The 69,222-nt window shown below is 50.5% G+C and overlaps 3 protein-coding genes and 1 pseudogene across 3 annotated transcripts in view; 2 read left to right on the top strand and 2 right to left on the bottom strand.

The window, feature by feature from the left end:
- Positions 1-10,263, top strand: part of LOC134154698 (transmembrane protein 209-like) — a 14,323-nt gene extending 4,060 nt beyond the window's left edge. Inside the window, exons 5-15 of the mRNA XM_062601380.1 lie at positions 466-704; positions 1,116-1,320; positions 1,790-1,965; positions 2,919-2,990; positions 4,128-4,224; positions 5,785-5,910; positions 6,339-6,436; positions 8,424-8,538; positions 8,639-8,736; positions 9,557-9,630; positions 10,209-10,263. Of these exons, the coding sequence (XP_062457364.1) occupies positions 466-704; positions 1,116-1,320; positions 1,790-1,965; positions 2,919-2,990; positions 4,128-4,224; positions 5,785-5,910; positions 6,339-6,436; positions 8,424-8,538; positions 8,639-8,736; positions 9,557-9,630; positions 10,209-10,263 (1,355 nt within the window). The remainder of the gene's footprint in view (positions 1-465; positions 705-1,115; positions 1,321-1,789; positions 1,966-2,918; positions 2,991-4,127; positions 4,225-5,784; positions 5,911-6,338; positions 6,437-8,423; positions 8,539-8,638; positions 8,737-9,556; positions 9,631-10,208) is intronic.
- A 2,722-nt stretch (positions 10,264-12,985) lies between these two features.
- Positions 12,986-15,633, bottom strand: LOC134154697 (uncharacterized; annotated as a pseudogene).
- Positions 15,634-31,354: 15,721 nt separating this feature from the next.
- On the bottom strand, positions 31,355-54,495 carry LOC134154696 (uncharacterized). Its single transcript, XM_062601378.1, is given in 18 exon segments — positions 31,355-31,464; positions 34,353-34,477; positions 48,287-48,353; positions 48,455-48,567; positions 48,839-48,876; positions 49,011-49,129; positions 49,214-49,313; positions 49,426-49,609; positions 49,691-49,832; positions 49,963-50,065; positions 50,188-50,376; positions 50,497-50,592; positions 50,653-50,720; positions 50,835-50,951; positions 51,090-51,198; positions 51,289-51,434; positions 51,536-51,655; positions 54,336-54,495. Coding segments are annotated over 18 exon segments (2,106 nt in total).
- A 640-nt stretch (positions 54,496-55,135) lies between these two features.
- LOC134154695 (transmembrane protein 209-like) lies at positions 55,136-68,227 on the top strand. Its single transcript, XM_062601377.1, has 15 exons — positions 55,136-55,193; positions 56,206-56,332; positions 56,449-56,507; positions 57,248-57,379; positions 58,365-58,603; positions 59,015-59,223; positions 59,696-59,867; positions 60,820-60,891; positions 62,027-62,123; positions 63,711-63,836; positions 64,265-64,362; positions 66,375-66,489; positions 66,590-66,687; positions 67,508-67,581; positions 68,173-68,227. The coding sequence occupies exons 1-15, from the start codon at positions 55,136-55,138 to the stop codon at positions 68,225-68,227; spliced, it is 1,731 nt and encodes a 576-aa protein (XP_062457361.1).
- Positions 68,228-69,222: the final 995 nt, after the last annotated feature.

Raw genomic sequence — 69,222 nt, 5'->3', positions numbered from 1 at the left:
ACAATGTGTTACATACTACTAGGCTGCCTCCAGAGAAAGAGCGGCAGATACGGGAGTAGGGTTATATCACCGCAGCTGAGGAGTGTAATATCTGGGTTTGCACAGGTAAATGAGACATTAGATGTGCTAAAGACACATGAAGCAGGCAGGTAGAGTAGCTGACCAAATAAGTTACATAATTGCCTCAGGCTATGCAAAGGTGCTTGGTAGAATTTAACTGAAATTTTAAATTGTAGAATTTGTATTGAATTATGATCACGTGTCCCAGTTTTCTGATTTTTATGTCTTTGGGGTTGACTGCTGAATCCTGTAGGGGTCAGACTAGAATAGTCTTTTTAGTGTCCTAGAATTTCCTTAAGGGAAGAGAGTTGTGTATGTGTGTTTTACTGTGTATTTAAAGTGAGGAGGAGAGTTCTGGGCTGCTGCATGTACAGTGCTGATTGTGGTTTTTTTTGCTTATTGCAGCGGTACAAATAATTCCAGCACATGAGCTGGCAGCGAAGAAAGTCCCTTCTTCTACGCCTTCTCCTAGAGTCCAGGGTCAAACTGTGCTGAGTTACAGCCCATCCCGGCCCTTCAGGGCCAGTCCAAAATTTACTTCTGGTTGTATCTCAGGGTACAGCCCTCAGCAGCAGGCTCTGTCAAGCAACAGCGCTTCTTATAGCAGTGCTTTAACCTATTCACCAAGCAGCAGCTACAGTAAGGTAATGACCAAGGTGGCTTCAAGGGGAACGGTTTGGCTTTGCTTATCGTGTCCTTGTGTTGTGCTGTAAGCCATTGGAGGTGTGCGGCCGGCAGTGGAGGGTCCTGTGTGTGTGTTCGCTTTGTTTGCAAAGCAGATGAAATTTGTCTTGTCAGTATTCATCCTCTTTCCCTGGTGTTAATTTATTTGTTTTAGAGTAGCTAGCTTGTTTCAGAGCACAGCAAAAATAAGAAACTAGAATGTAACTACAAAATAGCAAAAACCTTCCCCCAAACGAGAGCATATTTTATAGCAGCAATCAGCAGAGTAATCAATTCTTATGTTGAGTCGATCTATTCATTTAGTTTATAAAGTCAAAATGGAACTCTCACTTTCCTCATGTGACACAACTGTTTGCTTTTGTTTCCCAAAGCTTTCCAGCTTCAGCTCTTCTCCTGCTGGTTCACCATATGCCTCAAGTGTTGGGCCAGTGGAAAGCACCGGGCTAAGGTCTCGTTGCCACTTTTCACCAATGCGGTATAATTCCCGTATGAGTCAAGATGATGAAATCACAGACCGCAAGTCACTGCAAAAGTACCTTCGAAGCGAAGAAGAGAAACAGCGTAGACTTCAATTGGGTACATAAATAACTTCATGTAGCCTGAAAAGCTTGGCAAGGAGGGGATGTTGGTTTTATTTGAGAGTGGATGAGAAAAGTTGGAAAAGATTCCTGCAGAGAAAGAGAGCTGCTGAAGTACTAGTCTATATTATAGATATACTAATAATCTCTGTAGCATTTGTTGTGTATAGTGGACTATAATGAGTTGAAGGGCTTTATCACCTCGATGAGAGGGATATTTTGTGGAGAAGGCAGTTGAGCTAAAGGTGGTAAATTACCTGCAGGCAGTTTTTGTCTGGGATAGGGACAGTGCCTTATTAATATAAAGATGAAATCAGTGTTTATGCAGACAGATTTTGGTGTATGTATTTATGATAATTCATGAGCACGTCTCTCCTGTCAAAGCCTTAATATAGTGACCTATTGCCTGTAGTGTTGCTTCTGTGATTACTTGGTGATAATTTTATGACTGTTCAATGTCATTTCAGCAAGTTCATGTTCCAGCTCTCCTTCCAGCAGCCCAACCTTTTGGAACTACAGCCGTTCCTTAGTAGAGCAAGCACAGGTGCTGAGAAAGTACCAGTATCAGGTGGCTTGCATGCCCCAGGCTCCATCAGCACACAAGGACGAAGCTCGTCTGAGCTCTCCACTGACTGCAGAAGAAGTAAGCTCAGCACCAAAGGAGCCAAGAGAGAAAAACAGGGCTCTAAAATATGTGGCTCCATCCAAATGTGAACTCCGTCAATGGTGCTAGAAAGGGAGAAATCCTATAGCATTTAACCATCTTCATACAGCTTGTAAGACTTTTTGCCACAAGGGGTATACATTTCAAATTCCGGACTGTAAAATTTTACAATTGTAAAATTGTAAAATGATTTCTTCCTTGGTGAACAAGGTACCTGTGTTTAGGTGGAAAACTGACTCCTGAGAGAATTTCAGGTTTCATGCTTTGTGGTCTTTGTAATTAACTAATACTCACCGTGTGGGCCACGGTGGAAAGCTGGAAACTTCTGTTGGTTTGGCCAACTGTTCAGAATTATTTTATCTGAAGTTGTTTAATATTACTGTGTAATCTGAGAACAGATAGACTTTGAGTTCAACTCAAGAATGGTGGTTGCGGAACTTTTTTTTACCATTTTGTACTCTGGATAAAATAAACTTGTGACATAAAAATTGACTGGAAACTGACCTGTACCTAATGTAGTGAAATAGTTGAAGGTGTGTAAAATTGTTCTCCTTTACACTTGTGTCTGGAATAAGTCTGATTCAAAAGAATGTCATTAATGTAGCTTTTAATTAAATTTGATCTGTTTTCTTTATGTCGTACATTAACTTAGTCTACCCTGCAACTTGGACCAATTTTATCCTAACAGAGCAGGGAACGCAAAACTGTGCGTTTGGACTCACGGGAGATTTAGTGTACTGTGAAAAGAGAGTAGGAGAGTAGTATGGTAAGCTACTGTAGAATTCACATGATACAGACATTAGATGAGAGTTCTGGAAGAAATGCAATTTGCATTATGTGCTGTGGCTGCGGTCAGAAAACGTCGTAGGCCCTAAAAACTCTTTAGTATTCTGTTAGGTTGCTGTATGTAGGTAATAATGTTCTTTCCATAGGTTTGGGCAAGGGTGATTGTGAATCGACGACAGCTTGATTACCTGGATTCCTGGACCGCTAGGTTCAGAAGTGTAAGTCCGGTCCCTGTGAACTGCCTGTTCTTGCTGTTAGAATAGGTACAGCAGAATGAAAAAGTACCTCAGTGCTCCCTGTATACCTAAGGAAGTGAGAAGAATTACATATTTGAGTCTATTTGAGGATTAGGGTGGGCTTGGACATGGAGACTAAAACAGCATGCTTGTAACCAAGAAGTATTAAGACACATTTTCAACCTGAACTTTTGCACTTGCTGACCTAGGTGTTTTCTGTTCTGAAAACTTCACAGTTGTAAAGTTCACCCACCTTTGAATGAAGACACGTGCATCTTAACACACAGTGGATGTGAAAAGACTTGTTTTTTCTTTCTACAACCCAATTTTCTGAATTTTTTCTGTTTTTTTTTCTCCTGTATTTCAAACTCCTTCTGGACTCAAATAAAGCATGGGAAATGCCAGCCCGTTGACTTTTTCCAACAGCCTTGAGGAGTGTAATAAGAAAACAAAAAGAAAATTTTGGTCTTAGGCAATTGCTTTAGCAGAGGAAATACAATCACATACTATGACAAAATAATTTGTAAGCCTAACTTTGAATTACCCCTTCAGTCAGCAACTGTCACATATGTAGTTCTTCTAAGTAGTGGGACGAGTGAAATGTAAAAGATTTCTATGATATGTGGGATTATGACTGTTCTGTACCAGATTCCTAAGCATCTGTTCATAAACCTACAGGCAGCTTGGCTTCAGTTCCCAAACTGTGTCACATACAAGTGTCACATACTGTGTTTATCAGGCCCTTCATTTCCTGAAAGGGTTTTGAGAGGGAGTGGACCCATGAAAGTTTAAATTACCACTATGAGTGACATGCAGTGCCTCAGAATACCCCTTTTCTCATTGTACAGGAAAGCTTTATCAGTATCACTGCTTTCTGGAGATTTGTTTTCCCAAGTTCTCTATAGTGAATTTTTGGCATTTTAGAGGGTCTTTCTAGAGCCAATCACCCCTATCTAAATTGATGCTCTTAATTACTTTTGCTCCTTGGTTGACTTCAAAGTTCCTGTTGTTAAACTCCTTTGTGATTGTAACAGTGATGCTGACTAGAGAGTAAACTAACATTTTTGTCACATTCTTGTTGCTTCTAAGCTTTTTAATTTTTGCATTTCTCTTTCCTAGTGGATTAATGAGACTATTTTAGTGCCACTTGTACAAGAGATTGAGTCTGTGAGCAGTCAGCTGAGAAGAATGGGGTACCCAGAAATGCAGGTTGGAGGTATGATGATAGAGTAACTGGGGGGTTCGCTGTGGTGGTTGGTAGCAGGCCACCCCATAGCAGGGCACTGCATAGGTAGTATAGCAAACAAGTCTGCTAAGAATTACAGTTCCGTTTCCTGTTTGTATTGGTGTGATCTTTGCTTCATGTAATGCATTTTACTAAACTGGAAGGATTCTTCATAGGATTTCTGGAAATACTGATAAAGGCATGCTGATGCTGCAATAGCATAAAATTCTTAAGCCTCTTGTTTCCTCTGAATTCATTCCTGGAGAGTTAAAGGCTCAGATTAACATCCTTGTATTTTAAACTGTCAGAAAACTATCACACGTTGCAAGGATGGTTGCCTGTCAGCCCTCTCTGTCTACGTTAGTATGTGTCTTTCCAAACTTAAAATCAGCTACTTCCTGAAAAACCTATTGCTGTTACTTCCTTAAATTGTTACCTGCTATCTTGTCTGAAAGCAAACAGGCCACAAAAAGTTTTATGAAAACTTAGATGTGATACATTGTGTCCAAATAGTGTTTAAGAACTGAGAAGTCGTCTTATGACTGTGATAATAATAAATCTATAGACCTAGGAAGTATTTATTTATTTATTTATTTTAACTTAAATTAATTCTGTTATCACAGGCGATTAATCGTTTGCATTTAAGATCTAAGATCATTTTAAGGTTAAGATACATTAAAGTTTATTTATTTATTTATTTTAACTTAGAATAGTTCTGTTATCACAGATAGGCTATTAATCGTTTGCATTTAAGATCTAAGATCATTTTAAGGTTAAGATACATTAAAGATTATTTAAGTACTAGGTGTAGCACTAAGTGGGGTTGGGGAGGATAATCTCAGGTGTATTTTGGAGAGCTATGGGCATTAGAAGAAAAGATCTTTTGGTTGGGGCAGTTGATTTTTGCTGTTTTGGGGTTTCCCCCCCTCCTTTTTAAGCATTTTGATGAGCTAGAATTCTAGCTAAAATTTCATAGTGCAACTCTGAAGGAACTCCTTCTGTTGCCCTATCACATGCATATTCCCCCTCAATCAAGTGCAGGATTTGATAGGCTTCATTTAAACAAAGCCTACTTTTTTTTGGCCTGTTTGTAGTTTGTCCTCAAGATCTGCATCTGTTGTGGTGCCTGTGAAAAACTGATCACTTACTGACCTCATCTCCACCTTGCTGCCCTCCTGCTGCTCTTTAAAATGGATGTTACTTCTTCCCTTTTTCACACCATATGTTTCTGTTTTCTTATGGAATGCAAGCCCTTCAGATAAGGGTCTGTCGTCTTTTGCGACCGCACAGTGCTGCATAGCGTTTATGTTGTGTGGTTTAAGGGAGACAGCTAGTACTTCACTGGGATTGGAAACAAACATTTGGAGTATTGGATAAGCTGTTAACTGTGTATAAATCTTAGTAAATTATCTTAGTAAGTTACCTTAGTAAATAGTGAGACAAAAAAGCCAGTTCCTCCTTGTAACAGTGCATTTGTTAACGCCTTGTAAGGGAGAATGTTCAAATTTCTGTCGTGGATGCAGATGTCGTGCTGGCTCTTGTCGCATGCAGAAGCCAGCGTCAGCAATCTGAAACAAGCAGCGCTTGTTAAAGCTCCAGTCATGCCAACACTGTACGCTATAATGCAGTATTTGGATATTGCAGCGAACCAAGAGTATTTGTTTGAAAGGATCAAAGGTATGTGGTCTACCATACTGACTTTAAAACGTTTCAGTTAGCTGGGTCAAGCGTCGGTGGTGTCAGATACCCCGTCAATTAAGAGGTTTGAACTACAGTCACAGCAGGGAGAAGAGCTGCTTTTCAAGTAGCAGAGGTAGTTTTTGCAACTTCCTCTTTTCAGACCGATGTAATGATGTGGGACTTGGCATGGAAGTTTTTATTTCTTCTCTCAGTTTGGGGTGTGAAGTGTCCTATTTAATCCCTTCATTAATTACCAATAAAAAATACCTTGTAAACTCCACTCCCCTAACTTTATAAGCACTTCCTTAGTTTAATTTTTCCTATTTTGTGCACTGAAAATACATGCAGTGTTCTTGAAGCTAGTGTCAAATATGTCCTCCTTGCACCTTCAACCTCCAGTAGCTGAATAAATTTTGTTTTTTCAGAGCTTTCTCAGGGAGGATACATGAGCTCATTCCGATGGAACAGAGGAGGAGATTTCAAGGGCCATAAGTGGGATGCTGACTTGCCCACTGACTGTGCTGTAAGTTTTCAAAGAAGGCTTAATATAACTTCCTAAAGTGTGTCTTTCAGGGTAGATTTTTGTGTGTGGTAGCAATTAAGTCTTTTGAGGAACATGGTCAAAATCCTGTTTGCCTCACGATCCTGATATTCTCATTGTAGTCAGTGAAATTATGCAAGGAATAATGCCAATGGGATTGGACATTGTGCAGATCACAAAAACGCGATTTCATGTCTTAGTCTTAAGCCAGTCTCTTATTTAGACTCACCTGAGATGTCAGTCAGGTAACTGTTTTGGGAGCAACCTGACAGAAGGTTGCGGATTTGTTAGAGCAATATTCTTACCTTATTAAAAAAAAAAAAAAAAAAAAAAAAAAAAAAAGTCTGCTTTAACCAAGTTTCTCATGCAAGATGAACCTTAAAATTTTCCTTTGCTGTAATGGTTAGAAGAACAAACGGATTATTAAGTGGCGTGTCTTGATGTTTATTTAATTCAGTAATATTTCTTGAGAGATCCACAGGGATTACATTATCTTACTTGAGAACAGACTTGTAGTCATGCTTAGCCAATTAATGCAAAAGGTCAGGAGAAAGCACTTCAGTGAATACAGTGACTTGAAAATTCAACTGAAATAGTTAAAAGAAAGGCCACAAGATAACCCAGGGAGTGGAGAACAAGCTTCACGTGTGACTCTTCAGTTGAACTCTGTATTTGAAAGGAGAGTTCAGGTGATTTGATTCCCTCTATAGATGTTCAGTTACTGGGGAGAAGCAGAAAGAAGATTCATATGCAAGTTTTACAACCTTGCTGACAAAGATGCAACAAGATTGAATTGCTGGAAGCTAAAGTTGAGCAAAATCTGTCTTGAAATAAGATTTGATTTTCTAGTTGTGAAGATGACTAAATATTTGGGACTGACAAGCTGGGAAGCAGCTCTAGCTATCTTGGTAGACAGCAAGCTGAGCAGTTTGAAAGTATTAAAGACCGTAACACAGACCATCACACCCTGAATTCATTGTCTTTTAATGAAACCAGCTAAGAGAGGTAGTGTTGGACAATGTACTAAACTTGTAAAGATTCTGGAAAAGAAGTTCTGATATAACAGATGAAATTAATATTAAACATTGTCTCGAAGCTTTGGCATTAACTTAAGACAATAAGTGCCAAATGAAGAGTTTTTAACGGTAATGTTAGTCTCATTGCATGCAACTTAAAGCAATAATTTCCGCTAGACCTTTTGAGGCTTTGGGCATTTAGCCCATAGAAATTCTTCTGTCTGCCAAACAAATCCTATGTTGAACACAGGAGGTATCATACTACAGAGTAATTTGGTCACGCTGCACCCAAAGAATGTTGAGAACTCTACTGTAAGAGTTAAAACACAACATGCAGTACTGCGATTTTCTCGCTGTTAGCTAAGAAGATACTTGTTCTAGGACTTTCTTCCAAAATGTTGAGAGCTGGTAAGATTCATGAGCAGTTCAAGTTTTTCCATTGATTTTGTTTTGCCATTTTTGACAAGAGAGGAGCAACTTGCTGGGTAAGTGTAGTGTTTGGAAAAGTTGTCATTAGATCGGATCGGCCTCTCTAAGCCAAATCTTTGCAGCTAGCGTAGAAACCATCATGAAATCAGGTATCTTGTAGTTTGTCCTATACATGCTATTCAGATCTGTGACTTTGCAAATTCTGTGAGATGTGAAGATAGTTACTTGTATGTCAGGAGTTCAGTTCACATGCAGCACCTTTTTAACGTGTTGTGACTGAAAGGGTTTCATTTACAGGAAGAATAAACTTGTCTTGATGTCTGTGGCGTGCCCTGGACCATTGAATTCAGTGCTCTAAGTGTTAAGCTGCCTTGGGCTTCTAAACATGGTGGGATTAATTAAGTCCATGATGCAGCAACAGACTCTCAAATACCCTAACTAATGTCTGAGATTATGGAAAGAAAGCTGCTGTCCTGTCAGTCTTCTTAATGATACTAAAATGAGATTTGTTTTTGTTTGCACAGATCCTTATGCACATATTCTGCACTTACCTCGATGCCAGACTGCCCCCTAGCCCCAAATACCCCGATGGCAGAACCTTCACTGCCCAACACTTTGTTCAAACACCAGATAAACCAGGTATTGGCATTCTTGGACTGCTTGTTTAGCTGCTGTTTCCTGCTTGGATCCCATCAGCGCTCTTAAAATCCCTATCTTATTTTAAAACTTTAATTCACAGACATTACAAATGAAAATGTATTTTGCATCTACCAAAGCAACATCAATCCACCCCACTATGAGCTGATCTACCACCGCCAGGTCTACAATCTGCCCGAGGTATGATCGTGTTAGTTTTTTCTGCTGTCAGGAAACCTTGAGCAGACCTGATCTGTTTCTTTTTCATTCTTCGTTTTCCTTTGGAACTAGCCACATCCATTGAATATGTAGGCTGGCTCAGTGCAGAAAGCAAATGTTACCACGATCTTTGACCATCATGTGGTATTTAGTCTGCTGCTGAACGATAGCTTCAGTGCCTAGCTTAGGTACATCAGTGCCCAGGCAGCAGCTTCCTCTTGTTGTTTATTTTCTGATGATTTATTCTAAAATCCTAATTTATGTAAGCTCTGAGGTGTGTTGCTATTCCTCAGTGCCAACGAGACTGATGCTTGTCTGTACGAGCTTTTGGAGGGAAACATCTAATCTCAATATCAAAATACTAGACTTTTCCTGTACATCTTGATTTTATGATTGAGCCCCGATTGTGACTTGATTTTCTGATTTCAGAAAAGCTCTTTTAAAAAGCATTTAAAAATATTTGAGGGTGATAATCCATCTAGAAAACAAGCTTGGTCTTTTTCTGGTGTTTGCCTAATTGAAAGATAAGAATTGAGGCAAAACCCCAGCAGTCTAAGCTGTAATACCATTTCGTGAGGTCTCTGTTATAGTTTTTTCTCATCTCTGATGATATAACAGGCCGACAGGGCGCACACTGCAGTATATGTATCTTGCAAAAAGTTTTGAAGGAAAAATTGTGCTGCTCCACCTAAGATCAGGACAGGGGATGACAGTTGTTTTAAATAAGACATTCTAAGATATTAGTGTGGTTGTTTGCATGTGATTTCATTTCCAAGTTTTTTTCTCTTCCCGTGGTATTCAGGGCAGAAACAACATGTTCCATACATTGCTTATGTTTCTGTACATCATAAAGACAAAAGAATCTGGGATGCTTGGGTAAGTGTCAAACGTTCCGTATCATTGCGCTGCGCACGAGATCTGAGCAGGAGCTTTCTGTTTTGAAATACCGTAACTGAAGTTGCTATCATAGGACGATACTGATGGAATTAAAATGCTCTTCTCATTTTAAGTAATGGCAGCCTTTTTACAAAATCATGTCAGTTTTGTGTGCATGAGCGTGCAGGAAATGTTTTGTGCTTTTCTTTGGTCTTGTGCTGGCTGAAAAATCCTGTGGAGTCCATGCTGCGGAATAGTGGCCTTGGCCAGACAACCAGGTTGCTACCTTCTTGCTAGAAGTACTGTGCTATTTATAAACAGGAGACAGACACTGCCATAGTGCTGTAATCTCTTGGTTTTGGCATAACAAGAGGAGTTTCGAGTGCACAGTGAAAGCCGGAAATGTCCGGACTTTTTTGTTCTGAAAGAGCTGTTTTTAATTCGAGGTGAAACACGATACCTACATAAATGTTAAAATGCTGATGTGTGGGATTGGCAGTTTTTCTTGTAATGAAGATTTGTTTTAAATAGGAGCTTTAACTTACTTGTGTCTTATCGTTATAATGCTGTTTTTGCAGGCACGTGAATTTTGGTGCATCAGGAGTCAATGTTCTAGGGGTGTTTGGAGAGTAACATCTCCAGCAGGACTGCAGCTCAGAAGAACGATCCTGCTTCTCCTACAAGACGAACTGAGCAGCATTGTTTCACTTGTTGCCTTGAATATGGACTATGAAATGGGATAATTTAAAGTCTGCTTTATGGACAGAGGGGAAATGTTTGTAATTTCTGTACAGTTTTGGGGAGGATACTCTGTAAAACGTTGTATTGTTTTTTACTGATGAAATGTATCTAAACAGGAACTCCAGGCAGGTCTTTTCTATTTGGCTCCTCACCTTAACAAATCGTATTTAAACCCCCCTTGCTATTTCTGTTGCATTTACTCTTCAAGCACTCTAAAGAGCTTAACTGCCCGCAGGGCTCAGCAATGAACCCGCGCTTGCCGCGTTTGAGGGTGGAATGCAGCAGCGCAGCTGGGACGTGTCTCCCGCAGTTGTACCCAGCCGCTCGCTGGCGAGCAGTCCCTTGAAAAGACAGTTACTGCAACGCGGCCAACTGCCGGATTCACAAGATCCAAGAGATTCCAGACGGGCATAACAGGCGCCAAGTTAGCGCTTACACCGATTTTTGGTTAATTTAATTACATGCGATCTGAAAGGACGTTGTCTTTTATCCCTGCTCATTGGAATAATTGGATTTTGTGACCTCTCTGGATGCTTCAGGTGTTTCCACTGCAGATATAAGGGAAAGAGAAAACTTTTTGACTTGCTGGTTTCAGTAGGTGTTTATAAGATAGATTTAAACCAAAACAAAATAAGCATACCATTCAAATGTGACCATCTTACGAGACAGAAGATGTTGTGGGTGATCGAGTACGACTAGAACATTACCCTGCCTTTGCTTTTTAATTTTTTAAAAATTCTTTTATTTCTCATGTTAGCTTTTCTGCTAGCAGCTCCTTACTTTTAGGGCCTTGCAGACTGGCATGTGGCTTCAGCATCCCCACATGAAACCAGAGTGGATACACCTGCGTGGGCTCATCCCAGGAACTTCGGGGAACACCCCGAAGTTCCTGCTGCCTCGCCAGGAACTTCTTGGGGGCGAGTGGCCGCCGCCTGGCCAGAGCCTCCGGCTTCTCGGGAACGAGTCAAGCTCTGGGGCCGCCGGCCAAGCTGCGGTTCCCGTTGCAGTGACGGTCTCAAAGCTCGGGCAGCAGTGGAACGTCCCCGCTGCGGAACGACGCCTGCGCGAGCGTCTCACCACGCCTGCACGTGCCGCCGTTCCCCTTCTGCGGAATTGGCTTTTGGGGGAAAACACTTGCCTTTGTTTCAAAGAGCGGGCCCCACTTTTTAAGGGGGGGATCCATTGCAAATTCAGGCAAATCAAAAAGGGGGTTAGAAGTTGATGTGGTTTATTTTTTTAAACAGAGGGGTAAAACTGCGATACTGTTGTCCCAAAATCTGGGTTCTGTTACCCGGTGTGCAAGCAACCAATAGACACACAGGGTCGAGATATTTGTTCATTTCATTTCTGTGTAGAGATGGGGGCTAGGTGGTAGATCCACAAAGCTAACACACCTCCTCCCCCTCTCATTCTTGATTTACACACGCTTTCCAGGGAGTATTTTATACAAATCTTTCTATTGGTTACAGTTTCATTACCTCAGGTAATCGCTCTGCGCTTGCGCTTTCACATTCTTGTTAATTAGCACAGGAAGCGAAGAAGAGGCGGTAACATCATTATCATGTCATTTCCATCTCATTATTCATCTAGGAGTGTGAAGTTTAATATGTTAATAAGCCTTAATGAACCTAAGGTCACTTCTGGGTTATTCTGCTGTTTTTGTCTTACCTTCCCCTCACAATCTTCACAGCGCTGTGGTTTCATCAAGGTTATTTAGCCGGAGCTGGTTATCCTTTGCAGTACTGTTTTTCTCTCTCCCTTGTCCTTGAGTCGTGTTAACTATTTGCAAGTTTTTTTTCTCACAGTATTTCTCTAACAATTCCCCCCTTCGAGACTTGTTAATATCACTTATCTAGCAAGTCTCATTTAAACAACTTCAATTATTCTTACATGGATGTTAAATTAATTCTAAGTATTTCCCATGGCATGGGTAATCCGGGAGATTTGGGGAACAGGGAAGCAAGCGGTAATCTGAGTCACTTTTTCTGAAGGTCCGTATAAGCTACAAAATCAGGTTAGTTGTACCAATGAGCGTGCATAACAAAGTTAACAATGTCCTCATTTTCCATCTTAACTCTATAGCAAACAAATTAAATTAAACAAATCAATATTCTTGTAAATCAGCTCTATCTATAATTAACAATACTATCAGAATGCAAAATAACACCTAATAACACTTAAGAGCACTCTATTTCCATGTAAAAGAGTTCAATTTTCCAAGTGCAATTCATCACTTTTGTAACTTCTGTATTATCTTGGGACCTATCTTGTGGGTGTGGCAGTCCACGAGTCATTCAAAGGTGCCTTCTTTATTCGGGAATAGTGGGTCCAGGAACTTATTCCCTCCACCTTTACTGCAGTACCAGTTGTCAGAAGCACCAGGTAAGGTCCTTTCCACTTTTCTCTTAGTGGTTCTTCTTTCCATGTCCGAATATAAACTAGATGCCCAGGCTTGAAGTCATGCACAGGGGAATCCAATGGAAGGGGGGGTACGTTGATTAAAGTACCTATGTAAAGATGTTAGTACCCGAGACAAAGACAATAAATACTCCCTCAACATTTCTTCCCCTCTTACATGCCTTTGATCACTTCATCCCCCTATTTCATTAATTGGGTAAGGTTTCCCGTAAAGTGTTTCAAAAGGGCTTACTCCCTTTTTTATTCTTGGGGTTATTCTTATTCTCATCAAGGCCATTGGTAATACATCTACCCATTTAAGATGGGTTTCCTGACACAGTTTTGAAATACGTCTTTTAAGTGTTTGGTTCATTCTTTCTACCTTACCGCTAGACTGGGGTCTGCATGGAGTGTGTAATTCCCATTTCATCTGTAAAAATCTGGATGTTCCTTGAACCACCTCTGAAATAAAATGAAGTCCATTATTTCAGGATATGCCTTCAGGAATCCCAAATCGAGGAATTCTCTTTTAGTAAAATTTTAATTACCTCTTTTGCACTATTGGTGGAGCATGGGAAGGCTTCTGGCCAACCAGAAAATGTATCTACCAAAACAAATAAATATTTAAACCAACCGCATTTAGGCAATTCAGAGAAATCGATCTGCCAGTGTTCCCCTGGGGTTAACCCTCTTCTTAGTTCTCCCATAGGTGGTTTCTTCTGAATTTTGGGGTTAGTTGCACAACAGGTGGGGCATCTCCTTACAATAAGGTCAGCATTTGATAGCATCTTTGATCCCACGGCATATCTTTTTTACGCTGCTTATCATAGCATCTGCTCCCATGTGAGTTTCTTCATGCAGTCTCTTGAGGAGCACTTCCATCATTTTGGCTGTAGTTAAAGCTTGTCCATTTGGAGTGACCCACCACCCTTCAGCATTTTTTGTACATTTTAGCCTTTCTGCCAATTGATTGTCTGAATATTCAGGAGGTCTCATTTGCATTTTTCTACTGGGTAATAAAGCCCCAATCACCTGTCCTGCTAGTGCTGCCTTTTTGGCTGCCATATCTGCTCTCCTGTTTCCTTGTGCCACTTCACTATTTCCCTTCTGGTGGGCTTTGCAATGCATTATAGCTACTTCTTTGGGTTCCACTGTTGCTTTGAACAATCTTAATATCTCTTGTCCATACTTGATATTACTTCCTTGAGAATTTAAGAGCCCTCGTTCTTTCCAAATCGCTCCATGAGTGTGAACTACCCCAAAAGCATACTTTGAGTCAGTATCTATATTTACTCTTTGGCTCTTTCCGATTTCAAGGGCTCGTATAAGGGCAATGATTTCAGCCTCTTGTGCTGAGGTGTTTTGTGGCAATGGTTTAGCTTCTACTTCTTTCCATTGAGTCACTACTGCATATCCAGCCTTTCTCTCTCCATTCTGTACAAAGCTGCTACCCAGAGTCAATGTGCGGGCCTCTTGTATTAATAAAGACGGTGGCTGCTATAGCCCGGAGGCAGGCCGGCCATCCTTTACTTACTTTGTCTAATTGTTTAGAAAGATATGCCACCGGTCTTTTCCGGCTCCCAAGCATTTGGGTCATTACTCCCGAGGCCACCTGCTGCCGCTCATGCACATACAATTGAAAGGGTTTAGCCATATCTGGGAGTCCCAGTGCTGGAGCTTCCGTCAATTTCTTTTTTATTTCATCGAAACTAGCACGGCATTCTGGGGTCCGCTCTAACCATTCTCCCGGACCCTTTAGGGCTGCATATAAAGGTTTAGTTATCAGCACAAAATTAGAGATCCATATACGGCAAAATTCTGCCATTCCCAAGAATCCTCTCAGCTGTCTTTTTGTGCGGGGTCCTGCAATTCGGCATATAGCCTCTTTTTTTTCCGCTCCTAGTGCACGTTCTCCTTTTGATATTTTAAATCCAAGATATTGGACTTCCTTCTTCGCAATCTGAGCCTTTTTCTTTGAAACACGATACCCGGCAAGTCCCAAACAATTGAACAGACTCACTGTCGCCTCTAAACATATTTGCTCTGAATCCGCTCCACTCAAAATATCATCCACATACTGTAAAAGAGTGACATTTTTGTTACCTTCCTGCCATTGGGCTAGTTCTTTGGCCAAGATCTCACCAAACAGGATAGGGCTGTCCTTGAATCCTTGAGGAAGAACCGTCCAGCATAACTGCTCCTTCTTCCTTGTAGTGGGACTTTCCCATTCAAAGGCGAAAATTGTCTGGCTTTGTTCCTCTATAGGAATACAGAAAAAAGCATCTTTAAATCTAGCACTGTAAAACAATTGTTAGTCTCAGGCACTGAGGCTAAAAGAGTATATAGGTTTGCCACACTTGGATGGATATCTTTTGTTATTTGGTTCACTGCCCTCAGGTCCTGGACCAGTTGATATTCTTGGGAGTGCGGTTTCCTTACCGGCAGGATTGGTGTATTGAATTCAGACTGACACTCTCTAAGCAAGCCATATTGCAAGAAGGCATTAATTAGGGGTTCCAATCCTCTACGTGCTTCTAGCTTAACAGGGTACTGATGCACCCTAACTGGCTTCGCTCCTGGTTGCAGCTCTATTTTGACCAGAGTCGCGTTTTTTGCTTTGCCTGGCTTTGTTGAGGCCCAAACCAAGGGAATCACCGCATCCAATACACTTGAAGGGATACTTGCACTGTTATCGTCTGGAGCCGATCCCATCAAAAGGCAGATCTGTGCTCTCCATGCCGATTCTGGAGGGCTGTGGAGCTGCACGGAACTCTCAGAAAAGGTCACCTGCGCATTCAGTTTGCATAGTAAATCCCATCCTAATAAAGGGAGGGGACACTCTGGCATAGAGAGAAATTCATGAGTCAATTTAGTACCTCCAATCGTGCACTCCATTGGTTGCAAAAAATGGCCTCAAAGCTTTCCTTCCCGTAGCCCCAACAATGGTGGACCCTTACTTAAGGGTCCTTTACAACTAGTTATCACTGAATGAGTGGCTCCACTATCTAATAAAAAAATCTATAGTTTCATTCCCCAGCTTTACTGGAACCAGGGGATCAGCTGAGGAAATTCTGATTTTCTCCCCTGGTCCCCTTCATTCCATATCTGACTCCTCTAACATAATTAGGTCGGTGTTTGCTGGGCTCTGTAGCTTTGTTATCCTTCTTTGCTTTGGACATTCATCTTTCCAGTGCCCTTCCTGCTTACAAATTGCACATTGATTTGGACCCAAAGCGGGTCTAGGGAGGCCTCCTCCTGGCCTCCCTCCCCTTCCACCTCTTCCTCCTCTGTTACCTCTCCTGCTTCCCCTGCCCCTGCCTTGGGATTCATTCCTCTGGACAGCTGCCAGGAGAGAAGCCTGCAGTTTCATTCGATTTTGTGTTTCTCTTGTTCTCTTTTCATCTCGATTATTATATACCTTATACGCTATTTCTATCAGCTGTGGAATAGACATTCCCCCAGCTCCATCTACCTTCTGCAGCTTCTTTCTAATATCCTGAGCTGACTGGCCAATAAAGAGCATATTAAACAGCCTTTGATTCGCTTCCTCATTTGGATCCAGGTCTGTCCATTTTCTGGCTCTTTCGCATAATCTTTCATAAAAGGCAGAGGGATTTTCTTCAGGCCCTTGCTTTACTTCATACAGTTTTGATGCGTTCTTTGGTTTCGGAACTCTGTACCGAAACCCGTATAAGATTAGCTGTTGATACTGCCTCAATAGCTCCCTACCCTTGCTCCTATTTGGATCCCACTCTGGATCCTTTCTGGTGCGTAAATAGACCTCAGGTTCCCCCTTTCTGTCCCTTCTCTCACCCTCTTCTTTTGCCTTAGCAATTACCAGCCTCCTTTCTTCTCCCGTCAGGAAAGCATTCAACAGCGCCTGCACATCTCCCCAGTTCGGATTATGAGTTATCATAATAGTCTCCAAAAGCTGATGCAGCTTCTCAGGATTTTCCCTATATGATCCAATAGACTGCTTCCAGTTTAGTAAATCCAAGGTAAAAGGAACATGTACAAATACTGGCAGCCCTTCTGGTCCCACCGCTTGTCTCAAAGGAGCCTGTAGAACAGGTTGTTTCCGTCTCCTAGTTCGGCCAGAAATAGGGCTGGACTCTTGGCTTTCTAGCGGGGGGGCCGATGCTTCAACTGCGGTGGAATCGTTTCCACAAGAGGGGGGCACTGTCAGTAGTTGTACATCCTCCTGCTCCTCTCCATTCAGAATTTGTCTGTTAGCACAATACCCGCTCTCTTCCTTCTTTCCTACTGCAACCATTACAGATTCCTCCTTACTTATAAGTTCACAATCCCTCTGCATTTCTGCTTCCCTATATAGTGACACAAAAGCCTCCACATAGGGTATTTCATCCCACTTCCCCTTCCAGCAACAAAACAGCAGTAACTGTAATATAGTGTTATAGTTCATTTTTTGGCCATTTCTCATCACATTCCAGCTTATATATTGGCCACCATTGATTACAACATCTTTTCATTCTTTTTTTTTCTTTTTTTTGTCATCCTATCTCCTCCAAAAATATTCCAGTGTTTCAAAATACAACCCAAAGGGCTACAGGGAGGAATCATGGATTGGCTTGATCCCATGTTAATTACCTAGAAATACCAACCTTATTACCTAGAAATACCTTTTTTCCCGTACCTTTGTGCGCACTCAGCTCTGACCCCTCTGGCCAATTTAAGGCAACCTTTGCCGAGTGTCTATGTGTGACATAATCCAACATAATCTTCCGTGGAAGTAGGTAAAGTTTATACTCACCAATCCAAAGATTCACCCCCCTTTCACCCTGGCACAAATACCTCTGGTCAGCGTTGCACCTTTGCGGCTCTTGTCGCCCCGACTACGGAGGGAGGTCGGAGGACTCTCCCATCAACAGGTCAGTGCATCCTGGAGCTTGATCCGATCCAGTCCGCTGTCGGGAATTGCAAGATGATCCGGGCAAGGCCTTCTGGCAAGTCCCACCTGGGTCGCCAAACTGTTCTCCCAAAATCTGGGTGCTGTTACCCGGTGTGCAAGCAACCAATAGACACACAGGGTCGAGGTGTTTGTTGATTTCATTTCTGCGCAGAGATGGGGGCTAGCTGGTAAATCCACAAAGCTAGCACACTTTCTCCCCTTCTCGTTCTTTGTTTATACACGCTTTTCAAAGAGTACTTCATGCAAGTTTTCCTGTTGGTTACAGTTTCATTACCTCAGGTAATCGCTCTGCGCTTGCGCTTTCACATTCTTGTTAATTAGCATAGGAAGCGAAGAAGAGGCGGTAACATCATTATCATGTCATTTCCATCTCATTATTCATTTAGGGGTGTGAAGTTCAATATGTTAATAAGCCTTAATGAACCTAAGGTCACTTCTGGGTTATTCTGATCTTTTTGTCTTACCTACTCCTCGCAATCTTTACAGCGCTGTGGTTTCATGAAGGTCATTTAGCCGGAGCTGGTTATCCTTTGCAGTACTGTTTTTCTCTCCCCCGTGTCCTTGAGTCTTGTTAACTATTTGCAAGGTTTTTCCCACAGTATTTCTCTAACACCAACACCCCTGCTGCTTCCTCGGGCTGGTTGTGCCCTCCTAGGCACTAACAGCAGCCTTGTGGCCACTGGTGGCCTCTCAGGTGTTGAGGCCCAAGTGAGCTCACTAGCAGAAGCAGCAGCAAGGTTCCTCCTCCTGGCTTCCAGGTGGGTGGGGCTGGAATCACCTCCCTGTCAGCACTGACACCATTTTCCTGCTGCGAGGCTCCCGGGTGCAAGGCACAAGTGCCCTCACACTCAGCATCAAAGCCTTGTGCCTGCCAGTGGCCATGCTGGGCTGCACTGGAGGGTTTTCCAGTGCATGAGGACTGAAGTAGGGGACACAGAACAGATCCAAGAGCAATGTGCTCAGTGCTAAGAGAACGCTGAAAACGCTACATGTCTGTAGCAGGAAGAGAATGGAAGGGAGCAGAGGGACTGCTGTGGCTAAAAGGCAGCGCCTGACTGGAGCAAGACCACACATGTGCTTCCATACAAAATACTTAGGCAGCTCCACCAAGCTGCAGAAGAAAGGTTAGCCAGTTGGTTACTCGCACAAGAAGGGACATGGACTTTACGGTGCCAGACAAGCTCCATATCCCTGCCGGCTTGTTAGAGGGAAGTGCAGTGTGCCTGGCAGTTTTTGAAACCCCTTGGAGTTTAGGTTCAGCCTGCGGCAAGGATTTCTCACAGCCAGACCATTTAGTGGGAAACCATTACCGTGCTGGGTAAAGCAAATATTTTTCACCAGCTTTGCATAGTGTTTTGTTCCAGTCACATCCTTTCTGCTCAGAATATCACAATGCCTCTGTATTACCCTAGAAAGTGGCATTTGCTGAAGATCCTTCAGTAGATGTGTGGAGGCCAACACATGTACTTCCAGCTTCACCTGCACCTGGGAGAGGGGGAAAAAAAATCCAGTGTTAGTATTCCAGAACACATAGCCCAAAGTGTTTGTGGAAATAAATAGTACATGGGATTGGACAGTGCAAAAATGTAGAGAGATGTAAAGCCCTCAGAGGAAATCAAAATGAAAGGGGCCCACACAGAGGAAGACATTTGATTTTTTGTGTTTGATTATCACTCAACGGGCTCTTGAAAGAGAGTGAAGGAAATTCCACTGGATATCCCCATCAAAGGGATGGGGCCGAACTCTTTTCACTAGTGCCACGCAACAGGACAAGAGGCAACGGGCACAAACTGAACCAGCAGAAGCTCCGCCTCAATATGAGGAGGAATTTCTTTCCTGTGAGAGTGACCGAGCACTGGGAGAGGTTTCCCAGAGACATTGTGGAGTCTCCTTCTCTGGGGAGATTCAAACCCTGCCCGGATGCAACCCTGTCTAACATGGTCTAGGTGACCCTGCCTGAGCAGGGAGGTTGGACTAGATCATCCCCTGAGGTCCCTTCCAACCTTACCCACTCTGTAATTCTGTGATATGCACCAAACGTTTTCAGAAAACCCACCGACCATATCTACTTACACCACTGGCCAACTTGGACCCCTGCAGGTCTCTCTGTCTCCAAGCATCCCATCTTCCTTCACAGCTCAGAAAGGCAGTTTTATGGAGGACAAATCTTTTAGCCGCTTTCTGCTGAGCCTTCTCGATGGAGATGTATATGCATACACAAACACAGACACAGGTACCACTTGCCCTGTCAAAACTTCCTTTTTTCCAGGGAAGCTCCTCTACAGGACTATGTAAACCAACCAAGAAGACCCTCAGTGTCTTCCTGCATCGATCACAATCAGATAAAGTCTCAGGAGCCAATAAATGACATTGCTGCCAGTCAGCACGGGATGACATTCAAAAATGCTAGTGTTAGGCAATAGGTTTGTGGACACGCCAGCAAGTGTTAAAAGCTGTAGAGAAACAAATCACAGTGCTGGGTGAGGAAAAGATCCTGGAGCAAAAAGGACCTCTCTGATGAGCTCCGTGCTTTGAAATAGGTCCTGTCACAAAGCAGGGACTCCAGAGGAACCAGTTTCCCCTCCTCCTCCCCCCATACCTTTCCTTTGTCGGAGCCTGGGAAGCACACTGCATACACAAGTGGAAGGCCCACATCTCCAGTGGATCTGAGGAGCTTTCCTTCTCTGACAGCAGGCAAGCTGACTCTTCCCATGTGCTTGTGCAAATGGTGCCCTTGGGAGTCACAGTTGTCTCAGTGTGGCCGGGGACACTGCCGGGGAGTTCTTGTTTTCTTCTTGAAATTGTATGAGTAAAGAGAAAAGCAAGAACTCAGCCCCTCCAGGAGAGCTCCTGCTGAAGGTGGCAGCCCAGCATGCCAAGAGGCCCACTTGCCTTCTGAGGCCATACTTGAAGACCAGGCTGAGAAAATTGTGGGCTTTCTCTGAGGACTTTGGCTCCCCAGTATGGCTTAAGGCCTTTGTGATGAGGAGTTCCCGCACCCTTTTCCAATCCAAATAATGCTCACATACGGGCAGCTGACTCTCTGCTGTGACAAACAAGGTCTGGAGAAAAAAGCCAGCCCAAGATGTCTTTCTGCCTTGCTTGCTTCTGGTAGGGATCAATCTTTTCAAACAAACCGAAACCAGAACCACTCATTCCTCTCCATGTTATAGGCTCCCCAAATAAGAGCTACAGAAGGATCAATGCACAGGGAATGGCTGGGCAATAAAGTGCCAGAGGGTATTTGCTGCAGGAGGAGTAAGGCCTCTTGGGGAGTAAATGACCACATCTGAACTTTGCATGCACCGGGGCAGGCTGTGAGCTAACAGCTCTTGGTCAGGAAGGAGAGGCAAGAGAGAGGTCGCTGAAAGCCGAATCTCCTTGCCCTGCAGAGGTGAGAAGAAGGCCAGCAAAAGTGCTTTGAAGAGGAAGAGAGAAGCCAAGCAAGGAGCCGCATGTGGCCCTGCCACAGGTTGACGGTGTGCTTTCAGCCCAAGGTGGGGGTGCGCTTCTGGAAGGACCAAGCAGGCAAAGGCTTTGTGGCTCCTGCCTCTGGCTGACGAAGCTCCCAGGCCCCAGGCTGCTGGAAGAAGACCCTGTTGGGGCAATCATTGCATTCTTTGCTGTTCTGTGCCTACTTGCTGCTGAGGCAGCCTGTGCTGAAACACCATGTGATTGCAGCCAGTGCTCTCTGCTCCTGCTCTGCTAAGCTGTTGGCCTAAGCCTCTTCACTCCCTCGGCATCCATGGCAAAGCCATCAAAGGACGCCAGCTTCGGATGAGATCTGTCTAATGCCTCGTGTTTCCCAGCACAGGAGCTCTGGCTCCCTCCACTTGCTGCTTAGTTTGCAAGAGCAACCTCTTTTTGTCTCTCAGAGTTCTACCTTTGAAGGGCAGGCTTGTTCCATTTGTCTTCCCCTCAAGGATGAGAGGTGCAAGAGCAGAAAAATCTGGCAGAAAATAGGACGCAAGCACAGAGCTGAGGAATGAGCCCAAAGACAGCAAAGGCCTCTTCTCCCACTGCGGGCTGCAGCTCTCGGAACCCTGGCCTCAAGTACTTCGTGAGCCGCAGTCTGCAAGCAGAACCTCCGTGTTTCCTTCTCTGGAGACATTCAGAGGCTGCCTGGTGTGATCCTGTGCAGTGTGCTGTAGGTGACCCTGCTTGAGCAGGGGGGTGGACGAGATGATCTCCAGAGGCCCCTTCCAACCTCCACCCTTCGATGATTCTGTGATGGGCGCTTTCTCTCGCAGCTCCTGCTGTGGGGGTAATGGAAAATGCGTGGAGGACAAAGAAGCTAGAAGCTGGTCTGAGGTGCAGATCCTTACCGAGGCTTGTCAGTCTGCAGAGAGAAGGGGAGTCGATGCTCATGAAGTGCTGATGGAAGTCTCCCTGAGCAGGCGCTCAAGCAAAGCTCCTGCATTTGCAGATGAGCACGTACCAGATGGAACGATGAAGCCTGGTCCTCCAGAATCGCCATTGCTAGTGAGGGGCCGTAGGCTTTGCCCTGACTTGGGCTTGCTGGAGTGTCAAGGTGGAGCAGAGTGGCACTTGGAGGAGGCTCTCCTTCAGCAGCTTAAAGGCCTGCCAGCTTTCCTGAGCTCCTTTGCCCTTCTGAGCTGCCTACCCTGGCGTCCCCCTAGCAGGTCTCTGCAGAAGGGGAAGCCTGCTCGCCTCAAGGCCAGCCTCTGGGCTCTGCTGCCCTCCTTCCTACCTGCCCTCAGGCTCTGCAACTCCACTAGTTCCGGGGTGCTACAGCCCAGGTGGCCATGGACTCTGCTGGCACGAAGCCTCCGGGGTGGCCGCTTCCCCTTCTGGCCCTGGGCACCCGCTTTCTTCCCATCACACCCGCAAAAGCCCAGCACTCAAGGGCACCCAAGACACACACAAGAGCTGGCAGTTCCCTCCCACCACGCAGCCAGCACTGGTCCCCAGCAAGGGGGGCCCAGGCTCAAGCACTTCCTCCCCTCAGAGGCGTACAGCAGCTTTTTCCTCCTCTCCCCACAGGCCCCCTGGCCCCAGGACATGCGTTGGCCATGGCAGGGCCCTCTCCATGCCTCTCCCCGGCACCAATAAGACGCAGCACACCCCTAGGCCACAGCCACCGCAGCTGCAGCTGCAGCCAAAGAGCCACAGCACGACCGCGGCGGAGAGCTGCCCTGGCAGCAGCCCCTGAGCCCTGACTCCTCAGCTCTCCTCTTCAGGCCTCCCCAAAGCTCCCACACTGCAAATGGACGAGCTCACCGCACACCCAGCCAAGAGGCACCCGACTTGGGGCAGTTGGTTTAATTCAGCTGCAGAGAACTTCCTGGGTGCTCGCGTGGCTCACAAGCAGTGCTGCTGCTGCTGCTGCCACCGCTGCCGCCGTTGTGGCTGCTGCTGTGGCCACTGCCGCTGCCCCTGGGGCTCCCACTGCCGTTGATGCTCTGTCTGACACTGGGTCTTCGTGTGCCACTGCCACTGCCAGTGGGGCTGCCGTTGTGTCCAGTATTGGAGCTTCCACTGCCACTGCTGCTACGAGCGGGTTTCTCGCTGTGTCCAACATTGCAGCTCCCACTGTCACTGCCGCTGTGTTTGCCGCTGGCACTTGGGCTGCCGCTGTGCCCGCCACTGGGGCTCCCAGTGACGCTGCCACCGCCAGTGGATCTGCTGCTGCGTCTGCCACTGGGGCTTCCAGTTCCGCTGCCGATGTGTCCGGCACTGCCACTGCCGCTGCCACTTGGTCTGACAGTGGGGCTTCCAGTGCCACTGCCATTGACACTGGGGCTGCCGCTGTCTCTGACAGTGGGGCTTCCAGTGCCACTGCCACTCTGTCCGGCACTGGCACTGGGGCTGCCGCTTGGTCTGACACTGGGGCTTCCACTGCCCCTGCCGCTGACACTGGGGCTGCCGCTCTGTCTGCCACCGGGGCTCCCACTGCCACTGCCACGCTGCCTGCTACTGACACTGGGGCTGCCGTTCTCTTTTGCAGTGGGGCTTCCACTGCCGCTGCCTCTGGGTCTCCCGCTGACACTGCCGCTGATACTGCCCCTGCCACTGCTGCTGCGTCTTCTGCTAAAACTGGCTCTGCTGGGCTCTTTGCCACTGCTGCTGCTCTTTTTTCTGCCTGCCTGTGTCTCCGCACACGGCTCTTCTTCCCCCTGCACAAGGAGGCAGAAAGAACAGGCTGTGTTCTGCCCTGCCAGAAAGCCCAGTAAGACTGCAGACTCGTGAGGGCCGGGGATGTTTGCGGGAGCTTCTGAGGGTGTTGCCAGCCTCACCGTCATGAGACATGGGAGCTTGTTTGGACACAGCTCATCAGCCTGTGGCTGAGGCTGCTGGTGCCAGGACTGGCGGGTACCTGTGTCGTCTTGGCTTCAGCAGTCAGGGAGAGCTTTGCAAAGGGGCACACCAACGCTGGAAGCATCCCTTTGCGCTCAGCTGCTCAGATCTTGCAGGTGCCACTGTTGGAGGCCATTCTCAGCACTCAACAGCTGCCCCTTGGCTGGAAGGCAAGGCTGAGCCCAGGCCAGCCCTGTGGCTTGCTCATGGGGCAATGGGGCTGCAGCCGCACTGACACCTTGTCTCTCTCACTCGGCCTCAGAGCCCTTCTGCTTATCTCCTCCTCTACTCCCTCAACCCCGCTCCCATTTGCAGCCACAGCCCTTCAGCTCCACAGCAGTGCTGGGCATTTGCTGGGGGCTGCAGGGAGGGACTTAGTGACAAGCTTTAAGCCACGTAAATCTCATGTCAGGAAAAGTCACAGCACGCTCTAGGCAGCACAGTGGCTCCGGGATTACAAGTGGCACCCCTTGCTACCTCACTGCCCCTCAGTTCTGCCAGGCTTCTCCTGGAGCTGCCACATACCTGCCCTGTCTTGCAAGGCCCCTCTTGACTGTCCAGCCCTTCCTCCTCTTCCTCTAGGCAGGAGAAGTAGACCTTCAGGGTCACTTGCTTGTCTTCTCCCAGCTGGTATCGGACAATCTTCTGAATACTGGGCTTTTCTTCAACCAGATTCTCAGCACCCTCCTGCACCTGCAAGACAACTCCACACTGTGCAATGTGCCCCACTTCCAAGTCCACTCCGCTGCTCTCCACATGCTTCTCACCAGCATCCGGGGACTGCAGGACCTTGGCAATCATCAGGCCCCTGGCTCTGACCTGGCCTGGGGCACCCCACCAGACAATGGCTGCTGCAGGCAGGGGCTCCGCAGCCCCAGCGGCAGAAGAGCAAGGGGCACTGCAACATGTCCCAGGCTTTGTGACCTTTCTCCTGAGCCTTCCTGCCAGCACCCTATTGCCCTGAAGGGAAGACCAGCCACGCTGAACATCCCCTTCTCATCCACACCAAGCATCTCAATAATCACACAGCTGAGCAGAAACTCTCCATGGTCTCTCACTGAAAACCCCAGCACTACCATGGCCAGAAAAAAAGAGAGGGCCCCAGGGGCTCTGCTGGAGTGTTCAAGGAGGGAGCAGCAGCAAGAGCTATATTGCAAAACTAGAGCCCAAGCAGTGCCTTTGAAGGCAAGCCCTGGGCCAAGTCAGCCAGGGCTCAGCAGAGCCCATGGGAAGGGCTCTTGTCCCAGAGAAGAATGCTTCTGCAGACAAAGGAGCTCAGGGAGGAGCACCTACCTGTCTTGCCTTCGGAGCGCTTTCATTCACAGCCCACACAGCTCGCACTCTAGCACGTGGCGGTTGTTCCCAGGCGCCTGGTGCCGGCCGTTTGGCAAAACACTCTGGGGTGGTGGAAAACATCCTGCGAATAGGCACCAGGGAGGTGGCATGAGCCCGGGGAAGCTGGGGAGTTTGGACTCCACGCAGCGCTCCCAAGGGGGGGCACCTGCCTCTGCAGCAGAAGGCAGTTCTGCAGCAGCAGCACGGGGGTTCCACTGATGGGGATCACATCCACAGACACGGAAATCACCTCCCGCCAAAACACCCACAGCTGCACAACGTGCCCGCTGGAGAGCTCCGGGTGCCCACAGCAAGACTTTCTCTCCAGGCAGCAAGGAGAGCAGCAGGGTCCCCTACAAGGACAGCCTCCAACTCACACCATTACCTGTGTCCTGTCAACTGCATTAGCCACTGCTCCGTGGCCCCAAGGACTCGGTGTTCAGGGATGGGCAATAGATTGCTGCTGGGCACCCAGCAACAGAGAAGGAGAAAGGCATGAAGGCAGCCCAGAATAAAGCCCTTGTGTGGTGGGAACCAGCACAGAGTTGGCCAAAGCCCCCCACAAAGCCCACATGAAGGCAGAGCATGCCCGTAGGTCACAGGGACGCTGTCGCTGGGAAGTCTTGCTCCCAAAGCACTTTCAGAGTGCCTCCACCAGCCCTGGCACTGCAGCCCTAACAAACCCGTGCTGAGAAGATGCTCCCTTGCTAAACTGGAGGCTAGGGAGCCAACAAATATACTCACGTTGGAAACATATGGTGGCGGGGAGTACGGGCCTGGACATCGAGGGCTTTGGTGGCTGCAAGGATCGAGTCTCTCATCTCCAGCATCTGCACAGGGGAGAAACACAGGTGAGATGCTGCCAAGAAGAGGATCTTGCTGCTCACAAGGGCAGCCAATGTTTGCACTGTTCAGAGAAGAAGCTGCTTCTCAGAACAGCAGAAACAACCTTCTCTCTTGCTCACTGCAACCCCTCCATTCTACACAATAGCTGCTCCCTGGACATACAGGCAAATGGGGAAAAGCTCTGGCAGGCTTTTGTCAAGGGCAAGAGCCAAGAGGCTGATCCAGGAAAGCAGTTCTTGCCTAAGGGAGAGACTGAGGGAGGGCAGCGCAGGGGAGGGCCGCTGACTAAGATTAAGGGCAATGTGCAGGGCAGTCCTGCTAGGGAGGACAGGAGGGGGCAGTGGGGGTTACAGCAGGTCTCTTTTCGCAGAAGGGAAAATTATTTCTCAGGCTCTGCTCTGACCCTTCCCATGCGCCTTCCTGCAAACACCCTGCTGCCCTGAAGGAAAGACCAGTCACACTGAACATCCCGTTCTCATTTGCACCCAGCATCTCAATAATCACTCAACTGAGCAGAAACTGAATTTTCTATCGCAGAAAGGCTCTGCAGTTCAGAGGCAATCAAAAACGGGACCCCGGTGCCTCTGCTGGTGTGTTCAAGGAGGGCGCAGCAGCAAGAGCTATATTGCAAACCTGGAGCACAAGCGGTGCCTGTGAAGGCAAGCCCCGGGCCAAGTCTTGCAAGGTTCAGCAGAGCCCATGGGAAGGGCTCTTGTACAGCCAGCGCCCATAGCACAAGGCCTGGGCAAAAAGCAGGCTGGCACATGAAGGGCCTGACTCAATGAGGAGCACTTACCACGCCAGACCTCTGACGGCCCTCGCTCAGAGGACATGCAGCTAGTGCTTGGGCTTCTCTCCGTTCCTTCTTCCTGCCCGCTGCTGCTGCACTCTGTGCAAAGCACTCTAAGGTGACTGGCACTGGCCTGCAAATACACACCGCGGAGAGGTGATATGAGCACAGGGGGAGTAGGGTCCCCACCTGGCCCTCACCAGCTTCACACCTGCTCCTGCAGCAGAAGGCAATTCTGCAGCAGAAGCACAGGGCTCCCACTGACTGCGGCCACATCAGAGCACCACCTCCCACCAAAACACCTGGGGCTGCACGTCATGCCTGAAGGAGAGCTCCAGGAGCCCAAGGGAGACTCTCTCCAGGCAGTGAGGAGAGCAGCAGGGTCATCTGCCAGGACAGGCTCCAAGGCACAGCATTACCTGCTGTCCTGTCAGCTACATAAGACCTGAACACTCTGTGTTCAGGGATGGGCAATAGGTTGTTGCTGGGCACCCAGTGTTGAAGAAGGACAAAGGCATCAAGACAGTCAAGCATTAAGCTCCTGCATAGTGGGAGGCAGCACAGAGCTCTGCAGAACCCTCTCCCCACCCACAGAGCCCAGATGTAAGCAGAGCATGCATGCAGGTCACTGGGACCCAGCCGCTTGGAATTTTTGCTCCCAAAGCACTTTCAGAGCAGCCTGCCCCAGCCCTGGCAATGCAGCCCTAACAAACCTGTGCGGAGAGGCTGCTGCCTTTGTCAGGGAGAGGGGAAAGAAGGAAGGGAAAGTACTCACCTTAGGAACATGTTTGGAAGAGGTGCAGGGGACACAATCGGAGCTGCTTTAGTGGCTGTCAGGATTGAATCCCTGTGTATTTTCATCTGCAAAGGTGAGAAAGAGAGGTGAGATGCTTCCAAGGAAAGGCTCTTGCTGCTGGCAAGGGCAGCCCATGTTTCCATGCTTCAGAGAAGAAGCTGCCTCTCAGAATTGCAGAAACAGCCGTTGACCCTTTGCTCTTGCTCACAGCAGCCCCTCCATTCCACAAAAGAGCAGCTGCAGGGGAATATGGGCAAAGAGCTAAATGATCTGGCAGGCTTTTGTCCAGGGAAGAGCCAAAAGGCTGATCCAGGACAGAACGGAGACATCAAGGGAGGCAAGCGCAGGGGAAGCCAGCTCAGAAGCTTCTCCAGAAGGGAAGGTTCTTCCCCAGCCTCTGCTCTGAGCCTTCCCGGAAGCCTTCCTGTCAGCACCCTTTTTCCCTGAAGGGAAGCCCAGAAAGGTTGAACATCCCTTTCCTGCTTGAAAGAAGCATCTGAATTATCACAGAGCTGAGCAGAAGCTCTTCACTTTCTATCACAGAAAGGCCCAGCACTTCCAGTGCCACCAGCAGGAGGGCCCCAGAGGCTCTGCTAGTGTGTTCACAGAGAGCAAGGTGCAACAGCGTGTGCATTCCACAACTACATTCACCACCGGCGCCTTTGAAGGCAGGACTGGGCGATGTTGGGCAGGGCTCAGTGAACCCATGGGAAGGGCTCTTGCAAGCCAGCGCCCATAGCACAAGGAGTTTGCAGGAAGCAAGATGGAAAAGAAGGGCCCCCAGCAGTGACACTTACCGCTCTGGCATTCTCGTCCACTTCATTCCCAGGCCACTCAGTAGGTGCTCCACCTTCTGATGATGGCTTCCTCCCGCCTGGCAATGCCTTCTGGGCAGAGCACTCTGGGGTGCCTAGGGGTGGACTGCAAATACACACCGCGGGGAGGTGGCATGAGCACAGGGGGAGTAGGGTCTCCATTTCAGCCGGACAAGTTGGGCACCTGCTTCTACCGCAGAAGGCAGTTCTGTAGCAGAAGCACGTGGGTCCCACTGACTGGGGTCACATCCACAGGAACGGGGATCACCCCCTAACAAAACACCCAGGGCTGCACGTCATGCCTGAAGGAGAGCTCTGGACACAACCACAGTGAAATTTTCTCTCCATGCAGGGAGGCGAGCAGCAGGGTCATCTGCCAGGACAGGCTCCCAGGCACAGCATTACGCGCTGTGCTGCCGACTACATTAGTCACTGCCCCGTGGCCCCAAGGACTCTGTGTTCCGGGATGGGCAATGGATTGCTGCTGGGCACCCAGTGACAAAGACAGAGAAAGGCATCAAGGCAGTCCAGAATAAAGCTCTTGCGTGGTGGGAGACAGCATAAATCTTGGCTTAGGGCCTCCAACAGACCCTGTATGATGGCAGAGCATGCGTGCAGGCCACTGGGATGCAGCCGCTGGGACGTCTTGCTCCCAAAGCACTTTCAGAACAGCCTCCCCCAGCCCTGGCACTGCAGCCCTATCAAACCTGTGCTGAGAGGCTGCTGCCTTCGTCAGTCAGGGGAAAAGAAGCAAGGCAAAGTACTCACGTTGGAAAAATACTTGGAAGAGCACAAGGGGCCTCAGTCTCACTCCTCTGGCTGGCTTCGAGGACTGAGTCCCTCATCTCCAGCATCTGCAAAGGTGAGAAACACCGGTGAGATGCTGCCAAGGAAAGAATCTTGCTGCTGACAAAGGCAGCCAAAGTTTCCACTACTCAGAAAAGAAGAAGCTGCCTCTCAGAAACTCTGAAATACCCATCATTGTGGCTCACAGCAGCCCCTCCATTCTACACAAGAGCAGCTGTAGGAGAATATAGGCAAAAGTCTAAAAGCTCTGGCAGGATTATGTCCAGGGCAAGCACAAAGAGGCTAATCCAGCAGAGCATTGGGAAGTCAAGGCAGGCAAGTGCAGGGGAAGGCAGCTCACTAAACTCTAGGGCAATGTGCAGGGCAGTCCTGCTAGGGAGGATGAGAGAGGGCAGTGGGGGTTACGGCAGCTCTGTTTTCCCAGAAGGGAAGGTTCTTTCTCAGCCTCTGCTCTGACCCTTCCCTGTCAGTGCTCTTTTACCCTGAAGGGAAGCCCAGCAAGGCTGAACATCCCTTTCCTGTTTGAACCAAGCATCTGAATAATCACACCGCTGAACAGAATCTCTCCATCTGCTATAGCAGAAAGGCCTAGCAGTTCCACGGCCACTAGAGCGAGGGCCCCAGAGGCTCTGCTGGGAGAGGTTAATGGAGAGTCAAGGAATCATGAGAGATGCATTGCAGAAGTAGAGCACAAGCAGCGCCTTTGACAGCAAACCCCGGGGACAGTCAGGCAGGGCCCAGCGGAACCCATGGGAAGGGCTCTTGTCCAGCCAGCACCCACACCACGATGCTTTGGCAGAAAGCAAGCTGCCAATTGAAGGACCTCCATCAGGAGCACCTACCTCTCTTGACTTCTGATAGCCAATCTCAGGCCCGCCAGCTCCCGCTCTGGCCTCTGGCAGCTGCTTCCTCCAGCCCACTAAATCCTCCTTTGCAGAGCTAGGCTGAATTGCTGGCAGCATGCTGCAAATACACACCGTGGGGAAGTGTGACACGGAGACTCTCCACCACCCAAACACCCAGGGCTACACAGCGTGCCCGAGGGAAAGCTCTGGGTGCCCACAGTAGGACTTTTTCTCCAGGCACCAAGGAGAGCAGCAGCGTCAGCTCCAAGGACAGGCTCCAGCACACACCATTACCCACTGTCCTGAGCACTCCAGTAGCCACTGCGGTGTGGCCCCCAAGGACAAGCTTTCTTGGAAGCTTCAGAAAGGGAACCGGGAATAACTGCTCTGTCCCTTGCAGTCCTTCCGTCTTCAGGCACTCATGTCCCTCCTTCCCATCCTCTTCAAAGTGCCCGAACAACTCGTCCTTGCCTCTAAGGGCTGCCTGAGCCATGGCCACACCCTCTCAAGCCTGCTGCTCGCCACCCCTGACTGCTGCCTGGAAATGACCCTCCTTCCTCCTTGCTGCTGGCAGTCAAAGGAAGGGCATTGCCCAAGGGGAAACACCACAGCTTTGGGGAGATATTCACCCAAGGCATCCTCCCCTCCAGCAGCATTCCCTGCACACCCCTCTTGCACCTCACACCAGTTGAGCTTTTCCACTTAGCTCCTCACAAGGCCTGACAAGGGCATGCAGACTCTTCCTCAGCCTCCAAAATTGCCCTGAGACACCCAGCCCTGCTCTCCACAGATGAGCAGCATTCTCCTTACTTTCATCTATGGGCTAGGGGAAAAGGCCCTCCTCTTCCCGAAGGACCAATTACATTGAGTTGCCCAAAGGTCTGGAAGCTGGAAGCAGAGGCAGCGGGGGCAGAAAGCCAAGAGCAGGCTCTGCCAGGCACTTGCTCTTGTTTGCCCAACCAGCAACGGAGGCCTAGTCCTCGTGGCAGAGCTTAAAAGGCATTCAGAGCTCCTCAGGACCTTGTGTCCAAGGGAAACATCACCCTCCAAGACACACAGGGCTACAGGGTCACCCTCCGCCATTCCCGGAAATTCCCAAGTGTCTCACCTGCCTTGAGGCTCTTCCTCCACCGTGCCTTCCTCCACATTGGTAGCCACCACTTTGGATTCAGGCTGCCTCTCTCGCTGGAGGAGGCGCTGGCCAGATACATGCTCTGCAATCAGAAGGGAAGAAAACACACAGTCAAGCCAAAGGCTGTGCTTTGGGAATGTGTAGGAGAAACACAGAAGGCAAGGGCAGAACGAATTGCTTTGAAGGTGGAAGGAAGTCTTGGCACAAGTGAGCAGATTGTCGACTCCCCATCAGGGCTGAGCTGCCTTGCCTCTAGTGCCTCATGCTAGGCGAGCCACGGTGCTGCAGCCTTGGCTCCAATGCCCTGCCAAGGACCAACAAAAGAGAAGGTGCAAAGCCCAGCCAGGCATCAGCCACTCCATTACCTTCCTTGCTGCTGGCAACATCTAGTCCCTTCTCCTCTTCCCACGTGGGCTTCACAGCTCCCACAGATGGTCTTCGAGGGGCACTCTCAAGCACATACCTGTAAACCAGAAAAAGACACCACTCGCAAGGAAGGGCCCCGCGTGTCCTTTGCTGCTTCTGTGAATTCTGGGCGCACAGACACATGGCCCAGCTGCTAGGAAGAGCAGCCTTTCCCAAAGGGGGAATATGCAGGACAGGTCTCATCTCCTGCAGGACTCCCTCAGGAAGCGCAGGGACCCAGCATGCCTGCCTGCAGGGCCACCAGCTTCCTCCTCACACTGCTCCAGGCCTTCCCTCTACCCCTGGGGAGAGAGCTCCTTCTCAGCTTTCCAAAGCAAACCCTCCAGGTCAACACTGCAGCCTGTCTGACAGCTCCTGAGCAGGCTCCTGTGCAGGCACATCAGACAAGGCCCCTTTCCTCCAGCTTTCCATCCTCTTAGGAAATTCTAAACTAGACCTCCACAGCCCTTGCAATCCCTCCCAAGCTCAGGGCAGAGCATCTGCAAAGAACAGCCTCCATTCCTGGGCCCCTAGTGGAACAAAGGCCTTCCCAAGGTGGGAGCCAGCACAGAGCTCAGCAGAACCCCCACACAGAGCCCAAACAAAGCCAGGGCATGGCTGCAGCACACGGGGATCCAACTCCTCGGAAGACTTGCTCTGCAAGCACATCCTGAGCAGCCTTCACTAGCTCTGGCAACACACCTCGACCAAACCTGCAGTGAGGAGCTGCTCTTTGGGTGAGCCCGGAACTCAGGTGGAAAGGAGCAAACCAAAGTACTCACGTTGGAAAGACAATGAGAGAGCCAGAATGGATCAGGGAAGCCGCTGTTTGGGTGCTTGCGAGAACTGAATGCCTCATCTCTGGCATCTGCAAAGGGCAGAGACATGGGTGAGATGCTACGAAGAAAAGGACCTTGCTGCCCACAAGGGCAGACCATGTTTCCACTAATCAGAGAAGAAGCTGCCACTCAGAAAGAGGGAAACACCCCTCGCTCTTGCTCACAGCCACCCCCACCTCCATTCTACAGACCAGCAGGTGCGGAATAATACAGGCAGATGGCCAGAAACACTGGCAGGCTTCTGTCAAGGGCAAGAGCCAAGAGGCTGATGCGGGAGAGCACTTGTTGCCTAGTGGAGAAGTCAAGGGAGGCAAGCAGAGGTCTTCTGCACCAGAAAGCCCAGGCTAAATGACACGGCTGCACTGGAGACCTGGGCAAAGGCCCTGGCTTGCAATGACTTTGTCTGTGACACACCCCGAGAGTCTTCTGCAACTTGAGGAGCAGCTGTTGGACGCACTGCCCCACAATCCCAAACATGGCCAGAGGAGGCCTGGAGACAAATGGGATCCTAACACAAAGACCCCAAGGGAAGGCTGACTTTCTGGAAGACTTCTGGAGGAAGCCTAGCAGGAAAGAACTCCCAGGACCTGGCAGTGGGGGGAAAGCGGTTGCTTTGGACTTGGCCAGGCTTGCAAAGGGGTGAGAAGGAGAGCTGTGGAAAAAGGCAGACTTACATCCAGAAGAGCTTTGAGCAGCTGTGGGGAGGCATTCAGCCTGCGCAGAAAGCCTCTGTAAAACCACATTGTCACCTCTTTGCCTTCAATGAGAAGCACGCCAATGCCCTTGAAAAGAAGGGCCACGTTCTTCCCATTGGCCAGGCAGCAAGACAGAAGGTACACGGTCTCCTCCACGCAGGCCACCACTGTTTTCCAAGGCACGGAGATGGCCACGGCTACGTGAGGATACTTGAGGGTCTCAGCTTTCCTGCGCCCTAGGCAACAAGCAAAGAGCAGCACAGTCACGGACGGAGCCCTTCAGCAGGCTCCCACACAGTGCTGGGCGCCTGAAGGTCTTGCGGCAGCACGGAGCTGCAGAGCTCTCTGCTTTAACCCCCACAAAAGCCCCCACAGGAGGCTCCTGTCAGCCCTCCCTGGCCCAAATTCAAAGCACTCTGCAGCCTCCTGGGCCAAGGCTACCGCAGGGCTTCCTTCCCTGCACAGACAGGGAGAGCGAGCCCTGACCATCTCCTGGGAGCGGGAGGCAGGAGGGCAGGCCAAGCAGAGCAGCAAGGGGGCCAGCTGCCAGCAGAAGGCAGTGCACAGAGGAATGGTGCCGGCACTCAGGCCATGCCAGCTTTGACGAGCCTTAGCTGTGCCATGTCACGCTGGCTCCAAAGGAGGAGGAAAACACATGGGCTGCACAACAGCCTTCCACGCTGCCTCTTAATCCATCAGTGTTAGGAAGCAACAGGAAGGACTTGTCCTTTTGAGCAGACGGCTGCTGTGGCATCAACGGAGAACAACAGTGGCAACTACACGGCACTGGAAGCAGCAGCCACAAAAGCCCCACTATGGAGCCACGCGTTCGAGCCAGTGCAAGAGAGAGACACACCGAGAGACTCTCGTTGGATTCTGTATTATAATGTTGTGACAGTCAAAACACCCTGAAGCTCTGCTCAGCACCCGGGGCAGCAAGTCTCAATTTCTAACAGCCCCTGGGAAACAGCAGAGAGCCACAGCCCCACGATGTCCCCAGGGGAAGCCGAGGTTTCAGTCTGCCTTCTTACCAGCAACAGAGGCCTCCTCATGGCTGAGGCCATGAAGATCCACAAGGTTGCTTGAGAGGCGAAATGCAGGTCTCTGAACAGTCAGAGGACCGTTCTTGCCAGCAACGATTTGTTTTGTAACAACACTGAAGATGCCAAGGGAAATAATTCTCACATCCTGCAGCCAGAGAAGTAGAGAGAAGCCTTAGAAGCATGGGAGACAGACAAAGAGAGAGTTGTTCTCCAAGCATGGCCACGGTGCTAGGTGCCCTGCCCATGGCTGGCATGCAAAGGGGCAAGACAGAGCCTTCTGGAAAGCTTGGCGGAAGCCCTGGAGAACTCCCTGAGAAGGCCATTCCCCAGAGTTTCCTCCCCCTCCTCCTCAGCCTCCAAAGGCAATGTTGCCGCCCCTCCAGCACACGAAGAAAAGGCTTTCCCAGAACAGCTCCCTTTCTGGCCTTGCACTCTGCCAGGATCTCCAGAGAGGGCCCAGAAAGCCTCCCACCCTTCCAGCAACCACAGCTGCACTGCACATTGGGCACCTCCCTTTTGGGAGAAGTCGGTCTGGGGCACAGCTGTCATTTGCAGCATGCTTCTGCAGGGAGGTTGCTTCTGCTTGGAGAGGAGGGGCAGGACTATTGCGGCCCATGGCCCCGAGGGGTCAGTGCTGCTGCCAGCATGGGTATGGGAGGGGAGGGAGAGGGTGGCACACCCACCTTGTTCAGCACCAGCTTCTCCTGGATGTAGTTGGAGACACCCTCCCAGATGGGCACGGCCACTGCAAAGCAAGGCAAAGACACGTCATGCCCCCTGCACCACAAGGCACCATCAGCGGAGGACCCTTGGGGCACCCCCAGCCTGCCCAGGCCCCCCGCAGCCCCCGGGCATCTACAGCCCATCTTGGCGCTCAGCCCCTCGACAGCGATCCTGGGCAAGGAGGTCGCGAAGGCCTTATCCCGCGGGGGGATGACGGGCACCCGCTGCTCATGCTGCGTGGCGCGGCCAGCGTCCCGGAGCTCCATGTCCGTGCCGGGCGCTCTGGCTTGGCCGCGCAGCGGGAGGGTCCCTGCAAAGGCTTCCTGGCCGCTCGGCTGCTCCTGCTGCGCCCTTCAGCGCAGCCCCGCGCTGCCCCGGGCTCCCGTCGCCGGCTCCCGCTGGGGCTCGTCGGCTCCTGGCAGCACAGCGGTGCCCAGAGCAGCCCCAGCGCCTGCGCTGCGGCGGGCTGTGCGGGACGAGTGGGGAGGGTGTGTGGGCGGGCGGGAGAGGGCAGCGGTGGCTGTGACCCAGCAGGGATGTCCCCTGTGACGCCAGCCCATGTCACAGAGGGGACCGGGACCCCCGGGGCCCCCGGCCAGTGCTGGCCCTGCAGTGGGGAGGGGCTGCACGGGGCACTTGTGGGGCTGCCGTGACCCCCGCACTGGGGAGGTCCTGGGGCAGGGATAACCCCACCGGGGGACCGGCTGGGCTGGGTGCTGCGGCTGCACTCAGCCCGGCCATGGCCCCATGCGGGAAACCTGGCTGCGAGGGGAGGGGGGCAGTGGGGCACTGCACCAGCCTCCACCCATGGCGACACAGCACAGGCTGCGGGTCCTGCTGCCCCCGGTGCAAGGAAGTGCTGAGAACGGACCGATGGCAGGGAAACCTCCAGCAAGGCCTTGGCAGGCAGCAAAGCCCTGGCTCAGTGCCGAAGGAGAAGTTTCTTCCTGCCAGGCGTGGGCAGCTGGTGCATCCTGCCTCTGGGAATGTCCCCCAGAGCCCCCAGATGATGCCACACACGGGTCTGTGTCTCTCCACATTGCCCAGGGAGAGCTCGCAGGCACTTGCGCATGCCCTGGATCACCTCTGGCACCTCTGGTGTCACCCAGTGTTTCCACGGCAGCAGCTGACTCCCACCTTCCACCACCTTGGACTGGAAATGGGAGGGGGGACAAGGAGCTCGCACACTTCTGTGCACCTCTTTTGGGCACACGGCAGCTTAAGCAGGATGAATCCCACAACCATCCTGGGGGTTGGTGGCGTGCATGGGATGGAGGTGTCTGCCCCACCACCTAGAGGGCTTCTCCCCAAAGAAATGAGGGGCCCAGGCTGATTCAGCTCACTCACTCCCCGAAGCCTGGGGAAACGACTTCCCTGCTGGGTGCAGGAGCAGCTCCTCTGCCAGGAGCCGCAGTGCTGAGGGCACTGCCTGCCCGTGCTGAGCTGAGCTGAGACAAAACGGAGGGAAGCTCCGGACACTCAGGAGGGAGGCAGCAGCTGAGAGCTCCTTCTGGCAGAAATGGGCAGAGCCCTTCCAGTGGGAAGTCTCTGGCTGCAGGGCAGTGCTGCTGAGCTGCTCGCGGGGTCCTGGAGACCTCGCGCAGGCGATGGTTGAGGCCATCTTTCCGGAGAGCTCTCTCGGTGGAGCAGCTGGTGCTTTAGGGCAGGGACTTGCTGCCACAGTGTCCGAGGGACAGGGCGGCATGGCTCCCTTCTGCCGGGGAGGGCGGCAGGGCTGTGCGAGCAGGGCGTGCGTGCAGCCAGGTGTGCCCAGGGCTGTGCCTGAGAGCAGTGTCCTGGGAGGTCAGGGTGCCCAGGGCCATGCCTCTGCCACCTGCCTTGGTCAGCACTCAGCCCGCCTGGGCAACTGCCTGCAGCGCTGCGTGGAGAAGCCATGGTGGGAAGTAGCAGCCCATAGAAGGGCAGGATCTTGCTGTCCCAGATCAGAGGCTGTGTGGGGCAAGGCTGCTCAGAGCTGCTGCTCAGCCCCAGGAGCTTGCCCGGAGGAAAGTCAAGGCAGGGACCACTCCACAGGGAAGGAGGTTTCCTGAGTGTTGGCTTTCTGTTCCACGCTGTTGTTTTGGGGGAAGGGAAAAGGAGGTGCCAAGGCTGGAGAAGAGCTGGAGACTGGGGAGGCTGCTGAGGGGTCAGCAGGTCTGTGGGGAAGCTCAGAAAGTGCTTTTGCCCCTGCTCTGCCCATGCACAGCAGCAGCAGCAGCAGCAGCTCTGCTGGCCCCAGGAGCCTTTGTGGCAGCTGCTTTTTGGCACCTGCCAAGAGGTGGGTGCCCCAAGGCAGTGCCCTGCTGCCGGGAGGGCTCTCTGGGGCACAGCCAAGTGCCCCAGAAGTGGGCTGGTGTGTGTTGGCTAAGGCAGGCAATAGACATGGGAGAGGGCATTTGGTGCTGGCAGGAAAAGCAGCAGGCGGTGGAGCCATGGTGCGAGAAGGGGAGGAAGGCAGAACAGAAGTGCGGTGGGAGGGAGAATTAGGGAATTTAGCTCTCTTCTCCTCCAGTGCAGACGTTTTCCTCCCAGAAAACCCCACATGGCCTCTGCCAGCCCGCAGAGCCTCTGCCCCACAGGCCCCAGGGCCAGGGCAGGCACTGCCTTCTCTGCAGACAGACCTCTGGCTTAGGAGAGAGTCCGATTCCAACGAGATGTTACTCCAGCCTAGGCCTCTCTTGCAAAGGCTGGAGCAGCAGCAAGTACACGGAGGTTCTGCTTGCAAACTGCAGCTCACTAAGTGCTTGAGGCCAGTGTTGCGAGAGCTGCTGGTGCTTCAGCACAGTCTTTCTAGCACAGGCTGGAACAGCAGCAAGTAGGTGCAGAACAGCCAAAAATGCACTGATTGCCCCAACAGGGTCTTCTTCCAGCAGCCTGGGGCCTGGGAGCTTCGTCAGCCAGAGGCAGGAGCCACAAAGCCTTTGTCCGCTTGGTCCTTCCAGAAGCGCACCCCCACCTTGGGCTGAAAGCACACCGTCAATATGTGGCAGGGCCAGATGCGGCTCCTTGCTTGGCTTCTCTCTTCCTCTTCAAAGCACTTCTGCTGGGCTTCTTCTCACCTCCGCAAGGCAAGGAGATGCGGCTTTCAGCGACCTCTCTCTTGCCTCTCCTTCCTGACCAAGAGCTGTTAGCTCACAGCCTGCCCCGGTGCATGCAAAGTTCAGATGTGGTCATTTACTCCCCAAGAGGCCTTACTCCTCCTGCAGCAAATACCCTCTGGCACTTTATTGCCCAGCCATTCCCTGTGCTTTGGTCCTTCTGTAGCTCTTATTTGGGGAGCCTATAACATGGAGAGGAATGAGAGGTTCTGGTTTTGGTTTGTTTGAAAAGATTGATCCCTACCAGAAGCAAGCAAGGCAGAAAGACATCTTGGGCTGGCTTTTTCCTCCAGACCACGTTTGTCACAGCAGAGAGTCAGCTGCCCGTATGGGAGCATGATTTGGATCGGAAAAGGGTGCGGGAACTCCTCATCACAAAGGCCTTAAGCCATACTGGGGAGCCAAAGTCCTCAGGTAAAGCCAACAATTTTCTCAGCCTGGTCTTCAAGTACGGCCTCAGAACACAAGTGGGCCTCTTGGCATGCTGGGCTGCCACCTTCAGCAGGAGCTCTCCTGAAGGGGCTGAGTTCTTGCTTTTCTCTTTACTCATACAATTTCAAGAAGAAAACAAGAACTCCCCACCAGTGTCTCCGGCCACACTGAGATGACTGTGGCTCCTAATGGCTCCATTCGCAGAAGGGCACAGGAAGAGTCTGCATAGGTATTGTCAGAGAAGGAAAGCTCCTCAGATCCACTGGAGATGTGGGCCTTCCACTCGTGTATGCAGTGTGCTTCCCAGGCTCTGACAAAGGAAAGGTATGGGCGGAGGAGGAGGGCAAACTGGTTCCTCTGGAGTCCCTGCTTTGTGACAGGACCTATTTCAAAGCACGGAGATCATCAGAGAGGTCCTTTTTGCTCCAGGATCTTTTCCTCCCCCAGCACTGTGATTTGTTTCTCTACAGCTTTCAACATTTGCTGGCGTGTCCACAAACCTATTGCCTAACACTAGCATTTTTGAATGTCATCCCGTGCTGACTGGCAGCAATGTCATTTATTGGCTTCTGAGACTTTATCTGATTGTGCTCGATGCAGGAAGACACTGAGGGTCTTCTTGGTTGGTTTACATAGTCCTGTAGAGGAGTTTCCCTGGAAAAAAAGGAAGTTTCGACAGGGCAAGTGGTACCCGTGTGTGTGTTTGTGTATGCATATACATCTCCATCGAGAAGGCTCAGCAGAAAGCGGCTAAAAGATTTGTCCTCCATAAAACTGCCTTTCTGAGCTGTGAAGGAAGATGGGACGCTTGGAGACAGGAGTCCAACCTGCAGGAGTCCAGGTTGGGCAGTGGTGTAAGTAGATATGGTCGGTGGGTTTTCTGAAAACGTGTGGTGCATATCACAGAATCACAGAATGGGTAAGGTTGGAAGGGACCTCAGGGGATCATCTAGTCCTACCTCCCTGCTCAGGCAGGGTCACCTCGACCATGTTAGACAGGGTTGCATCCGGGCAGGGTCTGAATCTCTCCAGAGGAGGAGACTCTACAATGTCTCTGGGAAACCTCTCCCAGTGCTTGGTCACTCTCACAGGAAAAAAATTCCTCCTCATATTGAGGCGGAGCTTCCGCTGGTTCAGTTTGTGCCCGTTGCCTCTTGTCCTGTTGTGTGGCACTAGTGAAAAGAGTTCGGCCCCATCCCTTTGATGGGGATATCCAGTGGAATTTCCTTCACTCTCTTTCAAGAGCCCGTTGAATGATAATCAAACACAAAAAATCAAATGTCTTCCTCTGTGTGGGCCCCTTTCATTTTGAGTTCCTCTGAGGGCTTTACCTCTCTCTACATTTTTGCACTCTCCAGTCCCATGTACTATTTATTTCCACAAACGCTTTGGGCTACGTGTGCTAAAAAACTAACACTGGGGTTTTTTTTTCCCCCTCTCCCAGGTGCAGGTGAAGTTCGAAGTACATGTGTTGGCCTCCATGCATCTACTGAAGGATCTTCAGCAAATGCCACTTTCCAGGGCAATACAGAGGCATTGTGATATTCTGAGCAGAAAGGATGTGACCGGCACAAAATACAATGCAATGCTGGTGAAAATTATTTGCTTTACACAGCACGGTAATGGTTTCCCACTAAGTGGTCTGGCTGTGAGAAATCCTTGCTGCAGGCTGAACCTAAACTCCAAGGGGTTTCAAAAACTGCCAGGCACACTGCACTTCCCTCTAACAAGCCTGCAGGGATACAGAGCTTGTCTGGCACCGTAAAGTCCATGTCCCTTCTTGTGCGAGTAACCAACTGGCTAACCTTTCTTCTGCAGCTTGATGGAGCTGCCTAAGTATATTGTATGGAAGCACACGTGTGGTCTTGCTCAAGTCAGGTGCTGCCTTTTAGCCAAAGCAGTCCCTCTGCTCCCTTCCATTCTCTTCCTGCTACAGACATGTAGCGTTTTCAACGTTCTCTTAGCACTGAGCACATTGCTCCTGGATCTGTTCTGTGTCCCCTACTTCAGTCCTCCTGCACTGGAAAACCCTCCAGTGCAGCCCAGCATGGCCACTGGCAGGCACAAGGCTTTGATGCTGAGTGTGAGGGCACTTGTGCCTTGCACCCGGGAGCGTCGCGGCAGGAAAATGGTGTCAGTGCTGACAGGGAGGTGATTCCAGCCCCACCCACCTGGAAGCCAGGAGGAGGAACCTTGCTGCTGCTTCTGCTAGTGAGCTCACTTGTGCCTCAAGACCTGAGAGGCCACCAGTGGCCACAAAGCTGCTGTTAGTGCCTGGGAGGGAGCAACCAGCCTGGGGAGGCAGCAGGGGTGTTGGCAAGCTCAGTGCAGGAGAGGGAGCAGCAGGTGTTGTGCAGCTGCCTCCAGGAGGGCTCCACGCTGTCTCCCATTGCTTCTTCAACAATGTCCTGATGAAGCAGGGACTTGGTGCGTAACCAGGGAGGGGTGCTGATACCTGGCTGTGCTGGAAAGGAGCTTTTCAGAGAAGGACCTGGGGGCTGTGGTGGGCACCAAGCTGACCATGAATCAGCAATGTGCTCTGGTGGCAAAGAGCAGCCATGGTATCCTGGGCTGCATCAGGAAGAGCATTGCCAGCAGGTGGAGGCAGGTGATCCTTCCCCTCTGCTCAGCACTGGTGAGGCCGCACCTGGAGAGCTTGGTCCACCAGCACAAGAGAAACATGGACCTACTGGAGTGAGTCCAACCACAAAGAAGACTAAGGGCCTGGAGCATCTCCTGTATGAGGAGAGACAGAGCTAGCTGGGCCTGTTCAGTGTAAGGGGAGAAGGCTCAGGGCAATTTGAATGTACAGAAGTACCTGATGGGGACATGGCATAAAGAAGACAGAGACAGATTCTTCTGTGACAGCCAGTGGCAGGATGGGAGGCAACAGGCACATGTAGAAATACAAGAAATTCCATTGAAATGTAAGAGAAGATTTTCTGCTGCAAGAGCGATGGAAGACTGGACCAAGTTGCTCAGCAGGACTATGAGTCTCCATCCTTGCTGCTGCTCAAAACCCAACTGGACACGGTCTCAGTCAGCATGCTCCAGGTATACCTCCAGGTATAAAAGAAAAGAGGGTGGAGGCAGATGTTCTCCAGGGGTGCTTTCCAACTTCAGCAATGCGTTGATTCAGTGATTTGGTGATGCTGCCATTTGTGAAGTCACTTGTGAGCTGCCTAGAGGAACTTTGCTTCTCCATGGAAGAACTCCTCTGTATCACAGAGCAGTCAGTGCCTCTGCAAATTACTTCTCAAGGGCTTCAACGAGGGGTGGGGGCTTTTTCTTCAGGGCCTCGTACAGGCGATCCTTGCACCAGGGAGTCCAGCTCAGCAACAGCCTGAACAGCTCACGCATCATGGTGTGGGATGTTTTCTCCGCCAGAATTCTTTGGTATTGCTCAAAGTCCAGAATGTCCCCGAGCAGGAGGTCCAGGACACCTTTCACTTCAACAACGCGTTCAGTCAGCTCCACTCGGTGCCTATCAACAAAGTGTTCCCCTGGGGAGGCCAGAAGCAAAGGGTTAGTCATCTGTGGACACACTGGTGCTCTTTCAGCTGCTTCACAGGTCATGGAGCAGCAGCCACTTCAGAGAGGGGTTTGCCTGAGCTAGCACGACCCAAGGAGGAAATGAACGGCACCACGGAGCACCCAGTCCTCTCTGTTGTTAGTGGGTGATGGCACTGTCTAGCCGAAAGCAGAGGCTCGTGTGAAGGTCTAATTCAAACTGGGGCTGTGCCAGGGCCAATGCTGTGTTTTAGAGTGGGTGTTTGAGCCCCTGTCCCTGGTTTTGAGGCATTTTGCCCCCAAAAGTCTCACCTGTCACTGCCAACATTTGAACAGATTCTTTGGGGATTTGTTCTCTGCCCCTAAAGCCTGTGGGACAGCAAAACAGAAAAGAAATGAGAGGGGAAGCAATGGGAGGGAGCTCCAATCTTGCATGGTCAATGGGGCGCTGCAGAAGGGAAGGACAGAGCAGACACCTTTCCAAAGGAGGCTCCTTCCCTTAGGAGACCAGGACTCCCAGGCCACCTCCCAGCCTTGCTGCTGACCCTCTCTCATGGCTGCTCCCATCTCCACTGAGCCAGTGCCATCAAGTGACAGCACAGCTAATTACAGCCCTATCAGAGACCACCACAGCTGCGCAGTGTGAACTGGCCATGGGAAATGCTGGAGCTATGGATGATGTACGATGAGCACCTCTGACAGGGAGGAGACATACCATCACCTGGTTCAACCTGTATGTCTTGCTGGGAACTCACTGCATTGGAGTTTTAAGCTAATTTCAGACAGTGTCATGGCAAATACGTTCAATTGAGCTCATCACCCTTGGTTTGTTCTGCAGCAACCATGCACACGTCAACATGGCTGCCCCACAAACACGCCGACACGCACATGCCAACGACACAGCTGGGCCTTTCACAGGCAAAGACACACACACACTGCAGCCCCACGCACACACATATGCAGCGCAATGGGGACCACTGGGGCAACATCCCCCCTGCTCCCCCCCACCCCAGGGGTCCAGGCACCCCTCTGCCCCCCTGCACCCCAGGGGCCCAGGCATCTGGGCATTCTCCTGCCCGCCTCTACCCGAGGGGCCCAGGTGTCCGGGCACCTCTCTTCTGCCCACTACGCGAGCGGCCCAGGCGTACGGGCATCCCTCTGCCCCGCCCTGACTCCAGGGCCCAGGCATCCGGACACCCCATTGCCTCCCCCTACCCCAGGGGCCCAGGCGTCTGGGCCCCTCCTTCCACGTGCCCAGGAAGTCCCCATCCCTTCCCACGTCAGGGGCCCAGGCGTCCGAGCACCCTCCCCCCACCCCCGTTACCTGAGCGCCGGCTCGGACGCCTGGGCCCCTCCCCGCGCCCCCTTCCCTCCCCCAGGCCCAGCGATGCCGCTGCCGCCCCGCGCCGGGAACTGCAATCCCAGCAGGCAGCGCGGCCGCCGAGCCCCGCCCCCTCCCTGGCGCCTCGCGGGAGCAGCCGCTGTGAGGAGGAGCCTTCCTGGCCCCGAGCCCCGGCTGCTCCGCTCCGCTCCTCAGGCCTCCCCAGAGCTGCCGCGCTGCAGGCGGGCGAGCGCGCCGCACACCCCGCCAAGAGCCACCCGGCCTGGGGCAGCTGGTTTAATTCAGCACACAAGAACTTCCTGGGTGCTCGCGCGGCTCACAAGCAGAGCTGCTGCTGCTGCTGCCGCCGCTGCCGCCGTTGTGGCTGCTGCTGTGGCCACCGCCGCTGCCCCCGGGGCTCCCACAGCCGCTTCCCCTCTGTCTGACATGTGGTCTTCGACTGCGCCTGCCCCTGGGGCTGCCGCTGTGCCCGCCACCGGGGCTTCCACTGCTGCTGCCACCGCCAGTGGATCTGCTGCTGTCCCCGCCACTGGAGCTTCCACTGCCGCTGCCGCTCTGTCTGACACTGGCACTGGAGCTGCCGCTGTGCCTGCAGCTGGAGCTTCCACTGCCACTGCCAGTGAGGCTGCTGCTGACACTGGGGCTGTCGCTCTGTCTGACAGTGGGTTTCCCAGTGCCACTGGGGCTCCCGGTGGGGCTGCCGCTGTGTCTGCCACTGGGGCTCCCACTGCCACTGCCAGTGGGGCTGCTGCCGGCACTGTGGCTGCCACTGATGCTGCCACTGCCCCTGCCACTGCTGCTCTGTCTTCTGTTGCCACCGGGTCTGCCGCTGACACTGCCACTGCTGCTGCTCTTTCTCCTGCTTGTCCCTGTCTCCGCCCATGGCTCTTCTTCCCCCTGGAGAAGGAGGCAGAAAGGAACAGGCTGTGCCCTCCTGCGGCAGAAAGGCCAAGGCCGTCCTGCTAGGGAGGACAGGGGTGCGCAGTGGGGGCCAGAGCCGGTCTCTTTTCCCGCAAGGGAAAGGCCTGTTCCCTAACTCTTCCCGTGAGCCTTCCTGTCAGCACCCTTCTGCCCTGAAGGGAAGCCCAGCAAGGCTGAACATCCCTTGCTTGTTCACACCAAAGATCTTACTCATCACACAGCTGAAGAGAAACTCTCCATCTTCTAGCGTGGAAATGCCCTGCAGTTCCACAGCCACCAAGCAGAGAGCCCCAGAGGCTTTGTTGGGTTGCTCACAGAGAGCGCTGGAGAGGCAGATACATTGCAGAAGTAGAGCACAGCTGGCATCTCTGAAAACAAAGCCCTGCACAAAGCCTTCCAGGGCCCAGCAGGCCTCTTGTACAGCCAGCGCCCATAGCACAAGGCCTGGGCAGAGAGCAGGCTGGCACATGAAGGGCCTCAATGAGGAGCACTTACCACTCCAGACCTCTGACGGCCCTCGCTCAGAGGACATGCACTAGTGCTCGGGCTTCTCTCCGTTCCTTCTTCCTGCCCGCTGCTGCACTCTGTGCAGAGCACTCTGAGGTGACTGGCACCGGCCTGCAAATACACCCCGCGGAGAGGTGATATGAGCACAGGGAGAGTAGGGTCCCCACCTGGCCCTCACCAGCTTCACACCTGCTCCTGCAGCAGAAGGCAATTCTGCAGCAGAAGCACAGGGCTTCCACTGACTGGGGCCACATCAGTGCATCACCTCCCATCAAAACACCTGGGGCTGCACGTCATGCCTGAAGGAGAGCTCCAGGAGCCCAAGGGAGACTCCAGGCAGTGAGGAGAGCAGCAGGGTCATCTGCAAGGACAGGCTCTGAAACACATCATTACCTGCTGTCCTGCCAACTACAAGACTGCTCCGTGGCCCCAAAGGCTCTGTGTTCAGGGGTGGGCAACGGATTATTGCTGGGCACCCAGTGTCAAAGAAGCAGAAAGGCATCAAGCATTTACACACAAAGCCCTTAGCAGGTGGACAACATCACAGAGTTCTGCAGAACCCTATCCTCACCCACAGAGCCCAGATGAAGGCAGAGCATGCCTGCAGGCAGGTGGGACCCAGCCGCTGGAAAGACTTGTTCCCAAAGCACTTTCAGAGCAGCCTGCCCCAGCCCTGGCAATGCAGCCCTAACAAACCTGTGCGGAGAGGCTGCTGCCTTTGTCAGGCAGGGGGAAAGAAAGAAGGGAAAGTACTCACGTTGGAAAAATACTTGAAAGAGGTTCAAGGGACACAATCGAAGCTGCTTTAGTGGCTGTCAGGATTGAATCCCTGCGTATTTTCATCTGCAAAGGTGAGAAAGAGAGGTGAGATGCTGCCAAGGAAAGGCTCTTGCTGCTGGCAAGGGCAGCCCATGTTTCCATGCTACAGAGAAGAAGCTGCCTCTCAGAACTGCAGAAATACCCGTTGCTCTTGCTCACAGCAGCCCCTCCATTCCACACAAGAGCAGCTGCAGGGGAATATGGGCAAAGAGCTAAATGATCTGGCAGGCTTTTGTCCAGGGAAGAGCCAAAAGGCTGATCCAGGACAGAATGGAGAGAAGAGAGAAGCAAGCGCAGGGGAAGGCAGCTCACTAAACTCTAGGGCAATGTGCAGGGCAGTCCTGCTAGGGAGGACAGGAGGGCTCAGTGGGGGCTATGGCAGCTCTGTTTTCCCAGAAGAGAAGGTTCTTCCCCAGCCTCTGCTCTGAGCCTTCCCGGGAGCCTTCCTGTCAGCACCCTTTTACCCTGAAGGGAAGCCCAGCAAAAGCCTCTGCTCCTTAGGAAAACAGCCCTGCTCTGGCAAAGGTAGCAACACGCTGACATCATGGAAGGTTTTCTTTTTAAAAGGCAGATTTGCTCTTAGAAAGGAGAAACTAGTACTTTAAGACAGCCTTGTTTGAAGATGATGGAGCCAGGCCTCCAGCAACAGCAGTGGCAGCCGAAGCCAAGCAGGAGCCCGGGCAAGCAAAGCCTGGAGTAATTTATCCTCCTTCTAGCTATGTGGCAGAGCTAGGCCCCAAAGCAGCAAAGGTCCCCCAGCTCGTGTGCGCCAGCAGGAACCTTGAATCATTCAAATAGTCAAGATGCACAAAAGCATTGCCTTACCTAGCAGCAAGCCCTCAAACCAGAGCTGCATGCTCTCCAGCGCTGCCTCTGAAAACAAGTCAGTTGTGGGGTGAAGCAGCAAGGCGCTTTACTCAGCCTTCAAACACTTGTCCCCATGCTGCAGCAGCCACCCCAGGGCTCTGGGAGGGGAGGGATGACCTGCCCCACACACAGGCTTAGAGGCTGCTGTGTGTTCATGCACACATGATTTTGGCTTTGCACTGTTAGCAGAACCCCACCACCACCGCCCTGAAGATGGCTGCAGCTTATTTTGGGGGATGCTTTTGAAGACAGAAAGGTGCCTCCCATCACTAGGAAAGATTTGTATCACCTTTTATCAGCAAAGCAAGTCACTGACTGTTGCTCTGTAACGTTCGCAGCCCTGATGTGTAACACAGGCTATGACGCATGGCTAGAGCTCTGCCAGCAAAACACTTGAAGACAGCAGGGTGGCTCTACTGAAGAGGTGAGCTATGAGCAGTTGATGGATGCACCAGCAGCTGCTGCTGGAGGAGAGGGCCACTCTCCAGGCTCACAGCACTTGCTGCCCATTAAAGCTCCAGCGAGCAGAAGAGGTTTGGGTGCAGGTAGGTGGGTACCATGTCATGGTGAGCTAGTGGTAAATAGGTACCTTGCAAAGTCTTCCCCAAGACCTGGTCCCCTCCCACCTCTGCAACACTGAATATGGTGCAGTTCAAGTGTTGAAGACAGAATTAAGAAACTATGACAGAGGGAGAATGAAGCCAGACATGTGCCCTGGCACCAGAGTGAGAGCCTGACACCTTTCCTCTCTGCTTTGATCCTGCCTTAACACAACAGCGGTGTGGCTGTATTCCAGCTTAGGCTGTCCCTTGTAGGATGACCTCGTAAGGCCACCGGACTAAGGAAGACAGGCAGCAAACCATTGCCCATCCCGGAACAGAGTCCCTGGGGCCACGGAGCAGTGGCTAATGTAGCTGGCAGCACAGCACGTAATGCTGTGCCTTGGAGCCTGTCCTGCCAGATGACCCTGCTGCTCGCCTTCCTGCATGGAGAGAAATTTTTGCTCTGGTTCTGTCCAGAGCTCTACTTTGGGCATAACGTGCAGCCCTGGGTGTTTTGTTAGGGGGTGATCCCCATTCCTGTGGATGTGACCCCAGTCAGTGGGACCCACGTGCTTCTGCTACAGAACTGCCTTCTGCGGCAGAAGCAGGTGCCCAACTTGTCCAGCTGAAATGGGGACCCTACTCCCCCTGTGCTCATGCCACCTCCCCGCGGTGTGTATTTGCAGTCCATTCCTAGGCACCCCAGAGTGCTCTGCCCAGAAGGCATTGCCAGGCAGGAGGAAGCCATCTTCAGAAGCTGGAGCACCTACTGAGTGGCTTGGGAATGAAGTGGACGAGAATGCCAGAGCAGTAAGTGTCACTACTGGGGGCCCTTCTTTTCCAGCGTGCTTCCTGCAAAAGCCTTGTGCTATGGGCGCTGGCTTGCAAGAGCCCTTCCCATGGGTTCACTGAGCCCTGCCCGACATCGCCCAGTCCTGCCTTCAAAGGCAGCAGTGGTGAATGTAGTTGTGGAATGCACACGCTGTTGCACCTTGCTCTCCGTGAACACACCAGCAGAGCCTCTGGGGCCCTCCTGCTGGTGGCACTGGAAGTGCTGGGCCTTTCTGTGATAGAAAGTGAAGAGCGAGTGAAGAGTTTCTGCTCAGCTCTGTGATTATTCAGATGCTTGTTTCAAGCAGGAAAGGGATGTTCAGCATGGACAGCAGGAGGATGACCAGTGCCCTCCACCGAGACCAGTGGACCACGGCGCTGTGGTGGTGGCTGGGCCCTGGGGGAAAGGAGCAGGGATGAGTCAGAAACCCCATGTGAGCCTCCCAGCGTGGGAAGGGGAGCAGAGGACTCGCCGAGCGGAGCCGGGGTGGCACTCACTGTGACAGTCGCTGATGTGGATGTCATAGATGTGCGAGTGAGTTTTCAGGGTGAAGAAGAGGCCGATGAGGTAGGCGGCAGGGAGCAGCAGGGACACTGTGTACACCAGGGGCCTGCGGGACACGGCGCTCAGCCCCACGCGAGAGCCCTTTGGAGGCCCCGGCGTTCCCCTGCACCACACAGAGCTGAGAACACCGGCGGCTGTCCCAGGACAGAGGGAGATGGACGCAGCGTGGTCCAGCCCTGGGACCAGACAGGCACAGCGGTGCCATCCCCAGGAGGGAGGACGCCCTGCCCACGACCAGGCAGCTCCCCGAGGACCTGTGAGCCAACCCACGAAGTGCCACCCCGACACGGGGACCGGGTCCACCCCAGGACACTCACTGGACGTGGCTGTAGTAGAGCATGCTGTTGTTCTGCACCTGCAACGGAGAGCCCATCAGCGGGGCGAGCGCCATGGCCGTGCCCTGGGCACCCTGCAGTGCCCGTTGCGGGCCGCCGGCGAGGAGCCGGGCGGGCTACGGGCGCCCGTGGGTGCCGCGGTTTGGGGGCTTACCAGGTCGAAGTGGCAGCTCTTGCAGAGGTAGTGGCCCAGCGCGTTCTGGGTGATGTTGTGGCACTCGCCGCACACCAGCCTCCCGTACACCTTGGAGAAGAGCATCGGGGCGAAGACGCCTGCTGGCAGGAGAGGTGGAAGTGGGCGCCAGGCCATGGTGTGGGACATCCTCCCCCCACTGGCACCGCCGCTGGGGCACTCACCTCCCACGGAGAGGAAGAGCAGGGCCGAGCTGACACCCGCCGAGCGGCTGTTGAACCTCTGCTCCTGGTGCCGGATGCCTCCTATGACCGTGCACAAGCCCTCGGAGAGAACATGGCTGTCAGTGTGACCTCGGCGAGGAGGTCCTCTCCTCCTCCCACGCTGGAGGACGGGGGCTTTCGTGACACAAGCGCCTCCTCCCCGCCGGGCTCACCAGGACCAGGAGGACGCAGCCCACCAGGGTGCCCGTCAGCTCCGCCTTGACGATCTCCTCGTAGCACTTGCTGCCCTTATGGGCGCCCTTGATGAGTGCTGTGATGTAGAAGGTGAGCTCTGTGATGGAGCCAAACGTGGCGTTCACCACCGCCCCCACCGCGACGTTGCTCTGCACCGAGATGCTGCGGGGACGGGAAGCGCAAAGGGTTAATGGGGCGGGAAGCAGCGCCGCGGGGCGGCCCCGGCACCAGGCAGCTGCTCACCTGGCGATGGCCATGCCAATGTAGTAGGAGAGGGGCATGATGGAGAGCAGCGCCAGGGCGAACTTCACGGGCGAGCTCGTCACCCAGTTGCGCCCGTCCACGTAGCCCAGCACCAGCGTCACCACCACCAGCAGCAGCAGGTCTGCGGCGGCCATCAAGGACGTGTCCGAAGTGGGGGGGGCGGTGGTTTTTGAGGGGTGGTACCTCAAGGTGGTGCCCAGTTGACGTGTCCCCCCCTATACACAAAAAGGAAGCAGGGGGGAAAAGGATACTGACAGCGAAGACGTTGATGCCGTCCACGGCGTACTTGTAGTACTAGGCGTTGATGGCGCGGTAGCAGCACTTGATCACCTCCGCCTCCAGCGGCACGTTCGTCTGCGGCGGCGGCAGCGGGGCGATGGAAACCAAGCGGGTGACACTGGTCTGGGTGTCCCCCCCTGCCAAAAGCCAGCCCATCGAGAGGGGACCCTCCACCCCCAGCACCAGGGGCCACCCACCATGCGCGGGCGCCGGATGCGTACCCGCTCCGGGGGCGGCAGCAGCACCCGGTGGGCCGTGCGGGTGCTCATCTTGGTGACGGAGATGAGGAAGAAGAGGAGCCAGGCGACGAAGCAGACGAGCCCGTGGGCCAGTGCCAGCGCCGGGTAGCCCAGGCAGAGCCACTCGGCAGCAGCGGCAGCGCGTTGCTGCAAGGACGGCCCGGTGGCGGCAGTTTTTTAGGGTGGAAAAACCCAAACGGGAGCAGCCGGGCTCCCAAAGAGCCGCCCCTCGGGCCCCGTCCAGCACCTCCCGCGCCGGGCGCTCACCCGGTAGCCGGGGTCCGCGGGGCACCAGCGGCCGGGCGCTGGGCCGCCGAGCAGGGCCGAGGTCTCCCGGGTGCCGTCGGCCTCCGCGGCGGGACCCTGGCGGAGAGTGAGGAGGGGCTGGCGGGGACGGACGTACGGACGGCACCCGGCCGTTACCTCCACCCGCTGGATCACTTTGCTGAAGGGCCAGAGGAAGTAGCTGTCCAGGTCCCTGCAGAGCCGCCCTGCGGGGACAGCGGCATCGAGACGCGGGGCAGGACCCGGACGCGCACGTCCCGTCTCCCACCACGACAGCCCGGCCCAGTCGCACCGGGGACGGGCACCTGGGGAAGACTCACCGTAAGGAGCCCCCACGACGGTGAGGAACATCTCGGCGGCCACCAGGACGTAGAGGAGCGTCAGCCACCAGCCGAAGAGCAGCGCATAGAGGATGCTGCCCAACGTCACCGTGGAGCCTGCAGACAGCGACCGGCCCCTCCGCTGCTCCACCAGCCGCTTCGCCACGTGCACAGCGGGGGAGGGGGGGTGTTAACCGGGCTCCCTCCTCCCAACAGGGTTTTGCCGCGAACCCTAGAGCCTCAGCGGCCGCCCACCTCCAAAGCCGCGGATGACGTTCAGGTTGGAGTAGAGCTCCTTCCTGATCTCCGAGCGGTCCTCCCAGGGCCGGGCGGTCGCGTGTCTCTTCCACTTCTTGAAGCCGAACTGCAGAGAGGAGAAGGTCGCGGCCAAAGAAAAGACCCCCTCCCCTCCCGTGCAGCAGGATGGGCATGGGCCGCGGGGGGACGGACCCACCTTGTCGTCGTTGAAGAGCTTGTTGGCCTCCACCGCGCTCTCAGCCGTCAGCGTGGTCTTTGAACCGCAGCTCTCGCACGCCGGCACCTCGTTCAAGTGCTGCTGGTGGGTGACGACTGCGGGCGAGAGGCGAGCGGGTGTGGGCGCTGGCACAGGGACCCCCTGCGCGGACCCCCCTCACCGCTGCCGCCGCCGGGCTCCCTACCGGGCAGGATGCGGAGGGCGAGGATGCGGGGGGCGAGGATGCCATGGGGGTGGGAGGCCGAGGGCAGGTCGCCATGCGGGTCGTTAATGGCGGCGCAGCGGCGGTCGCAGAGCGAGCCCCACCGCGGGCCCTCGCCCCGCACCTCCGGCTCCCCGGCAGCGGCTGCAAGAGAGGCAGCGGCCAGGACGGGCCGGGCCAGGCTGAGCCGCGCCAAGCCGAGCCTGGGAGGCGCCGCGCGTTCGATCCCCTGCAGCCCTGGCGCCGCACCGGAGCCCCTGCTTCCCCCCCCCCCCCCGAAAAAAACCCCACCCCCTTCCCAGGCTCATGCACTCCAGCACCCGCTGCAGCCCAACCCAGGAGGGACCCCCGCACACTGTGCAAATCGTCCCCCAGGTGCAACACCCCCGCCATGGAAAGCCACCCCCCCCCAGTGCAATGTCCAGGATCCCTCCCCGTGGGTGCAACACCCAGAAGGGACCTTCCTCCCCTCCCCCCCCATGCAATGCCCCCCTGTGGAAAGTCCCCCAGTGCAAGGCTCAGGACCCCTCCCATTGGGTGCAGCACCCCGAAGGGACCCAGAGGCAGCGGCAGTGGAAGCCCCACTGCAAAAGAGAACGGCAGCCCCAGTGTCAGTAGCAGGCAGCGTGGCAGTGGCAGCGGGAGCCCCGGTGGCAGACAGAGCGGCAGCCCCAGTGTCAATGGCAGTGGCACTGGAAGCCCCACTGTCAGACCAAGCGGCAGCCCCAGTGTCAATGGCAGTGGCACTGGAAGCCCCACTGTAAGACACAGTGGCAGCCCCAGTGTCAATGGCAGTGGCACTGGAAGCCCCACTGTAAGACACAGCGGCAGCCCCAGTGTCAATGGCAGGGGCACTGGAAACCCCACTGTCAAACACAGTGGCAGCCCCAGTTGCAGCCCCAGTGGCACTGGAAGCCCCACTGTCAGACCAAGTGGCAGCCCCAGTGGCAGTGCCGGACACAGCGGCAGCAGCCGTGGAAGCCCCAGTGGCAGACGCAGCAGCAGATCCACTGGCGGTGGCAGCGTCACTGGGAGCCCCAGTGGCGGGCACAGCGGCAGCCCAAGTGCCAGCGGCAAACACAGCGGCAGTGACAGTGGGAGCTGCAATGTTGGACACAGCGGGAAACCCGCTCGTAGCAGCAGTGGCAGCGGAAGCTCCAATTCTGGACTCAACAGCAGCCCCACTGGCAGTGGCAGCGGCACACGAAGACCCAGTGTCAGACAGAGCAGCAACGGCAGTGGGAGCCCCAGGGGCAGCGGCAGTGGCCACAGCAGCAGCCACAACGGCAGCAGCAGCAGCAGCAGCAGCAGCACTGCTTGTGAGCCACGCGAGCACCCAGGAAGTTCTCTGCAGCTGAATTAAACCAACTGCCCCAAGTCGGGTGGCTCTTGGCTGGGTGTGTGGTGAGCTCGTCCGTTTGCAGCGTGGGAGCTTTGGGGAGTCCTGAAGAGCAGAGCTGAGGAGTCAGGGCTCAGGGGCTGCTGCCAGGGCAGCTCTCCGCCGCGGTAGTGCTGTGGCTCTTTGGCTGCAGCTGCAGCTGCGGTGGCTGTGGCCTAGGGGTGTGCTGCGTCTTGTTGGTGCTGGGGAGAGGCGTGGAGAGGGCCGTGCCATGGCCAACGCATGTCCTGGGTTCAAGGGGCCTGTGGGGAGAGGAGGAAAAAGCTGCTGTACGCCTCTGAGGGGAGGAAGTGCTTGAGCCTGGGCCCCCCTTGCTGGGGCCCAGTGCTGGCTGCGTGGTGGGAGGGAACTGCCAGCTCTTGTGTGTGTCTTGGGTGCCCTTGAGTGCTGGGCTTTTGCAGGTGTGAGGGGAAGAAGGCGGGTGCCCAGGGCCAGAAGGGGAAGCGGCCACCCCGGAGGCTTGGTGCCAGCAGCGTCCATGGCCACCTGGGCTGTAGCACCCGGGAACTAGTGGAGTTGCAGAGCCTGAGGGCAGGTAGGAAGGAGAGCAGCAGAGCCCAGAGGCTGGCCTTGAGGCGAGCAGGCTTCCCCTTCTGCAGAGACCTGCTAGGGGGATGCCAGGGGAGGCAGCTCAGAAGGGCGAAGGAGCTCAGGAAAGCTGGCAGGCCTTTAAGCTGCTGAAGGAGAGCCTCCTCCAAGTGCCACTCTGCTGCACCTTGACACTCCAGCAAGCCCAAGTCAGGGCAAAGCCTGCGGCCCCTCACTAGCAATGGCGATTCTGGAGGACCAGGCTTCATCGTTCCATCTGGTGCGTGCGCATCTGCAAATGCAGGAGCTTTGCTTGAGCGCCTGCTCAGGGAGACTTTCATCAGCACTACATGAGGATTGAGTCCCCTTCTCTCTGCAGACTGACAAGCCTCGGTAAGGATCCGCACCTCAGACCAGCTTCTAGCCTCTTTGTCCTCCACACATTTTCCATTCCCCCCACAGCACGAGCTGCGAGAGAAAGCGCCCATCACAGAATCATCGAAGGGTGGAGGTTGGAAGGGGCCTCTGGAGATCATCTCGTCCAACCCCCCCTGCTCAAGCAGGGTCACCTACAGCACACTGCACAGAGTGGCCAAGCGTTAGACACTGTGTTTATCGATAACTGTGCGGTCTAGGCTTGTAGTTAATCTCCTTTTTTAGGCTTTCTTACTTTCAGGTTGGTGCTTGGGATCTGAGGCAAAGGCAGGAAGGGTTTTGGAGCAGCTGAGGTTGTCCGCTGGCCCGTGCTCACAGAGCGGTCTGCTGTAACTCGTTGTGCTCCCTTTCAGCGGCCAGCGGTGCTTTTATTCCTCCCTGTTCCTCGTGGTGAGGTTTGCAGGCAGGAGCAACACGTTTGGCCAGGCTCTGGCGTGGGGCAGCCGGGGGGTGTGCCCGCACGCGGCCGTAGTGGGAGCCGAGCAGGGGAAGGGTACGGCCGGGTGTGGGCACGGCCGGTGGCGGCCAAGGCGGGCGGCAGGGCGCGGGGGGCGTCGCGGCCGCCGCGCTGGGGCCGCCATGGTGCCTGGGGCCGCTTGCGGCCGGGTCGGGCAGGCGCCATCGGCCGGGGCGTCCGGGGCGGCTGCGCGAGCGTCCCTCTGGCAACGGCGTCCCCCTGGCAACGGCGTCTGGCTGGGATCGGCGTTCCCCTGGCAACGGCGTCCCCCTGGCAACGGCGTCCCCGCCCCCGCGGAACTGCCTCCAGTGACGTCACGGGTCCGCGCGACCAATCGTTGGAGGCGGCTGCGGTGAGGGCGGCTGCGGTGAGGGCGGCAGGCGGAGCCTGGGCCTGGGGCGGGGCCTGGGCGCCCTCGGGGGCGGAGCGGAGCGGAGCGGCGGTGTCGCCGCCCTCCCGGGGCGCCTGCTCGTTGCGGGGCCGAGTCTGCTTGTGGTCGGCGGGGTTTGGCTGCGGGGGAGCCGGGGCGTGCGCGCTCAGCGCCTGTCAACGAGGCCTGGGAGCGCGGCGGGCCGCTGGCAGGTGACAAGTGTCCGTGCGTGTCGTGGTGTGTGCCAGAGTGGGGGGGGTGTGGGGAAGGGTCTAGGGTGGTGGAGGTGGGAGAGGGCTGTGCGTGTGAAATCCTGTCATTTCAGTTAAACCGCGTGTTCTCTGAGGTAACTCTTGTATGTTTGTGTTCAGCGACGAAGTAGCTGAGAGGTTTTGAAGCCTGTGGCCGGGGGAGGCGTGGCAGTTTCCTGCGCTGATGGGAGGAGCAGGGAAAGTGGCCAGTGTTACTGCTGTTGTGTGCGGCATTTTGTGGCGTAAAGGCGGGGGGGTGTGCGGAGGGTCTGGAGACGGACACGGGCGGGGGTTTTCAGTAGGAAAGCGGCCGGGCTGTGCACGGGCGAACGTTGTTTTTCAAAAGCGGAGTCGTCTCCCCCGCCCCCCTCCCCCCCCCGCCGTTAACGGCATCTCCCCGGCAACGGCGTTCCCCCCCGCCCCGCCCCCCCCCCCGCAGAACTGATTCCGGTGACGTCACCTCTGCGCGACCAATCGTTGGAGGCGGCTGCGGTGGGGGCGGCGGGCGGGGCCTGGGCCTGGGCCTGGGCCGCAGCGCCCTCGGGGGCGGAGCGGAGCGGAGCGGCGGTGTCGCTGCCGACTCAGGGCCTGTCAGCGAGGCCTGGGAGTGCGGCGGGCTGCCGGCGGGTGACAAGCGCGCCCGCGCGTGTGTGTGTGTGTGTGGCATGGTGTGTGCTAGAGTGATGAGAGGAGTAGAATATGCAGGAAGCGTTATTTCTGTTACATAGGGCATTTTGTGGTGTAAAGGGGGGACGGTGTGGGGAGGGTACAGAGCTGTCCTGAGCTGACAGAAGGAGATAGGTGGGTGTTTTCAGTAGGAAAACTGCCAGGTTGTGCAAGATGTTTTCTTGGTCTGTTTTCCTTGCTTGGAGAAGGCAGTGTTGCTTCAGCATTCCGAAAAATGCTATTTCTCAAAAACGCTGTTGGAATCTGGCTCTCTTTTCTGTCCTCTGTACCTCAGTGGAGAAAATGGAAACTGTTTCACTGTGAAGAGGTGACAGTGCTTATGCAGTTTATAAGAGGAATATTGTTTTGGGTTTTTTGTTTTTGTTTTTTGTTTTTTGTTTTTAAACCACTGAAGCTCATTCTTAACACCACACACGATTTGGTACCTCAATGTGAAGTCCTTTTATGTAATTTCTTTTTGCTTTTTTACTTTTTTAAAGGTCTTGTACAGAGTGAGAATCTAACTGTATATAAATTTTCAATCTTTAACTTTCTTTGTGTGCTTCCTGTTGCAGACAATGGCGGCAGAACAGATTTCTGCAGCTTCGCTCCTTGACAGGACTGTGAAGATTAGGAGGGAGGCTGAAGAGCGGAAAGTGGTCTGGGCCTGGGGCCTCCTTAATATGTCTGTTGGGGGGATGATATATACTGACATGTATGTTGATTGTTATATCTGACTCAACTAAGTAAAGCATTCTGCTTTGTATATGCTTAAATATTTCATAGGACCCAGTTACTGTTAAATTGATCGCTTCTTCCTTTTCTTTTTAGGACTGGAAAACTTATAAGTTCCTATTACAACATCGCATTTTGGCCGCTCTGGTATATTGGTGAGTTGTCACAGCATATGAATTAGTTTTAGGGAGGAGGGAAGGTTTCAGCCTTCATTCTTCTTGCTGGGGAATTCATTTTTAAGGTTTGGGGTTTGTTGTTGTTGTTGTTGTTTTTTAATAACCAAGCTTCATTTTGTTTTCCTTTATCCCTTTTGGTGCTGTTGGAATTTCATCATTTTAGTGACAAGTAAGAAAGAGTGTGAAGAACAGGTTTCCTACCTTAAATGTGTTTAATGTGTGCAATAAGGCTTTGGGGAATAGTTGAAATAATAGCGTTGTGTTGTATTGTAGGGCTGCAGGACGTTTCCAAATAATCAAATTTGGTTTCAAATGAGTAGGCTCAAAAGTAATTGTATCTAATACTATTAGCGGATGAAAAGGAAGAAGAGTGAGAGCAATGTCAGGTAACGAGTGACAGAAGGTTTGGCAGAAGACACTTGATAAATAGCATGAAACTTCATTGCAGTGCTTTGTATCCTGTCTGGAAAATACCTTTCGCTTTTACAAATACATATTGTAGCAACAGAAATGAATTTCAATATAGAAAGGAAATTTATCTCTAATGGTTCTTGCATGAAAAGGAGAAGTTGTCTTACGTCCGTGCTCAGACTGGCAGTTATTGGTAGCCCTAACAATAAACTATTCTTGATTTGTGTATAAACTTGTTTTCTCAGATCATTTACTGTTACTCCTGTTTATGGTGCCTAGCATGATAAAAACCTTTGTGTTTGTTCTAGAGCTTGCGCTTGTATCCCTGTTCAGTCTGAATGCCTTATTTGATTTTTGGATGTACTTCAAGTACACAATGGCACCAACTACCTTGGTCATGACTCGTAGACAGCAGATCCTTCTAGGGATGCAGAATGCAGGTAGGTGTTATAAATTATAAATACTTTTTTTAAAGATGATATCTTTCTCAAGCCCATGAATCTTTAGTGAAGTGAGTTCTCAGTTACCTCATCTGACAAGAGCAGTAAGATGAACTAACTGCAGCCTATAAAAATTCAAAATAAAAGTGATAAATTGATGAGCAATTAAGGGGAGAAGTGGAGAGGAAACAACCAATACAAAAGGAGAAAAGGAGAGTGGGCTGTTAAAGGGCAGTGAGAGAGACTTAAACTTTATGAAGCTGGACAAGGAATTTGTAACCTATAAATGGGATTGAGAACAAGGCAGAGTGTATAGGTTTGTATTTAAATTTGGTATCCTACTATCATCATACTGACTGGAGAGCGCCAAATTAGAAAGAGAAAAGAGACCTTAGTGTGCAGTCTGAAAATGACAGGCTAGAGAGCAGTTGCTCTGAAAAGTTCTGAATGTCTAAGTGATGTTGTCAAATATAGAAAAACTTGGCAGAGTTTGAAAATACAGCAAAAGCAAGGTGCTAGTACAATGTGTTACATACTACTAGGCTGCCTCCAGAGAAAGAGCGGCAGATACGGGAGTAGGGTTATATCACCGCAGCTGAGGAGTGTAATATCTGGGTTTGCACAGGTAAATGAGACATTAGATGTGCTAAAGACACATGAAGCAGGCAGGTAGAGTAGCTGACCAAATAAGTTAAATAATTGCCTCGGGCTATGCAAAGGTGCTTGGTAGAATTTAACTGAAATTTTAAATTGTAGAATTTGTATTGAATTATGATCACGTGTCCCAGTTTTCTGATTTTTATGTCTTTGGGGTTGACTGCTGAATCCTGTAGGGGTCAGACTAGAATAGTCTTTTTAGTGTCCTAGAATTTCCTTAAGGGAAGAGAGTTGTGTATGTGTGTTTTGCTGTGTATTTAAAGTGAGGAGGAGAGTTCTGGGCTGCTGCATGTACAGTGCTGATTGTGGGTTTTTTTGCTTATTGCAGCAGTACAAATAATTCCAGCACGTGAGCTGGCAGCGAAGAAAGTCCCTTCTTCTACGCCTTCTCCTAGAGTCCAGGGTCAAACTGTGCTGAGTTACAGCCCATCCCGGTCCTTCAGGGCCAGTCCAAAGTTTACTTCTGGTTGTATCTCAGGGTACAGCCCTCAGCGGCAGGCTCTGTCAAGCAACAGCGCTTCTTATAGCAGTGCTTTAACCTATTCACCAAGCAGCAGCTACAGTAAGGTAATGACCAAGGGGGCTTCAAGGGGAACGGTTTGGCTTTGCTTATCGTGTCCTTGTGTTGTGCTGTAAGCCATTGGAGGTGTGCGGCTGGCAGTGGAGGGTCCTGTGTGTGTGTTCGCTTTGTTTGCAAAGCAGATGAAATTTGTCTTGTCAGTATTCATCCTCTTTCCCTGGTGTTAATTTATTTGTTTTAGAGTAGCTAGTTTGTTTCAGAGCACAGCAAAAATAAGAAACTAGAATGTAACTACAAAATAGCAAAAACCTTCCCCCAAACGAGAGCATATTTTATAGCAGCAGTCAGCAGAGTAATCAATTCTTATGTTGAGTCGATCTATTCATTTAGTTTATAAAGTCAAAATGGAACTCTCACTTTCCTCATGTGACACAACTGTTTGCTTTTGTTTCCCAAAGCTTTCCAGCTTCAGCTCTTCTCCTACTGGTTCACCATATGCCTCAAGTGTTGGGCCAGTGGAAAGCACCGGGCTAAGGTCTCGTTGCCACTTTTCACCAATGCGGTATAATTCCCGTATGAGTCAAGATGATGAAATCACAGACCGCAAGTCACTGCAAAAGTACCTTCGAAGCGAAGAAGAGAAACAGCGTAGACTTCAATTGGGTACGTAAATAACTTCATGTAGCCTGAAAAGCTTGGCAAGGAGGGGATGTTGGTTTTATTGATGAGGAGTGGATGAGAAAAGTTGGAAAAGATTCCTGCACAGAAAGAGAGCTGCTGAAGTACTAGTCTATATTATAGATATACTAATAATCTCTGTAGCATTTGTTGTGTATAGTGGACTACAATGAGTTGAAGGGCTTTATCACCTCGATGGGAGGGATATTTTGTGGAGAAGGCAGTTGAGCTAAAGGTGGTGAATTACCTGCAGGCAGTTTTTGTCTGGGATAGGGACAGTGCCTTATTAATATAAAGATGAAATCAGTGTTTATGCAGACAGATTTTGGTGTATGTATTTATGATAATTCATGAGCACATCTCTCCTGTCAAAGCCTTAATATAGTGACCTATTGCCTGCAGTGTTGCTTCTGTGATTACTTGGTGATAATTTTATGGCTGTTCAATGTCATTTCAGCAAGTTCATGTTCCAGCTCTCCTTCCAGCAGCCCAACCTTTTGGAACTACAGCCGTTCCTTAGTAGAGCAAGCACAGGTGCTGAGAAAGTACCAGTATCAGGTGGCTTGCATGCCCCAAGCTCCGTCAGCACACAAGGACGAAGCTCGTCTGAGCTCTCCACTGACTGCAGAAGAAGTAAGCTCAGCACCAAAGGAGCCAAGAGAGAAAAACAGGGCTCTAAAATATGTGGCTCCATCCAAATGTGAACTCCGTCAACGGTGCTAGAAAGGGAGAAATCCTATAGCATTTAACCATCTTCATACAGCTTGTAAGACTTTTTGCCACAAGGGGTATACATTTCAAATTCCGGACTGTAAAATTTTACAATTGTAAAATTGTAAAATGATTTCTTCCTTGGTGAACAAGGTACCTGTGTTTAGGTGGAAAAGTGACTCCTGAGAGAATTTCAGGTTTCATGCTTTGTGGTCTTTGTAATTAACTAATACTCACCGTGTAGGCCACGGTGGAAAGCTGGAAACTTCTGTTGGTTTGGCCAACTCTTCAGAATTATTTTATCTGAAGTTGTTTAATATTACTGTGTGTCTGAGAACAGACAGACTTCGAGTTCAACTCAAGAATGGTGGTTGCGGAACTTTTTTTTACCATTTTGTACTCTGGATAAAATAAACTTGTGACATAAAAAATGACTGGAAACTGACCTGTACCTAATGTAGTGAAATAGTTGAAGGTGTGTAAAATTGTTCTCCTTTACATTTGTGTCTGGAATAAGTCTGATTCAAAAGAATGTCATTAACGTAGCTTTTAATTAAATTTGATCTGTTTTCTTTATGTCGTACATTAACTTAGTCTACCCTGCAACTTGGACCAATTTTATCCTAACAGAGCAGGGAACTCAAAACTGTGCGTTTGGACTCACGGGAGATTTAGTGTACTGTGAAAAGAGAGTAGGAGAGTAGTATGGTAAGCTACTGTAGAATTCACATGATACAGCCATTAGATGAGAGTTCTGGAACAAATGCAATTTGAATTATGTGCTGTGGCTGCGGTCAGAAAACGTCGTAGGACCTAAAAACTCTTTAGTATTCTGTTAGGTTGCTGTATGTAGGTAATAATGTTCTTTCCATAGGTTTGGGCAAGGGTGATTGTGAATCGACGACAGCTTGATTACCTGGATTCCTGGACCGCTAGGTTCAGAAGTGTAAGTCCTGTCCCTATGAACTGCCTGTTCTTGCTGTTAGAATAGGTACAGCAGAATGAAAAAGTACCTCAGTGCTCCCTGTATACCTAAGGAAGTGAGAAGAATTACATATTTGAGTCTATTTGAGGATTAGGGTGGGCTTGGACATGGAGACTAGAACAGCATGCTTGTAACAAAGAAGTATTAGGACACATTTTCAACCTGAACTTCGGCACTTGCTGACCTAGGTGTTTTCTGTTCTGAAAACTTTACAGCTGTAAAGTTCACCCACCTTTGAATGAAGACACGTGCATCTTAACACACAGTGGATGTGAAAAGACTTGTTTTTTCTTTCTACAACCCAATTTTCTGAATTTTTTCTGTTTTTTTTCTCCTGTATTTCAAACTCCTTCTGGACTCAAATAAAGCATGGGAAATGCCAGCCCGTTGACTTTTTCCAACAGCCTTGAGGAGTGTAATAAAAAAACAAAAAGAAAATTTTGGTCTAGGCAATTGCTTTAGCAGAGGAAATACAATCACATACTATGACAAAATAATTTGTAAGCCTAACTTTGAATTACCCCTTCAGTCAGCAACTATCACGTATGTAGTTCTTCTAAGTAGTGGGACGAGTGAAAAGTAAAAGATTTCTATGAGATGTGGGGTTATGACTGTTCTGTACCAGATTCCTAAGCATCTGTTCATAAACCTACAGGCAGCTTGGCTTCAGTTCCCAAACTGTGTCATATACAAGTGTCACATACTGTGTTTATCAGGCCCTTCATTTCCTGAAAGGGTTTTGAGAGGGAGTGGGCCCATGAAAGTTTAAATTACCACTATGAGTGTCGTGCAGTGCCTCAGAATACCCCTTTTCTCATTGTTCAGGAAAGCTTTATCAGTATCACTGCTTTCTGGAGATTTGTTTTCCCAAGTCCTCTATAGTGAATTTTTGGCATTTTAGAGGGTGTTTCTAGAGCCAATCACCCCTATCTAAATTGATGCTCTTAATTACTTTTCCTCCTTGGTTGACTTCAAAGTTCCTGTTGTTAAACTCCTTTGTGATTGTAACAGTGATGCTGACTAGAGAGTAAACTAACATTTTTGTCACATTCTTGTTGCTTCTAAGCTTTTTAATTTTTGCATTTCTCTTTCCTAGTGGATTAATGAGACTATTTTAGTGCCACTTGTACAAGAGATTGAGTCTGTGAGCAGTCAGCTGAGAAGAATGGGGTACCCAGAAATGCAGGTTGGAGGTATGATGATAGAGTAACTGGGGGGTTCGCTGTGGTGGTTGGTAGCAGGCCACCCCATAGCAGGGCACTGCATAGGTAGTATAGAAAACAAGTCTGCTAAGAATTACAGTTCCGTTTCCTGTTTGTATTGGTGTGATCTTTGCTTCATGTAATGCATTTTACTAAACTGGAAGGATTCTTCATAGGATTTCTGGAAATACTGATAAAGGCATGCTGATGCTGCAATAGCATAAAATTCTTAAGCCTCTTGTTTCCTCTGAATTCATTCCTGGAGAGTTAAAGGCTCAGATTAACATCCTTGTATCTTAAACTGTCAGAAAACTATCACACGTTGCAAGGATGGTTGCCTGTCAGCCCTCTCTGTCTACGTTAGTATGTGTCTTTCCAAACTTCCTTAAAATCAGCTACTTCCTGAAAAACCTATTGCTGTTCCTTCCTTAAATTGTTACCTGCTATCTTGTCTGAAAGCAAACAGGCCACAAAAAGTTTTATGAAAACTTAGATGTGATACATTGTATCCAAATATTGTTTAAGAACTGAGAAGTCATCTTATGACTGTGATAATAATAAATCTATAGACCTAGGAAGTATTTATTTATTTATTTATTTTAACTTAAATTAATTCTGTTATCACAGGCGATTAATCGTTTGCATTTAAGATCTAAGATCATTTTAAGGTTAAGATACATTAAATTTTATTTATTTATTTATTTTAACTTAGAATAATTCTATTATCACAGATAGGTTATTAATCATTTGCATTTAAGATCTAAGATCATTTTAAGATTAAGATGCATTAAAGATTATTTAAGTACTAGGTGTAGCACTAAGTGGGGCTGGGGAGGATAATCTCAGGTGTATTTTGGAGAGCTATGGGCATTAGAAGAAAAGATCTTTTGGTTGGGGCAGTTGGTTTTTGCTGTTTTGGGGTTCCCCCCCCTCCTTTTTAAGCATTTTGATGAGCTAGAATTCTAGCTAAAATTTCATAGTGCAACTCTGAAGGAACTCCTTCCATTGCCTTATCACATGCATATTCCCCCTCAATCAAGAGCAGGATTTGATATGCTTCATTTAAACAAAGCCTACTTTTTTTTTTTTTTTTTTTTTTTTTGGTGGGGGCCTGTTTGTAGTCTGTCCTCAAGATCTGCACCTGTTGTGGTGCCTGTGAAAAACTGATCACTTACTGACCTCATCTCCACCTTGCTGCTCTCCTACTGCTCTTTAAAATGGATGTTACTTCTTCCCTTTTTCACACCATATGTTTCTGTTTTCTTATGGAATGCAAGCCCTTCAGATAAGGGTCTGTCGTCTTTTGCGACCGCACAGTGCTGCATAGCGTTTATGTTGTGTGGTTTAAGGGAGACAGCTAGTACTTCACTGGGATTGGAAACAAACATTTGGAGTATTGGATAAGCTGTTAACTTTGTATAAATCTTAGTAAATTATCTTAGTAAGTTACCTTAGTAAACAGTGAGACAAAAAAGCCAGTTCCTCCTTGTAACATTGCATTTGTTAACGCCTTGTAAGGGAGAATGTTCAAATTTCTATCGTGGATGCAGATGTCGTGCTGGCTCTTGTCGCATGCAGAAGCCAGCATCAGCAATCTGAAACAAGCAGCGCTTGTTAAAGCTCCAGTCATGCCAACTCTGTACGCTATAATGCAGTATTTGGATATTGCAGCGAACCAAGAGTATTTGGTGGAAAGGATCAAAGGTATGTGGTCAACCATACTGACTTTAAAACGTTTCCATTAGCTGGGTCAAGCGTCGGCGGTGTCAGATACCCTGTCAATTAAGAGGTTTGAACTACAGTCACAGCGGGGAGAAGAGCTGCTTTTCAAGTAGCAGAGGTAGTTTTTGCAACTTCCTCTTTTCAGACCAATGTAATGATGTGGGACTTGGCATGGAAGTTTTTATTTCTTCTCTCAGTTTGGGGTGTGAAGTGTCCTATTTAATCCCTTCATTAATTACCAATAAAAAATACCTTGTAAACTCCACTCCCCTAACTTTATAAGCACTTCCTTAGTTTAATTTTTCCTATTTTGTGCACTGAAAATACATGCAGTGTTCTTGAAGCTAGTGTCAAATATGTCCTCCTTGCACCTTCAACCTCCAGTAGCTGAATAAATTTTGTTTTTTCAGAGCTTTCTCAGGGAGGATACATGAGCTCATTCCGATGGAACAGAGGAGGAGATTTCAAGGGCCGTAAGTGGGATGCTGACTTGCCCACTGACTGTGCTGTAAGTTTTCAAAGAAGGCTTAATATAACTTCCTAAAGTGTGTCTTTCAGGGTAGATTTTTGTGTGTGGTAGCAATTAAGTCTTTTGAGGAACATGGTCAAAATCCTGTTTGCCTCCCTATCCTGATAATCCCATTGTAGTCAGTGAAATTATGCAAGGAATAATGCCAATGGGATTGGACATTGTGCAGATCACAAAAATACGATTTCATGTCTTAGTCTTAAGCCGGCCTCTTATTTAGACTCATCTGAGATGTCAGTCAGGTAACTGTTTTGGGAGCAACCTGACAGAAGGTTGCGGATTTGTTAGAGCAATATTCTTACCTTATTAAAAAAAAAAAAAAAAAAAAAAGAAAAAAAAAAAAAAGAAAAGAAAAAAAGTCTGCTTTAACCAAACCTCATCATTTCTCATGCAAGATGAACCTTAAAATTTTCCTGTGCTGTAATGGTTAGAAGAACGAACGGATTAAGTGGCGTGTCTTGATGTTTATTTAATTCAGTAATGTTTCTTGAGAGATCCACAGGGATTACATTATCGTACTTGAGAACAGACTTGTAGTCATGCTTAGCCAATTAATGCAAAAGGTCAGGAGAAAGCACTTCAGTGAATACAGTGACTTGAAAATTCAACTGAAATAGTTAAAAGAAAGGCCACAAGATAATCCAGGGAGTGGAGAACAAGCTTCACGTGTGACTCTTCAGTTGAACTCTGTATTTGAAAGGAGAGTTCAGGTGATTTGATTCCCTCTATAGATGTTCAGTTACTGGGGAGAAGCAGAAAGAAGATTCATATGCAAGTTTTACAACCTTGCTGACAAAGATGCAACAAGATTGAATTGCTGGAAGCTAAAGCTGAGCAAAATCTGTCTTGAAATAAGATTTGATTTTCTAGTTGTGAAGATGACTAAATATTTGGGACTGACAAGCTGGGAAGCAGCTCTGGCTATCTTGGTAGAGAGCAAGCTGAGCAGTTTGAAAGTATTAAAGACCGTAACACAGACCATCACACCCTGAATTCATTGTCTTTTAATGAAACCAGCTAAGAGAGATAGTACTGCACAATGTACTAAACTTGTAAAGATTCTGGGAAAGAAGTTCTGATATAACAGATGAAATTAATATTGAACACTTGTCTCGAAGCTTTGGCATTAACTTAAGACAATAAGTGCCAAATGAAGAGTTTTTAACGGTAATGTTAGTCTCATTGCGTGCAACTTAAAGCAATAATTTCCGCTAGACCTCTTGAGGCTTTGGGCATTTAGCCCATAGAAATTCTTCTGTCTGCCAAACAAATCCTATGTTGAACACAGGAGGTATCATACTACAGAGTAATTTGGTCACGCTGCACCCAAAGAATGTTGAGAAGTCTACTGTAAGAGTTAAAACACAACATGCAGTACTGCGATTTTCTCGCTGTTAGCTAAGAAGATACTTGTTCTAGGACTTTCTTCCAAAATGTTGAGAGCTGGTAAGATTCATGAGCAGTCCAAGTTTGTCCATTGATTTTGTTTTGCCATTTTTGACAAGAGAGGAGCAACTTGCTGGGTAAGTGTAGTGTTTGGAAAAGTTGTCATTAGATCGGATCGGCCTCTCTACGCCAAATCTTTGCAGCTAGCGTAGAAACCATCATGAAATCAGGTATCTTGTAGTTTGTCCTACATATGCTATTCAGATCTGTGACTCTGCAAATTCTGTGAGATGTGAAGATAGTTACTTGTATGTCAGGAGTTCAGTTCACATGCAGCACCTTTTTAACGTGTTGTGACTGAAAGGGTTTCATTTACAGGAAGAATAAACTTGTCTTGACATCTGTGGCATGCCCTGGACCATTGAATTCAGTGCTCTAAGTGTTAAGCTGCCTTGGGCTTCTAAACATAGTGGGATTAATTAAGTCCATGATGCAGCAACAGACTCTCAAATACCCTAACTAATATCTGAGATTATGGAAAGAAAGCTGCTGTCCTGTCAGTCTTCTTAATGATACTAAAATGAGATTTGTTTTTGTTTGCACAGATCCTTATGCACATATTCTGCACTTACCTCGATGCCAGACTGCCCCCTAGCCCCAAATACCCCGATGGCAGAACCTTCACTGCCCAACACTTTGTTCAAACACCAGATAAACCAGGTATTGACATTCTTGGACTGCTTGTTTAGCTGCTGTTTCCTGCTTGGATCCCATCAGCGCTCTTAAAATCCCTATCTTATTTTAAAACTTTAATTCACAGACATTACAAATGAAAATGTGTTTTGCATCTACCAAAGCAACATCAATCCACCCCACTATGAGCTGATCTACCACCGCCAGGTCTACAATCTGCCTGAGGTATGATCGCGTTAGTTTTTTCTGCTGTCAGGAAACCTTGAGCAGACCTGATCTGTTTCTTTTTCATTCTTCCTTTTCCTTTGGAACTAGCCACATCTATTGAATATGTAGGCTGGCTCGGTGCAGAAAGCAAATGTTACCACGATCTTTGACCATCGTGTGGTATTTAGTCTGCTGCTGAATGATAGCTTCAGTGCCTAACTTAGGTACATCAGTGCCCAGGCAGCAGCTTCCTCTTGTTGTTTATTTTCTGATGATTTATTCTAAAATCCTAATTTATGTAAGCTCTGAGGTGAGTTGCTATTCCTCAGTGCCAACGAGACTGATGCTTGTCTGTACGAGTTTTTGGAGGGAAACATCTAATCTCAATATCAAAATACTAGACTTTTCCTGTACATCTTGATTTTATTATTGAGCCCCGATTGTGACTTGATTTTCTGATTTCAGAAAAGCTCTTTTAAAAAGCATTTAAAAATATTTGAGGGTGATAATCCATCTAGAAAACAAGCTTGGTCTTTTTCTGGTGTTTGCCTAATTGAAAGATAAGAATTGAGGCAAAACCCCAGCAGTCTAAGCTGTAATACCATTTCGCGAGGTCTCTGTTATAGTTTTTTCTCATCTCTGATGATATAACAGGCCGACAGGGCGCACACTGCAGTATATGTATCTTGCAAAACGTTTTGAAGGAAAAATTGTGCTGCTCCACCTAAGATCAGGACAGGGGATGACAGTTGTTTTAAATAAGACATTCTAAGATATTAGTGTGGTTGTTTGCATGTGATTTCATTTCCAAGTTTTTTTCTCTTCCCGTGGTATTCAGGGCAGAAACAACATGTTCCATACATTGCTTATGTTTCTGTACATCATAAAGACAAAAGAATCTGGGATGCTTGGGTAAGTGTCAAACGTTCCGTATCATTGCGCTGCGCACGAGATCTGAGCAGGAGCTTTCTGTTTTGAAATACCGTAACTGAAGTTGCTATCATAGGACGATACTGATGGAATTAAAATGCTCTTCTCATTTTAAGTAATGGCTGCCTTTTTACAAAATCATGTAAGTTTTGTGTGCACGAGCATGCAGGAAATGTTTTGTGCTTTTCTTTGGTCTTGTGCTGGCTGAAAAATCCTGTGGAGTCCATGCTGCGGAATAGTGGCCTTGGCCAGACAACCAGGTTGCTACCTTCTTGCTAGAAGTACTGTGCTATTTATAAACAGGAGACAGACACTGCCATAGTGCTGTAATCTCTTGTTTTTGACATAACAAGAGGAGTTTCGAGTGCACAGTGAAAGCTGCACTGACATAAAAGCAATGTCCGGACTTTTTTGTTCTGAAAGAGCTGTCTTTAATTCGAGGTGAAACACGATACCTACATAAATGTTAAAATGCTGATGTGCGGGATTGGCAGTTTTTCTTGTAATGAAGATTTGTTTTAAATAGGAGCTTTAACTTACTTGTGTCTTATCGTTATAATGCTGTTTTTGCAGGCAAGTGAATTTTGGTGCATCAGGAGTCAACGTTCTAGGGGTGTTTGGAGAGTAACATCTCCAGCAGGACTGCAGCTCAGAAGAACGATCCTGCTTCTCCTACAAGACGAACTGAGCAGCATCGTTTCACTTGTTGCCTTGAATATGGACTATGAAATGGGATAATTTAAAGTCTGCTTTATGGACAGAGGGGAAATGTTTGTAATTTCTGTACAGTTTTGGGGAGGATACTCTGTAAAACGTTGTATTGTTTTTTACTGATGAAATGTATCTAAACAGGAACTCCAGGCAGGTCTTTTCTATTTGGCTCCTCACCTTAACAAATTGTATTTAACCCCCCCTTGCTATTTCTGTTGCATTTACTCTTCAAGCACTCTAAAGAGCTTAACTGCCCGCAGGGCTCAGCAATGAACCCGCGCTTGCCGCGTTTGAGGGTGGAATGCAGCAGCGCAGCTGGGACGTGTCTCCCGCAGTTGTACCCAGCCGCTCGCTGGCGAGCAGTCCCTTGAAAAGACAGTTACTGCAACGCGGCCAACTGCCGGATTCACAAGATCCAAGAGATTCCAGATGGTCATAACAGGCGCCAAGTTAGCGCTTACACCGATTTTTGGTTAATTTAATTACATGCGATCTGAAAGGACGTTGTCTTTTATCCCTGCTCATTGGAATAATTGGATTTTGTGACCTCTCTGGATGCTTCAGGTGTCTCCACTGCAGATATAAGGGAAAGAGAAAACTTTTTGACTTGCTGGTTTCAGTAGGTGTTTATAAGATAGATTTAAACCAAAACAAAATAAGCATACCATTCAAATGTGACCATCTTACGAGACAGAAGATGTTGTGGGTGATTGAGTACGACTAGAACGTTACCCTGCCTTTGCTTTTTAATTTTTTAAAAATTCTTTTATTTCTCACGTTAGCTTTTCTGCTAGCAGCTCCTTACTTTTAGGGCCTTGCAGACTGGCATGTGGCTTCAGCATCCCCACATGAAACCAGAGTGGATACACCTGCGTGGGCTCATCCCAGGAACTTCGGGGAACATCCCGAAGT

This window comes from Rhea pennata, unplaced genomic scaffold, assembly GCF_028389875.1.
Source record: "Rhea pennata isolate bPtePen1 unplaced genomic scaffold, bPtePen1.pri scaffold_33, whole genome shotgun sequence".
NCBI lineage: Eukaryota > Metazoa > Chordata > Aves > Rheiformes > Rheidae > Rhea > Rhea pennata.
The sequence above is the reverse complement of the archived record's forward strand: the minus strand, read 5'-3'. Positions and strand labels throughout refer to the sequence as shown.

Bases quoted from the DNA above. Each gene is read 5' to 3' on its own strand.
- LOC134154695 (XM_062601377.1), top strand. From the start codon at position 55,136: ATGGGAGGAGCAGGGAAAGTGGCCAGTGTTACTGCTGTTGTGTGCGGC. The intron at 60,892-62,026 runs GTAAGTCCTGTC...TCTCTTTCCTAG, and splicing joins GGACCGCTAGGTTCAGAAGT to TGGATTAATGAGACTATTTT. The intron at 62,124-63,710 runs GTATGATGATAG...TGTCGCATGCAG, and splicing joins CCCAGAAATGCAGGTTGGAG to AAGCCAGCATCAGCAATCTG.